At 40.7% G+C, this 54189-nt stretch overlaps 1 long non-coding RNA gene across 1 annotated transcript; it reads left to right on the top strand.

Annotated features, from left to right (window-relative positions):
- The first annotated feature begins 4320 nt into the window (after window positions 1-4320).
- Window positions 4321-37327, top strand: LOC146755748 (uncharacterized). Its single transcript, XR_014937925.1, has 4 exons — window positions 4321-4728; window positions 9356-9440; window positions 10740-10957; window positions 30446-37327. It is a non-coding gene; the product is annotated as an uncharacterized LOC146755748 (long non-coding RNA).
- Window positions 37328-54189: the final 16862 nt, after the last annotated feature.

Raw genomic sequence — 54189 nt, 5'->3', positions numbered from 1 at the left:
GCTCGCATTGCTGTAAAGTGGTAACCTGCTGTAGCTATTGTCTTCTTGGCTGTACACAACTTTCAAAAATATGGTCTAGGATGTCATTATTCTTTTCTTTGTGGTTCAGAAAAGGAATCCATTTTCTTTGATAAAAGACCCATTGATCTTTGTGATCTATAAATCATTCTTTCAAAAGAAGCCCTTTGAAATATCAATTCAAGGTATTCTCACAGAATATAACTTTATAGCTTTTTCTAGTGATGGAAGATAATCCTTGCGCCTATCAAAAAGGAAAATCCATACTATTTTTCATTGAATTTTGTGACTTTAGTTGAAGCTTTCTGAAGGCCCAACATTACCATCTCTAGCCTTGTATACCATATGAAGTCAAAGCCTTTGTGTCAAAACAGCATTTCCTTACCTCCAGCAGAGCTTGAGATAATTGAATTAAAAACAGGACTGTACGAAACAGCACTCCTCGCAGCACTGCAAAGGCTTAGCACCTTTCATGAGGAACACTTGTGCTGTGTGTGATTTCTTCCTATTTCTATTTTTATTTTATTTTATTTTATTTTATTTTATTTTATTTTATTTTATTTTATTTTATTTTATTTTATTTTATTTTATTTTATTTTATTTTATTTTATTTTATTTTATTTTATTTTATTTTATTGTCTTTTAAGGAACTGGTTTTCCATTACTGTAAACTGCTTTTAGGAGCCCTGATAAACTCTCTCCATAGGATGCGTTTCTTAGATGCCAGCTTGAAAGTGTCTTACATGCAGTGGAAATACCTGATCTTGCATAAACCTGTCCTGGACAAATCTGCCTCTACCAAGGCTACAGGCCAGGGTCTGCTAAGACTGTCGTATTTGGTGAAACAACTGGAGGGGAGGTGGTGAGTGAGTGGTGTCATCATGCTCTCACACCAGCTGTCAGTCCTGTAGCTATCAAGTTTTTTGGCATAAGGGTGCATTCATGTTTCTCCTTATGCAATAAAGGACTGAGACTTTTCTTTGTATAATCTGAAAACCATGGCCACATCTTCAAGGAAAGCACAATGTACGATAACAATGCTGGCTCTATTGCTAGTGGAGGCTAGAGAGCGGGCCTGGGGTGGCTGCCTTTCAGTGCTATAAGTAATGAGCAGTCCTTAAGTGAACAGTTTAGAATTCCTCAGAGACGTTCAGAAACCTGCTGCACAAACCAAGGAATAAACGCAATGCAGCTCTTTTACATAAATAATCCTTTCTGCTTCTAATCTTCTGATTTATTCCCGTGGTGGCATATTGTTTGCGGTGTTTATCTCAAGGGATTGCTATTGATCTCTATTGAAGTGCTGAGGAAATGCATTTATCTGCATGAACCTGTGTCACTGTAGAGGCGCTCTGTGTCTGAGTGTACAGTTCTCCTCTTCGTGGTGATCACGCCTTATCTTTATTTCTCTTTTCCCTCCTCAGTTTATCTTTTGGGTGGCTGGCGCAGAGCAGTGGAATGCTTGGTGTGGTTTGTGAAACTGATTTAGGAAGTCAGCAGTTCTTCTAGTCCAGATCTTACCTCTTCAGTCTGTGACCTGACTGTGGATATAATGTGATTTGGTTTGGTTTTTTTTTAATAACTTTCTCACAGAGACATCTATACTTCAAGCATGTTCAGTGAAATTGGGGCACTCAGTAGAGGAGGGGAGAAGATGGTAGTGAGGAAATACTACCCAAACTGCATCCTTATTGAAGCTAAATAGGGTATTCCCAAAGGTAGAGAAAAGGACCAAGATCTGAAAGTAGCTGGAGTGCCATGCAGAAGGGGGAGGATTTTGTAGCAAATGTGTCCCTCTGTCTGTATTCTCCTCTGAGAATGTGAGGTCTGAAGGATTCTTCAAAGAGCAGAGCCTTCATCACAGGGTTGTCTCGTCTAAAACTGCAGAATAGAGTGAGAAACCTCTTAGGTCTGGTCCTCAAATGAGAAGATTAAAGAGAAAACCACACTTCTATTTTTGTTCATTTGTCCTTCAACATTAGAAACAAGGCAAATGTTAGATTTCTGTTAATTTTTTTTTTTCCTGTTATTTTTTTTTTTAACCTGGCTTGTATTATAGGAAATGTCAAGGTAACTGACCAAAGCTTTGGTATCATTCCTATGGGTTTTCCTGCCCCTTGAAAAAGGCAACTGAGCAGTTTTTGTGAGACCTAACATCCTGAAGATCCAGATCCAGAGCAATCAGATATGTCTTTGCCCCATTGCACAGGCTGTCACAGCAGCTGGCTTCAGGGCCTTAGGCAAAAAAATCTCCTTGGTCTTCAGCAGGATGCTGTGGAAGGAGTCTGAACTCAGATGAGTTCCTTAAAATCACCCGTAGAGTTCTCCTTCACATTTCTGTAAGGAGTTCAGATGCCATTTCACTGTCTTCCTTGGGATAAGTCAGCTTTGCTGTGGAAATCAGTGAGGCAGGCCATATCCTTGCTAGTTGTTCTGCAGAACCAACCTGCTTGTTACTGTTGGCTGGGTGAATGGGATTTTGGAAAGATGCTTTATGTCTTTGAAGTATTTTTCTGGTTAAATATTGTTAATCGTCAGAACTATTCAGTTCTTAAGGTAATTTGTGGGTTTCTTTTTTTCTTTCTTTTTTATTTTTTATTTTCTTTAAATCCATTAAAGGCATGAAGTGGAAAAAATTCTTTGGTTCAAGATTATTCAATGTAATTAGAACAGTGTCACTCATCTTAGTAAAATCCTCTATAAAAGTGTTTTGTTTTTTTTCCCACTCTCGTTAAAACTTAAATCCATGATACATAGGAAAAGATACAAGTTATTGTTCATTTACTCTGTACCTCGCCATATAATATATTCCTAGAAATAGGAGGCTCTTGGTTTTAGTTTTATAAGTTGAATGCAGCTACTGCTACTATAGGTTGCTGCATGTATGGGAGGCCTGGAAGTGCTTTCTGCTGGTATCGGATTAACTACCTCTGTAATGTATGAAATCCTCATGTAAAGGATGGCTGTGCAAGAAGTGTGGCTGGGATGTGAAATATGGATTCACTGGACACCATTAGGCAAGGCAAGCTGCAACGTTATTATCTGCTTGTAGATTGTCTTTAATACCGGAATACATGTTGAGCATCCTTCTGGCCATCAACCAGATGCTGATTGTGACTTGTTGATTTCTCGATTCCAGCTTCAGCCATGGCATTCCAGGCTATGAGGAATAAGTTACTCTTACTACCAGTGCTCGGGATGATAAAGAAACTGTTATTGTTTTTCTTCTTCTCTGCTTTTGTCTTTAATTTGATTGCATAAAACCTTATTTTTCATTTTCTATTTTGTTCCTGTAGATCTCATGGTTCAGTGGAAAAGAAATCATGGGATGCTGCTTCCTTCTGCAAGCTCATCACTTTAAATTTTGATCATTCGAGTTAGTATTATTTCAAGGACTGTTCATTAATTAGGATTTGGATTGCCAAATGTGACATTGTGCCTTGTGTAATCATGTATCAACATATCAATGACTGTGCTGTTCAGCAAACTCTAATAGCCATTTTGGGCAGATAAAAATTACAATAGAAATTAAAAGCAGATTTAAGTAGTTTTATGCTTATGCTTTATGCTTATGGCTGCATATATCTAAATTTTCCAAGTGTTTCATTTGATTATTCTGGACTCATCTATTATTATTGAAAGATTTTTTCCCCCCTTTTCTATGCTTCTCATGACTTTTTTTTTTTTTTTTTTTAAGTATCACAATTTGTTCCTCTCTCTGTGTGATGAAGAGACCTCCTCCTAGTTTTCTTCACAAAAGTTTGGCTTGCTCTCCACTTGAATCCTAGGAATGAATTTCATTTGTAGCCTGAAGATCCATAATCATTCTTTGTCTACATAGCTCACACCCTGTCAGAGGCTGCTGTTTCTTACAAATTGCTGAATACCTGCAGTGTTTTGCCTTCTTTCTGTTTGTAATGATTGTGTAACAGCTTCCACCATTCCCTAAGTGCTATTACTGTAGTCTGTTCTCAGTTTGCTGTGCTCAGTCTTGCACTTCAACAAGCCTTTGATATTTCCAGTTGTCCCATGTGAAGTCTCCAACAGGCCTGATTTTACCTACCAAATACCCATTTTCCTTGGCTTTGTGAGTTACCACTCATCTGACAGTCTTTTAGATGGAACTCTATCCCTGTTCCTTAGTGAGGTTGGTGCACCTGGCTGGATTGCCAAAGAAGTTTAAAATGAAACTAGTATTTGGAGACATTTCTCCCGCTGTGCCATAAACTGAGGTTTCCTGTGAGCCCATGAGAGGTTATTAACAACAGGCAGTCATGGAAAAGTCTGTTTTGCAGGACACAAATAAGTTCTATGAAATATAGTCCAGTACATTATTATTACTGTGGAGCAAAGGAATCAGGTTTTATTTGTATGATCTGGAAGCTTTGGTTTTTGGCTGGATAGAATGACTGGAAGATACTGGGAGAAGCTAAATACCAGTAATAAACACTCTTCTTTAGTGCTTTGAGCTTGTATTATATTTTTCTGTATGTTTGTCTGTTTGATATGATTGTCATAACTCAAATCCATTTGTTCTTAGGTGTTTAGGAACTGCTGTGAGCAGCTACAAGTATCATCCATTTATTTGCTCTCCTACAGGAAGATGTGTAAGAATACGAAGTTGCCCGAAAGAGACCTTTCCTGAAGAACTGATTTTGGTTCTCACTCTACAATGTGACAAAGCCACCTTCCTAAGACCTTCATCTACAGGTAATATAACATCAGCTGAGTCCATGGTGCTGCTGTTAGATGCAGCCAAATTGAAAATGTATCATAACTAACAATGCACATTGTACATCAGCATACTGAATACATGCATATGACACAGTCTGTAGCTTGGGATCTCTGGATTCCACAGGTTGGAGTATTGGGCACCATCACAGGTTGTTTACTCACCTGTATGTAATGTATGCTCACTATTTAGCAAATATGATAAATCTGGTATCAAGTTCAATGATATGGTTGGTTGAGGGAATCAGGCTCAAAGAAGAAGAAATGGTATCAAAACCAGCTGTAATTCTGAAGTGCTTTTGGGGTCCTACAGTTGATAGTTTCTGAAGTGCCCAAGCAGCAGGTTGTTTTTGTTTACTTTAAAGCTTGTTGCCTTCTGATTATTTTCTTTCTCTGGTCACTTTTTCTTAAAGGGAAATAATCTGAGTACCAGGTTTACCCACTGTATTTGTTTGTGCTTAGCTTCTTTGCCTTGTTCATGTCTTTGCTTGAGGGGAATGTTGTCTTTGGACTGACTAGGTACTTAGATATTTCTCCTATGTTAGACAAAATATTGTATCCTTTACAGGGTGGGGAGTGCTACCATTTAAGACGATGGAATCAGTCTGTTCCAAAACTGTTTTATATGCATTAGGATCAAGTTAAAGAAGTTTTTTTTTCTGTTGCTATGACCAAACTGTTTCGGTAGCTTTGGACCATTTGCATCCTCATCTTTGTATATTGTCATTCTGAAGTCAGTGTTTCTACTGCAACACTGGAACTTTTACAGATTTTGTATTGAGAAACTCTTCCTCAGTCTGGGAACGTATTTCTTGTACAGTCCAAATTATATTCACAAATAACTTGCCTTTGTGCGAGCCCCTACCACCTCCGTGCCTCAGCATGCACCGTACTTTTACAGGATGAATACATTAAAATGCTTAGGCATTCACGGCTGACATTTGTTCTGTTTAATTGAAATAATTTCATCACCTTCTAAACTAAGCTTTTATGACACATCAAAACTTTGGAACATTCTATTTTCAATTATTTATAAGCCTTACAATATATTTCTAAATTTCTAGTTTAGTTGTCTCAAATCATGTTTTTATGTTTTCTCATAACAGCCTGCTCTTCATCTTAAGAATGCTGTCTAACCTCTAGCTTTCTAGAAAATGTGTCTCCTATGAGCTGTAGGATGAATACACAACACAATCCACTCCATTAAAATGCACACACCATAACAATGCTAAGCTTTTGATGCAGGAGTGCTTTCAAGAAACCCGTGTTTCTTTGTGCTATAACATGTCCATTGCTGAAAGTGGTCTAGTACCTAGAGCTGCCTAAATGAAGATTGTGTTGTAGCTCGACTATATTACAATGACAGTAAATGAAGGACATACTTTGTATTCACTTACCGTGGTTTTTTTTCCAATTTACTGAAATCATGGAAGTATTTATGGTTAGGTTACCTTAACTGAATGGTATATAAGCCCACTATATGGTGGTACATCTATTCTAAGAGTCTAATTGAATAAAGTAGGAAAACAGGGTAAGAGTTTATTGACAGAAGAGTGGTTCTGTGTTCACAGACTTCTGCACCATCTTGTCTTATTAACTGAAATGTTGTTTCCCTAGCATATAGCTGTTCTATAGTTGTCTTAATCATTTTGCTCTGTAGCCTCTAACAGCGCCCTCAATGTGCTATTAGCAGCAGGGTCGTTCTGTAAATGAATAAGACAAAATATCTGTTTTTTTTCCTTTTTCCGGTGAAATTTCTCTGCCTACACAAGTTCTGTGTCCCTGGGAGCTGCAAGGAGTCAATCTTTGGTTCAGGTTGGGAGGAGTTTTATTTCTTTTTTTTTCTTCCTCCTTTTTAAATGTAGTTCAGCCAGCCACTTGGAAGGTGAAGATAAGAGAGCACTGAGGTTGTCTGCAGACTCAAGTCACGAGGACTTGTAGGCTTCTCTCTCTGCTCACAATATAGTGTTGCAGCGGGCACTTCTTGGGATCCATGATGAAGGTGTATATTTGATTCTAGTTTCAGTGCTTTTCTCTTGGTTTCTGAAGCTGTGTTCTTGCTAAGCAGGAAGGTGTTTTTGTAGTGTTAGAATTAGCAATCAGTGTTGGAACTAATACCTTTGCTGTGAGCTGGGCAAGAGTGCTTCAGAAATAGCGCGTGGTTGTCATTAAATGCAGTGAAATGCGGCAGTGTCTTCTAAAAAAATTAACTTCCAGGATTTCCTGTGGAGCTGACTATTTTCTTGATCTTCATGTAAGTGCTCAGAATTAGTGCTCATAAAAAGATTTTAGTACTAATCCTCCTGTAGGTTCCTTTGAAATACAGTGTTAACTTTTTTTTTCTTTACTCCCGTAAAAGTTCTTAATGTGCCTCCTACGCTTCTTTCAGTGAACACACAGCCTCTGATTTATTAATGCACAACGTGTCCCAGAAATCAGTTTAACTGATTCCCATCCATCATTCAGCACCATTTCTTCTATTATGTTGCAGAGCGGGTGTCTTTGAAGCCCTATTTTGTATACACTGGGTGATAGTTCCGTCTAACTTTTCTGAAAAAGAGATAGAACTCACCAGTTTTATTATTTATGATTGAAGGGTGCATTAGTAAGAGCAGAGCCAGAAACCTACTTTCCATAAAAATGTTGAATACTGTTTTTCAGAAGCTGCCTTTCATTTACGCTTCTTAAGTTTTAGGAAATAAATTTAATGATCAAGAAAGGACTGACAACACCAGTTCAAACAATGTTTAAGGCCAGGTCTGTGTACAAAAGCAAGGTCTGCAATCATACATTGTGCATTACGAATTAATCTAAACCGGAAATGTTATTTCTTGAAGGCCTGGAGCAAAGACGATATTTATTCCAGGCAAGTACCTTCTGTTCTGCCATGTTGTGTCTGTCCATTGCTCTTAGCTGCCTGTCATCTCTGCTGAATGCAAAATACATTGATTGTCACTTCTGCCCTCTGACATTATTGAAGCCTAAATAGAAGGATGTAGAGCTAGTATTTGTTATGCTACATCAGCCATAACATACTTCCTGTACCAAAACAGTCTCGTAGTATCTGATGTTCAAAAGTAAGCAATGTCAGGGAAACAAAGACAAGCCCATCACTTGGGGACTTGTTTTATTAGCCTCCTCTAGCTAAATACTCCCTGACCTACATCTGGAGCTTGTCTGCAATTAGGAAATAACTATGTCTGCTGTGTTGAGCAAATCAGGAGAGAAGCTCTCAAAACAAGTGAGCAGTGGGTTATGCCTAAGCTGGGGATATTTAAGGCAGAATCCTGAAGTTCACATTCAAGCACGGAAAGTGAGTGACGTGGTAACTTTCTGGTGTGCAATCCTACACCCTGGTCAGAAAGGTGACTGAAAGCAGCCCTCTGTGGGTTTGCTGATGGAAAAGCTGAGTTACCAGACTTTGATCCATAATCAGCACCATTATTCACTGAGACGGTTGGGATGGCCCATGTTAGAGTCAGGCAGTCTCTAATCTTTAAGTAGGAAGTTTGCAAAGCCTTGGATCAGTTACATTCTGAGTAGGAATAAGCTCTGTTTTTTTGTGGGGATTGAATATCAGTAAGACTCCACCAGCAGGGCTCCCCTTTGCTCCCACAGTGAGGTGGTGTCCACAGCTCTGTTACCTTTTCCCACATTTCATGGTGTCAATGTGGAGTTTTTAACAATCAGCAGCACTTAAGTTAGCTAAGAGGCAGGCAGTGTGTTGGCACTGCCAAGAATGTCAGCAAGCAGTTTGTGGCCACCCCACATAATTGACACATCAGTGCGTTATTCAGAGTTTGCTCCGTACAAACTGTTAAACAATGAGTTAGGATTGCCAGCAAGGATAGTCAGTTTGGGAGTATGAAAATGTGTGCATCAGCATCTCTAAAATAAGAGAAGAAGAAGCAGCTTTGAGTCTGGGAAAGATTTACAGGTAGGCAGCACCCACTTGCTTTAATTAAGACTGAAAGAGAAGAGCTGAAGGTGACCCGTAGGGGTATAAATGAAGCTGGTGTGTGTAGTAGCAGAATAGGGATTAAAAGACCTGAGGAAGGGAACTGACTATCAGTGTTTGCTAGTGAGGAAGAGGAACCTGCAGCTTTTGGATGAGTACAGAGCTCTTCACTATTCAGTAAGAACCCAAACAGATTGAATGCAGTTTCCTCCTTTCTGGCTAAACAAAGACTGATGGAATATTACAATAAACTTCAGCCTTTTACTGCTTTAGTCAGTATAAAATTATAGAGAACAGGTCAGCCCTGTGAGTGCAGAGGAAATAGGTCAGGGGTAAAGCATATGAACAATAGCATCTCCATTTTCATAAGATATATTATTCCTGTTTTGAGGCAGATTCTGGTCTTTGTGAAGTGCCAGAGGGCATCTGTTGTGAACTCTGGAACAGGTAGATGAATGGTGGCTGAATTTAACTAATATAAGGAAGCCTTCATTAACTAATGAACTGAATAAGAACAAACAAAGAGAAACTGAGCTTGAATAACTCAGCTTCTCCTCTGAAAAGAAGAACAATGGCATGGAAATCAAATAACATACTCCTTACGTGGGAATAAATTTCTGGCCAGTCAGTCCTTGATTTGTTTTCCAGGTTGTACCCGTGCTGGCAAGCTTCATTTCTCATGAGTTGCTGGTAGTTGCTGGCTCTGGGATTCGTGGGTGGTTTATGCCAGAAGGTGAGTCCCAGTCTTGGCATTTGAGCTCTGTGTTCCACATGCAATGTAGTTGTCAGCATTTGGGCTCATGACCTTATTCTGACTGACATATCTTGTCCTATGCCCTGGAAAACCCATATGTGCACAATCCACTGTCAAACAGAGTTCATAGAGAGGACACGTTATTCATATAAACCTTGTTTTGAAATCTTTGGTCTTTGCCCTTTACCTGTTTATCTGTAAGTTTATTTACAAGACTGCTCTGTGTCCATTTGTGTCTAGATGATAAGTGACAAAATCAGATCTCACTTAAGGCTTACACTTGTTTACTTCTAGAAGATGGTGTGATATAGGTGCTAGGAGAGGTGAATCTATTGTAAAACAAAACAAAAATATTTCATTCAAAATTGAGCTTAGATACTTTCTTCTTGTAGTTCAGACTCTTTTACAAGGAATACAAATATGCAATCAGGTAATAGTGCAATCAGTGTCCTAATCAAAGTCAGGGGTCACTTGCTAGATGATCTCTTCGTTTGACACAAGTAGTAGGTGGCCAGATAGATAGTAGAGGACAGACAATTGCTATAGATAAAGAAACAATACAACCAAAATCAATTCAAACTTTTTTACTCTTATGACAGCAATATGAGTCATGCTGAAAAAACCTTCACAGCACACCTTTGTTTTGTTTTTTTTTTTTCCCTGGTAAATGTTTCAAAGGCTGAATATGAAATTTGGGTACAATTATTATTCCATTAAAAATAAAGATGTACTGCATCTGATTTCACTGTGTATCCAAACAGTTTTTAACATTTTTTTTTTTTTTTTCCAGAACAAAATTGCACCAAGTAAATTTGTGCTAGAAACTTGCACTTTACACAGAAAGAAACATTATTTTCTGGGCTGAGTGTACAGATGCTGCTGCTTTGGTACACGTGAAGTTCTTTTGTGTTTTATAGTCAAGTGTGTGATTTTTTTTTTTTCCACGTAGATGTACTTTTCTTTTGAAATGCCATAAAAATGTATTTTCTCCACTTCCAAAGAAAGATCAACAAGTATGTGATGCACTGACATGTCAGCAGTTACACAGGATAATTTTCCATGAAATGGATGCTAATTAAACTTGAATCAAAATGAATTTGAACTAGAACTTGCCTTCTGGTGGGTGAAGCATGTAACAAAAGTAATAGCCTATGAAAAAATGGGACACGTGTATGAAGGTTTTTCTTTTGTGGTGTGGCACTCAGGAAAATACTCTTCATGTTGTGGAATTTCACGGTGCAGTGGTTGGTAAGTTTCTCTCTATTTCATTCCCCATAGATACTCTTGAAGCAGAACTGCTGAGTCACAGCCTGCACCAGTGACGGAGCTCCTGGTGGGAAGGCAGGGCCTACCCAGGGGAGCTTAAGTGCATGTAATGTGTCTGAGTGATTGGAAGGGCTGGAGCCAAGATCTACCCTTTCCAACACCTCATTTGAGGGTTGGTGAAGGTGAGGATATCTTGTTGGAGATTCCTGTATACCTGAGGCCTTCTCAAAGTAAGTAGCTACTTTTCTTTATTTCTGTGTCTGCTGTGTTTGAGCAAATCCTCACTTGTTGCAGCCTGTGATCTTGCTCCTCTGCTGTTGTAGTTGTGCTTTCTGTTGTGTTACAGCCCTAAATTGTGCTCTTAGTCTGTGGTAGCTCTATGGGCTTTTTCCAGACCTTATTTAAAAACAAATGGAAAATGGGCAAAGTGGGTGTGAGAGTCAGACGAAAAAGTTTGGGTTTCACAGTGTCAACAACATGTATTGCCTCCTTTGGATTCCTTGACAGGTGACAAAAGATCAGAATTTCTATATTCTTCGCTGCACTATTTGTTACAAGGCTATACTACAAAAGGAGAACTGTGGTTTCTTTTTCCTATTTCCATTTCTTTTCTTCCTGTTCATTAAACTTCTCTTTGTAGAACATAGTTTATCAACTGGATGTATATGAAAGGATGCAGCCTTTTCAGCCAGAAATTTGACTCAAGCACTGCTGTTGAGAGGAGAATGCCAGTTGTGCTTGACAACTTAGTACCCTGTTGAGTGTGGAGTAGCTTTTGATTAGTTTTAGTTTTAATGTAGGCATTCTGCAGGTGAGAGGAGGTTCATGTAGAATCAAGGTAAATGTTTTTGAAAGGCTGTTTCATTTCATCAAGCAGCAATAATAAACTTGCAATTGTTGCATATATATTTCTAGGCAAGTCAGTAATTTGCTTCCAAAGTGATTTGGTTATGTTTGGCCACTCATAATGAAAAGCCTTATTCTGATTAATCTACAGCACATGTCAATTAATCTCTTGTGTAAGACTGAACTATAGTGCCTAATGTGGTTCTTCAAAGTGATAACCCTCTTATGCTTTGCTAAAAAAGTACTTGTCTTTGCAGTTCTGAAATAGATTAAATTAAATTTCACATTGTTGCTGTGAAGAGAGGAGGTAGGAAGAGCCCAGTCTCATAGAATCATAACTGGAAAGCAGTTTTGCTCTTCATGAACACTCTTGTAACCTCACTGTACTAACCTATGGGCAGAACCTAAAGGAAATGACATAAAATCCAATTTAACTTCAGACTCTTTCATTTTATAAGCAAGAAGAATTTGTGAATCTGCATAGATGCAATTGAACAAAATATGTAATGCAAGCCCTTTTTCATTGACTTAATTTAACCAATTTCAGCCACGTGTCAAATCACATGAGGGGGATGCTCTAGAAACTAGTAAAGTCACAAACCTCTTAACTAATCTTGTTGATGCTAATTTAAATTCTTGTAATAAATTTCTATTATAAAAATATCAGAGGGAAATAGGAAATGCTGGTACATAATGCTCAGGAGATATGAAAACTAGTCTGATTGGCTGGGAAACTTGTGCCTTTCAAAATTCCACACTTACGAGCAGTCCTATGAATGTTTTGGTCAGTTGCTGGCATTTAATGAAACCTGCAGAATTCATGGCATCTGTAAGAGTCCCACATTGCATTAGTTGATGATGGGGCTTGGGCCAACAGGCTCAGTGTCTCTGGATGATGGATCTCAGGTTGAAAATCACTGTGCTCGCTCACCCTTCTGATCATCCTGGACGTCAGATTCATGGGAAATCAAAGTTGCTTTGTTATGCTCATTTCTGAATGGAAACGCTTTGCATGCCTCTCATGTCTACATCTGGGCTTTGGGTCAGATGCTTTGCACACTCAAGATTTCATTCAGTAGCTGTGGCAGAGTGCATCATGTTAGGTTTTCATTCGTCAGTCCTGGGTGCTTGAAACTGTAAGGAAGAGCCATTCTCACAATATGAGTGAGAAACCTGAAGTTGTGGGGTCCTCAGCACATCAGCTGCAGCTGACTAGCTAGTTAAAGATAATCTGGTCTTTCTAATTTAAAAATGTAGTGTAAGATGATAAGTTAAAGGGAACACTGTTACGGTTGTACATGACGCTAGAATAGATTTGTCCTCAGTGCTGTTACAAAACAAGTCTCCACAAACAAATTTTAGTGTCTCATTAAAGACTGCTTTATTGAGAGCATAGTGAACAATGGATATTTAAGGTTATTTTTTGAGAGCAGAAATAATTTACGTTTAAAGAAAACTTTGACTTTATTTCTTGACCATCTTAAGCTATAAATCTTAAGCTGTGTTTTACTTGCTCTGTTATTACCAGAAATGCAGTGTAGTAAAACATGAAGTACTCAAACAAAACCCCGCAAACATTATTGAAGTCTTATATGGGCACTTAATGTTGAAACATCTTTACTACCAGTTTATAGACACTTAAAATATCATTGTCCTATAAGGTCAATTGCTCTTGCAACTTCACTAATGGCAGTTACACTGCCTACCCTGTATTGCATTAAATCTTCATGTACTTATTTAGAGTCATGTGCTTCTTCCACTTTCAATGCTCTTACATATGTTATAGGAATCAGAACTTTTAAAGCAGGCTTTTAAAAATCGGATGTAACTTTTAAATCATATGTGCCTTCCTTTTGTTTATTTCTAGAGCTGTTAGAGACACAAATGAAAATGCTTTTGTAATATAATTGATGTCTGACTATAACATGAATCTTGTCATATTCAACTTTTACCTCTGTTCTTGTACTTGTATCATTCTGCTCTTTTAGCAGAATTGAAGAGGATAGTGTCTGGTCTTGATAGCTTGGGTACAAAAAGGGATCTATGGCGAGTCCTAAATGAAATCATTTATCTGCTTTAAAACTATACTTCAAGGACTGTTATGCCTTCAGCAGAGATTTGCAGGGGAGGGGAAGAGATCAGAAGGAAAAACTGAAGCGATGGGTCATCATGACATACTTGCGTACAAGCATCAATAAATACACTTCTTAGGGGCAGTTGCTGGTACGTCTTCCTCCCAAATATGAGTACAGAGGTATGGTGTCTGCCAGCACCCACTGGGCAGCTCAACACACAGCTACATGCCACACACACTCAGGAGAATGCACAAAAGGTAATTTATGTAGGCATAAATATATGTACCGAGAATATAATTCCTTAGGAGCAGGCAAGCTGATTGTTTGATTCAAATTGTTTCTTAATTGAAACACAAAACAGCTCCTCTTTAATCTTCAGAGTACTTGAAATCATGTCTAGCTGGGAATATATGAACAACAGTATATGAACTGCATCTTTGAGGAATGATGTCTCTACTTTTTTCCAGTAACAGATGCCATTTGGATTAACAAATAGGGATTCTCCTCACAGCAGCAGTATCTGATGGGGTTATCAAATTCTCTGAAACTAAAGAGAATGTGACAGTGACATCAATCAGATGTTATTGCTGCACATACAAATTCATTTGCTAGCCCAAGTGGTAGTTCATTTTTGTGCAGCTGGGAAATTCCTTTCAAGATTTGGTAATAGCTCAGCAGTGTGTATGAGTGGATTTGTATACATAAATGACATATATGGGTGCTATGGCAGCAGTACAAAGCCATACAAATCTGGAGCTGTTTGTTCCTGATTTGAGGCTTTCCATCATCAGAGCTTTGTCTTTTTGGCCTGTGTTAAACATGGGGCGCATAACATCAAGTTGAAACTTGCCGTGGTAGATTCACAGATGTTTCACCTATGTATTTGTTAAATTAAATGTAGGTCTGTAGTGACAAATTTCAGTCTTGATTAAACCTACGTCGGATTATAGTCTGGTGCTGCAGTTTTCACGTTCATTTTGTAGTGGAGTAGGTATCAGGCTTAAAACCTTAACTTATATCCATAATATTTAGAGGATGTTCAACACTAGACTTCTGTTATAACATTGCCTTTATGGTTTTAAATGGTAATTGCCCTAGTGGCTATTTTATGCACTCAAGTATAAGTGCTCTATATGTGTATAATACCTGGATTTAAGAGTTGTCTTTGTTCAGAGCCATATCAGGCATAGCAACAGCTCCTGTGGGTCAAAAGCTTTTGCCTTTTGAATACCCTCCGTGCCTCTCTGAGTTGACCTTCTCTTAGGAAATAGGTTCACAATAGGGCTGAAACGTCCTGCATGCATTTCTCATTTCGTAGTGGAGCATTGCAACTGCTATGTCCTCTTGGGCTTTGAGCTTTGAAGAGCTCCTCTTCCTTATGGCTGCTTTTAGACAAGAAAAAATATGCCAGCAGACTCTATATCTGTGCGTTAGCACTCCATGTACTGCATTCCCTTTCTGGGCTGTTGCATTAATTTCACAGTGTTTTCCAATATCTAGTAGCTCTGAATCAAAAGAATCTTGGTCTTTTCTGTTTCTAGCAGTTCTGGATTTAGAACAGTCTAGAAATTAAACGATGTCCTAATCTTTCCTTAGTGGCAAATGAGGGAAGAGTACTTGTCTGTGTGGGCATGGCCAAATTGTGGCACTGGGACTTACAGTCCTGATGTTAATCCATGGAGAGAACATCCTCCTATCCACACTGTTATTGGGCCATGAGAAATTAGTTTATTATGAACAGGATTTAGGAAAAAAAATTAATGAGGTGTCATTAAAATATATATATATATATATACACATATATATTTTTTCTTAAAGCACCCTGTAAAGTAAAAGCATGAATTCAGTTTGTTTGTGGAGCAGAGGCATCTCGATATGTATTCGCACTTGTTAATGAAGGGGGACAGCTGCCTGGAGATGCAGAAATTGTAGTTGAAAGGAACTCTGAGAAACACTTATAAGTGTATGTCTATGTATTTTTAGATAGTCTTTTGTACAGATTTGTATCTATTCACTGTAAGAGAAACGCTATCCTTTTACAGTCTCCATTGAGTGGTATTGGCTTTGAAAGGTATATTCCACCCCTGCTTTGTTCACATATGCACATTATTTCTATTTTAAGGTTTGCTGTGAGTAAAAGCAATCACTGGGTAGGATTCATCTCCTTACAACTATGTCTCTTTAGAGTCAGTGGAGATCACATCAGGACAGTCAGTAGATTCTCGAGTGCAATTCCTGCTATCTTAAAGCAACACTTAAATAGGTCAGATTAATTGTGCCTGAGAGGTTTATTTCTTTCCACTGATTATGGAGGGAGAGTAGATGTTTGTATCACAGTCATCAGCTCTGAAGCTCAGTGATGTGCAGCCCACCTGTGGTGTCAGCACAGAGTGGTTCCTGCAGTGAGGTGCTTCCCATCTACTGGCCTCCCGCTCTGCATTTCTGTGGTTCTGCTTTCCTGCACACCAGTATGATTTTTGCCTTGACATTAGAGTTCATAGATGTGAAAATGTAGTCTCCAGATGTTTTAATTCTGCCTGTCAGCACAAGAACCACATTCTAAAACACTTCATTTGACATAATGCATAGGAGAGAAGTGGAGGTGCTGTAGGAGACTTTGTCAAATGGGTCCTTTGCTGTTACAACTAGGGCAAGTTAGCCCTGTTTTGAGCATGGTTGGATTATGCAACCTCCAAAAGCCTCTTCCAGTCTGGTTAATTCTATGACTCTTCATCCAGAGTTTTTCAAATTCATGGTTATTAGTGGCAGGTTTTAAGTTGGGCAATCTGTCTTTTAACAGGTCATAACATAGCAGCCAGTCTTGGGCCTGTACCTTGCTATCTGACCTATTCCTGGGGCTGGATGAGGAGAGCTGCCTGGATTTTCTCCATGAAGTTAGGCAGGATCTTCTGTAGGTACTCAGCAGAGCATTGCTTGGCAAACTTTTTTTCCCCTTTCCTTCCTCTACAAAGAATAAGTATATAGAATAAAGTGAAAGAAGATATTTTTCTGTTCTGCTAAGGCAATTTTGTAAGACTTGGCGTGAGTATCCTGGGAGTCTAAGCTAAAGATGGTGAACATATGGGAAAGCCCAGGAGGAAGCACAGAGTTTTAGTTTTCAAACCTTACTCTTGGATTGCTACAGTAATGTAATGAAAGGACATTAAATGAGCTGAAGTTATTAAACCCTAAAGGTTACAGAGTCCTATTGGGGGCCACATTCAAAATGTAATTAAACCAAGTCCAGATATTTTAATTTCTAGCTGGAGATTTACACAACATAAGTAAATTCTTCTTCCAATTCAAAACTTTATTGAAAATAAGCTTGTTAATTTGTTTATTTCTCTCTAGCAGTAACTGAATAGACATTGTTTAGAGCCACTTGGCTCTAGTAAAACAGTAGGTACCAGTATCAAAGAGTCATGGTTCAAATCAGATCATGTATCTGGGAAAACAGATGCTTGCACTCTGCTATTAAAGTCTCACTCCCCCAAAACCATGTAGTCTGCAAATGGTTATCCATTCTGATCCTCCAAGGCTCTCCCTGCCTGTTGTTCCAGATGGTCCATTGCTGGTATAATGCTCTCCATTACAGTGTGTGAGAGAACAGTGGTCCTAGAACTGTTAATTCTGCTTATTAGGAATATAGGATTACACTTATAAGAGGTTGTTTCCATCTAAAACATTCCGATTTCATTGTAAAATGAACTTGAGTGAGTTTAACTCTTCAAGAACACTATATTTAAAAAACAAAACACAAGAACAACAGCAACAAAAAGTTCACCAAACATGAACACCACTGAGAAAAATCCTTAAAACAAGCCAAAATCCAAAACCAAGGACATATCTTTATGGATTTGACTTGGCTTCCTATTGCTGGATTGGCTCAGCTTTTAGTAGTCCCTTCTCTCCTTCTGTCTGACTAGCTGCTCTTCTCTGAAGGAGTCGGATTGGCTCTGCTATCTATTTTCCTCAGGGAGAAAGCTGGCATGTGGTTCAGGTGCCTTGTGCTGCAGTTTGCAGGTCTGTGCTGGAAAGCTGACTCTTGAGATTACCTGGGTGAAAAAGAAGACGTCACTCCCTCTGCCCCACATCAGTTTATTTCTTGGACTAATTCTGTGACCTGTTTGGGCATTGTGACTCCAAACAAGTTTATTCATGAAACACATCTTGAGTGTGTCCTGTGACTGCCTTGGAGCTGGGAAGATGATTTGAGGGGGCAAGAAGCCAGCAGTCTGCCTTGGTGAGTTGTGCGCACACTAGCTAGGGTTTGAGTGACCTGGAATAATCAGGCACTGGCAAGGTATACCTGGGTGCTGTGAAAAGGTGTGGATTAGAATTCTTAAGGTGAGGGGAGACTCAGTCCTAAAACTCGCTCCTTGGTTGTTTGTCTTGACTGTTGGAGGCAACGGGCTGGCACTGAAAAAATGCTTAAGTTTTAAATTCAGAACAAAAACCTGCAGCAAGCCAAATCACCTTATTTAGAACTTACTAATTGCTTATAACTTTGCTACATCAGTGAAGACATTAGTTAGAAGCAATTGTGGGGCAAGGAGGAAGATAAGAACATGCTTTTAAGACTGTCTTAATATTCAGTCATACTAAACAAGGTTGCTATGCTTGAGACAACAAGAGTAGAGGAGAACTGCTGAGAGTTGCTCTCCTGCTGGAAGGTGTTTGTGTTTGGAAGTACAAGCACTCTGCCCAAGAGACAGCGGGCTGCAGGCTGGCGTAAAAGCTGCTTCAAGGACAGAATCCAGTGAGAATGGTTTGTATGCAGGTGGAGGAGAACATGAACCTTGGGCACCACTCTCCCTTTTTTGTTTTGTTTCTCTACTCTGATAGGGTTGTGTAGGGCTGGGCTTCTTAGAGGAGTAACTGTATTAAAGACAGCAATTCCTGAAAAGGTCAATTTAGGATACCTTCGTCTTGATCGGTAAACAGACAAAAAAATAGATGTGTGAGTTTTGCACTTGAATCTCGATGAGCAGGAGGCATGTGGTAATGTGTGAGAAGAGCCTCAATGTGCAGAGCAGCCCAGAGAGACCAGTTCAGCAGCAGATCTGGATGTGGGAGTCAGACAACGCTCCCACATTAATTAATGAGGTGAGGAGAGAAATAGAATCACGTGTTTTCCAAGTTTGTTCTCCAGAGAAGATTTATCTGGAAAAGCTTCTGTGTTGATTTAATGGAGATGTGCACACTATGAGGTGTTTGTATGAACAGTTCTGAGCTATTTGGATGCATGTCCCAAAAGCAGAGTAGGGCAAGCAGTGAGAAACTTCTCCCCTGCTTTTTTATTTGCTTACCTTATTTCTCACTGAACGAAGGTGCATTGGGTCTGAGGGCAGTGTCTGAGCCAGTTATTCCTCTGTCCTTCCGGGGTACAGTGCCAGTCCCTGCCTGTTCCCTGCCGGGTGTTTCCTGAGGGAAAACTGAATGAGGAGTGGGGAGTGAAGAACCTGTTTCCCCCAGGAGAGCAGCTCAGGGATTTGTATTGAAACAGGCCAGTGATTGAGCTTAGTCCTTAACCAAAGTGTTAATGCTGGCAGCTTGCCTGCACAGTATAAAAAAAGAAGTAAAAAAAAAGGTAGGGGGAAGGATGAGGGTGAAGATGTGGATGGAAAAGAAAACACAGCAGCCTGTACAACCCATGCAAAAGAGACAAAATGAATGTGCTACAAGGAAGGCAAGCTTCCTGGGTGAGGTCAGAATGGAGAGGGGAGCAGGTCACAGGCACAAGCTTGAGAAGGTTAGCTTTGAAAAGCACTCCAATGGCTTTTTTCTGTGCTAGGGAGCAGCAGCTGTTGGTTGTGCCTCTGCTGAGATTGAATTTTGATCTACTTCAAGCTGCAGTAAAAAAGATGCAATATCCTCTGCAAAATGCCTGCTGAGCACAGAGCTGGGTTTGTAGGGATTGCATGGGTAGATCAATCTATTGGCTTATTAGCTAAAATGATCAGGAATTGCATCACAATGGACTATCGATGTCCCATAGCAGCTGATGGCTCTGAATTCTCATCTCTTCTCTTTGAATATCTATTTTATGTATGTATGTATATGTATATACATACATACATGTATATAAATATAAATTTAAGTTTCTTCATAAATTTTTAGGATACAGTGCACTCGTACCTTGTAACAATTGTATCTTCTGAGATAATTGTGCCCTTAATTTTTTCTGCTGGTTGTTTCTTCTAGGCTTGCCATCTGTGGGACTGGCAGTCCTCAGTGGCTTCAAACATCCCAGTGAAATTTGATCTGATCTTTCCTTTTTCTTTGTCTAAACAAGCATGGTCTAAACTAGTTGGTTCAGGGTGCATGGCGCACAGAGCATGCTTGACTGAGAGTTTCCAGGCAGGGTGAGGATCCTTATGAGGAAAATCCATTCTCTTCAGTGAAAGCTGCCTTCAGAGCCTGGGAGCCCTGGGACAACTGCAGCCGTGCCTTGCAGTAATCTGGTAAGCAAGAGAAAGATGAGGCTGATTGGAAAATAAACCGAAATGATACAATATTTGCAATGGATAGCTTTCCTCCTGTCTCTGCATATATTGAAAGTTTGTGCTATTTCATGATGCCTCTCCTTTCCCTACCAGATGTTTTACTGTTTTGCTGCTTGCTCTGAAGCTCTAGCAGAGACCTGCTGTGGTACCTAACTTCTAATCTGAGGGTCAGCAGGTTGGGCTCATTCAACAGCAAACTCTGTGGTCACTAAAGTGTCACTGATGCCATGTCCCGAGATACATCCCAGTAAGGTTTTCCAGAAGTGAAAAGATGACAGTTCTGACAAAGGCCGATGAAGTGGGAATTATCAAAGCAATGTAAAAGGGGAGTGTGTTCAATGAAGAAAAGAGAAGTTTCCTTTTGGGATTGGGGGAAAGGACTGAAATGAAACGAAGCTTTCTTGTAAATATTATAGAGAAACTCTTTGCTGGCTTGGCTGAAAGACAAAGTTAGCATGAAGTAAACCGGACAATGAATTGTACAGACAGTTGGATAGGCAGGCCTTGGATTTCTTCATAAAGACCATTTCCTGTGTGTTGTTAATCCTGTTGATTTAAAAACAAAACAACAACAAAAGGTTTCCTTAATTGTCCAGAAGTTTGCTGGACCCAAACCTTGATGGCTATTACGTATTTTCCACAGATTGCACAAATCTAAGTTTAGTTTGGATGTCATTCTAGCTGACTCTTTTTCAGCCATGCAGTGGAATTTGAATGTGGGTTATTATAGTGGGTCCCTTTTTCCTTTACTGACAATTTTCCCAGCGGTGTAATCAGTCTGTGATAAGTTTTGATTCTGCGTTAACTCTTGTGAGATTGTTTTTATGGATTCATAAGGAATCAGACCTTTGGAACCTGCGTTAGCAGAACAGAAAAACTTTTCCTCTTGTCCTCTGGATGCAGAAACGTCGTGTCACCTAGAAAAAGTGACACAGTAATCACAAGCTGAATGTGAATTTGCAGAAGAGGGCTGTTGTATGGTCCTTAGCTTAGAACTGCATGATGCTTCTTTAGAAGGGAGACCCTGAGGAGGCGTTCAAAATGGAGTACTTGATATGCTTCATGTAAAAACCAATGCCTTAGTGGAAATCATGTGTTGCATTTTAATATTTCTGGTTTTGCTAAGGGAGAGGAGAAAAAAATAATCCAGGTTGCTATTTCTAAATGAGTTCTAGCAGTGACCCATACAGTCCACCTTCTTCTTTTACACAGGCACACAAGGGATCTCTCACAGTAAAGAGTGCTAAGTTTGCATGCTTAAATTTAAAATCCTGCTTAAATAGAGTTTAACTAAGACCTTAACTCTCTTGACATTAGACCTAATAATTATTAGGCAAAGCAAGTACTGTCTTTTATTAAACTAATGGGTAGAGTTGGAAGGAAAAAAAAGACAAGCTCCTGGGTGTAAAAGAATTTGTCTTTTTTTTTTTCCCCCCCAACATCTCTTAGCGAGAGGTGGGGAGAATGAAGTATTTTCTCTTTCCATTCAGTGCTTTTCTTGCCCATGTCCTTGATTGACCATAACTCTGTTATATACTACATTATGAACTATTGCTGTTCTGTGGTTGTGTGATTAAAAATGAGAGAGGTCCTATTGGGGGAAGCTGCAGTCTGACTGGGACTAGACTCCATGGTGAGGTGCAGTAAGCAAAGGAGCAGCATCAGGAAGAGACAGTGAAAAAAGCATGTTTACAAAGGTCAGTTCTCCATGTGGTTTTGGTTTTGAAGACCAAGTACGTAATGCAGTAAGCTTCAGAAGCTATCAGCAGCTTCTCCTAGCTGACAATTCAGGTACTGGGGATAAAAGAAGTGATTTTGAAGGAACTGATGAAACTTGTGAGGTTACATGTTAACATCCAGTAGATGTGAGCTCCCAATTGCCAAGCTGGCCTCTGTGTTCTTTCATTTTTTGAGGCCTGTGGCAGATGTAGGAAAACATGAGGAATTCTGACCTGTGAATTAGGTTGGGATCTTTAATTAGGCAGGGAACACTTAGGAAAAAAATTGGCCTGAATGGGGATTTTTGAGCAATGAGCTGATTCGAGAGGTTCAGGTTTGATATCCTGCCAACTAAAGTTTTGCATTAATACTCAGGCCTCTCTTGCTGCGTGAAGTAGGATGAAATCTGTTTGGGTTTGCCCAGTTTAGCAACATTTTAACTGGTACAAAGCACATATAAACTGTCTGCAGGCTGCTCAGTGTCCCTGACTCATGCTGGATACAAGCAGCAGTTAAAGTTACAGCATCCCATTCTCCAGCTATGCCTGGTCTAACAGGGCAATATCTGCTTGAGACTAAGAATGGTGTGGGTCTTCCTGGCCAGTTGGAAGAAAGCTTTAGCACGCAAGCCTGGATGTGGAAACAGTCTCGTCTGCAAGAGTAACTCATTTCCATTGTTCTGAGACCTCATTTTCTATAATGATGTGGAAACACTGCTAATGAATTTCAATTCATGTTCATCAGATCTCTTGGATTTGATCAAATATAGGCAGGTCTAGTATAAGACTCAGTAAAAGGGGATTTAGTTTCTCAATAGCAGGAGTTATGTTCTCTCTATTGCCCTGTATTATCCAGCATCAGAACTAAGCTTGGTAGAGCCTGTTGCAAAGGTGGAATGTGCTTAGCTTAAAAACTAGGTCATGGTCTGAGTAGGCAGCGATTAATATCAGGGTTCAGACCATGTGTAACCCATTTCTGTGAAATATTTATATTCTCAAGAAGGATTTTATCATGGGAGGATTTCCCAGCAGGTTAGGCATATACCTATGTAGCCTTCATTTTTCATGCTGTGATTTAACTGGGTCTATTCAAGAAATGAGTAATTGCTACATCATTGTGATTTTTTGCTTTATCTTAGAACTGCAAGTTTACCTGTTGCCTACAGGGTTCTAATATGAACCTGGTGAACCACGAACGAAATGCTGTTTTGGAATGTAGCTGAAATTAAATCTTGATGTGGATCCTTTGCATGATTTCTAGAATAATGTTCTGCAGGGTATCCCATAACACTGCTGTGATTCTAACACTTGCCTGTAAGAATGTTTCCAATGGCATCCCTAACAGCGACTGGGAATCACTGTATGTTTTCATCTGAGGTGTGTACTGACAAAACTTTTAGAAGAGTGTTTTGAGAATGTGATCATTTTCTATCACTTCTATTTTCTTGGAGTGTTTGCTGCTAACTGTGATCATAAACATAATAATAAGAAAGCAAGAGGATGAAAACTGAGACACAGGCAAGATCCACGTACTCTACCTGGTGCTAGTATTGCCTCGCTATGAGAATCATTGTTCTCATCAGCCACAGAAAATGTAGTTTAGTTTTGTCTTCTCAAGCTTATCTACTTTACGCAAGCAGCTCTAAGACACCAGGCTGAGTCATGCCTGGTATGCCTGGTAGATGAGTCTACTTCATGCAGTCATTTAAATTACAGTGCTTATCCCTTTCATAGCATAACGAGTCGTTTTTTCATCTTTGAAGTGCTTTCAGACTGTTTGCTCTTAGTTCACCTAACACCTGAGAGACAGTGACTGAGAAACGGAGGTTAAGGGGCTTGCTTCAGGCACAGAAACAGTTGGTGTCTGGGCTAAATTCAGGTTTCTGTACACTTGATTCCCATTCCAGAATTAGGAGCCTCCATTTAAAAGCCAACTAAAGCTTATATCTCCTTTTTGTTTCTTTACTTTTTTAAAGGGTAAAAACTATTTTGTTGCTCCACTGCAGCAACGCTAATGCAAGTTTTAATGTGGTAGCTGTAAGAAGGTATTTGTTACAGGCGACAGCTTAGAGTTTCTCATAATGACAGCTCCACACAAATAATAATCCAGTAGTTCTGTGTTAGGGTTGTCTGATGGCAACAAAATTCTGAGAATCAAAGGTATGGATGTAATTAGGAATCTTGCTAATGATTCTGTGCGTTTTTGTTTTTTCCTTCGCAATGAAATGAGATTCACACAGATTAATTACTACCTGCTATAAATAAACCCTGAGAATGGCAGTCTGCATCGCAGTGGCAGAGGGTAGCTGTCATTTAATATATCACAGCTTTCCATGCACCTGTTCACCCGGTACTGTTCCTATGGCAACTACACTTTATAAGGGAAGCTCTGCATAATTAGCATGGATCGAGGTCTATATCAATCAGAATAATTTGGAAGAGTATGGAGAGCCCAAAGGAGAAGGCAATGCTACTTGTCTCAGTAGGGAAGGTATCAGACCTCTGCTGCGTGCTACATAGTGAGGCAGTTACTAGGAGAATTCAGCAGAATTAGCAAATCTGAGGAAGCCAAATTATACAAAACAAGAAACTTTATCTTTTTTATTTTTTTGGTTATGAAACCATGTTAGAATGAGCTTTGAAAAGTGAACAAAGACAGAAAACCAAACTAAAACAAAAACCATGCTTGCATAGGAGGCTTTGTTGCAACTTAGGACATTTCACAGAGTGCACAAGTGTTGTCAGCCTGGGGACCAGGCGGTGATGGCCAGCACTGCTTGTAATGTCCAGCTATGCCTTTTACCTTATTGATCTTTGTTTTTTGTCAAGACCTGCCAGACGCATTTCAAAGTGACAGATGCAGATGTGTGACCCGTGTTGCCTCACAATGCAGCACATTAAATGTAGAACAACAGCTTTAACTTCAGTTTTATTTTTTTTTCTTGGCTGCTGGTGTCAGAAATGTCACTTAAAAAAAAACAAAGCTCAATGATTTTATAAAATGCCTATAAAAAGAATAGTGCTGAAACTGGGAGAGCTTTGTGTCTGGTTGTGTGTGTGTGCACAGAACACTGTCTTGGCTTCAAGTCTCATCTGGAAGTGACTCAGTTTTCAGTAGAGGAGCTGTATCAGGCTCTGCAGCTGTATGTGAAGTATATGACTTTTAATTCACTGGGGATCCAGTTTGAATGCAAGTGTTGATAGAGCAGAATCATACTTGTGTTGTAATAAAACTTCGTAATATGAGTCATCAAAGTATCTCAAAAGAAAAAGGGAATGAGAACTTGAAAATATGTGCTCTTCAGCATTAGTAATGCTGGAAAATAATTTGAAATACAATGGGTGTTAGAGGTCATGCAACAATGTGACAGTGTAGTATGTGTACCATCTTGGCTTTTGAAGATGCAGTTACTGAAATCGGTCTAAATTTGCAGAATTTGTAGATCTTGTATGATAAACAAGGTAGAATCCTTGGGTGATACTGATTTGTGTTACTTCATCATTGCTGAGTTCTGCATTAGGTGACAGGCTGTAGGAAACTCCTTTGCTACATCTGAGTAAAAAGTCTAGGAGAGAAGGTGCTTTTTTTGCTTCTACTGGTTCTGGATTGGGTACTTGGTGGAGAGGCCTCCACTAATGCTATATGTGATTTTTTTATATTTTATTTTATTTTATTTTATTTTATTTTATTTTATTTTATTTTATTTTATTTTATTTTATTTTTCCCAATGGGGATGATGGTGGGAGGATTCTTGACTAAAAAAACTGGCATTGCATGCCTCTGTAACAGAATACAGAAAAGATACCCCTCTTAGGTTCTGTGGAGGACAGGGCAGGGACTTGAGTCCTTGATGTCTTGAGGGTTCCTTCCTGCATGGTATCACAGCTTCAAGAGGCAGAGCTTTGGGTGCCTTCCATTTAAGCAGGTGTCTGCAACGCTCATTTTGGAGAATTAGTTTTGAATCTCCCTAAAGAGAGACAATGGAAAGAAGAGCTGGGGTGCAGCCTTAGCTGCGCTCATTCCAGCCTGGCTTTGCACCATTACCATTGTGGCCTTCCTGGGCAGGCTCTGAAGAATAATTTCAGATATGACAATTTCCAGTCAAATAAGAAAATGAATAAGGAGCTTAATTTCTTCCAGGAAAAGGCTGCAATTGAGTGAAGTTTTCTGAGTTGCAACTTTCCAGGGAGATAACTAATAACTACATTCCCCAGAAAAATCTTGCTTTTAGGAGCAAATCTAGCTTCAAGTCTCTATTCTAAGTTAAGGATTTTAGCTCTGAGAGTAATGATGCAATGTAAGTACTTTCATAAATTCAGTTCATTTAAAAAATATATATATTCTGTGGCCCCAAAGTGCTGGATCTCATAAGCTACCCATTTGAAATTGTTAGATAAGTGAGTTTTTTTATTGTTTTTCAGTAGGAAAACATAACCTCAAGATAAGGATTGTTTGGTGCAATCTATTCAGTTTTGGAGATGTGTTCTCTTTGGAGTTCTGCCTCATTTTACTTTTGTGTAAAGGAGAACTCAGTCCTTAGCTCCAGTGGTTCAAATCTTTTCATATTTCTAATCACGTTGAAGAAAAGGGGAAAAAACTTGGCCAGAAAAGCTTAAGTAATATGCGGTCCTAAGTTTTGGAAGGTAATCTTTGTACTCCATTAAGGTTTAAGGGAGGCACAGACAGTGGTTAAAAGAAATTTCCTAACCTATGTCAAATTATTGTGTGATCTACAAAAACAGCAGACTGGACTTTTCTCAGCATGTCTGCTTCTGTTTTTTTCCAGTGTTCATTTTTTGGTTATAAAATGCTATCCTTTTTGACATCTACTAAAAAATGCATTTAAAATCTTCCTTAAATATATGACCATCCATTTATCTGTGCATCGTAGATCTATCTGAAGTAAGAAGATGAGTAAAATGTCTCCTGATGCAATGCTTTAAACAACTAGACTGAAGCAAAGATTATTTCTAAACAGATAATTTACTGTTTATTAAAGGGACTAGATTGGGATAGCAAGAAAAGGTCCTCTAGATCTGAATGTATTAATAAGGAAAAAGCCCACTGTCTTGTCAACTTCTGTGTCTACACCACCAGGGATGCTTCAGTGACAATTACTGAGAGATAGTTACTCATGGAGATTAAATATAAGTTTACTTCCCTCTTCCCCTGCCCCATCCCTCCTGAGCTTAGTGGTATTAGAATGGACCACTGTCATCCAAAAACTTGAGCGAAACCACTGAATCATTCTATATGTGCGTTCAGAAACCCCTTTAACTACAACAGGCTTTAATCACTATCTATAAAAGAAATTGAGATGAAATGGAAGTCTGGTACGTGTGTTATCAGTTCCCAAAGCTAGCCAATACACTTGGCATAAAAATACGTTCATATTCCAGGCTTACTTTCAATGTATCTTGCTGAAAATGAAGAGACTGTACAAAACCACTCCACCTTTGAGCTTACAGCTGATTTATGTAAGGTAGCAAAATGGGATCAAAGGTGTCCTGATGTGTCTTCTAGATTGTGGTTCTTGTAGATTCATAAAACACTAGTAAATTCAGCAAATTTCACCCTCATGACGAATAGTTTCTTCAGTGAACAATGTTTAATAGACTCCAGGTGATGAGACAGGCAGAACTGCAGGAAAGATCTTTGAAGGTCTGAGGATTAGCAAAATGCATTTGGAGTTTGGGTTTTCCTTGTAAAATGTATGGTCTAGTTTGTCCCTCAAAGACCCAGACTAACTAGTTTCTTCTGTAAGCATGGACCTTCGCTTTGTTTTGCTTTGGTTTCCACACTTTGGATCTGTGTAAATCTGTGTGCCACGCTGAAGAACAGCTGTTGTGAGTTTGCCTTTATTTCTCCCCCCCCCCCTTATTTTTCTGCCTAATTTTTACTGAATCTGTCTTCTCTTGCAGCTTACTTTAGCTCATTCAGGGCTAGAGATCTGGAATGGGAATAGGAAAAGCAGTCAGTCAGATCTGTAAGCCTTACTTCTTTGGCAAAAGCATTGGCACTAACTCTAGTTCTTCATCACTTTTATTACATCATTATGCTGGCTTACTACACTGACTTTTCAGTGTAAAATTGGCACAATGTGGGCTTTTGGAAGGTGGGGCTTAATGCAGGTACAAAGCCATGTAAAGCACTTGCTGGGGTTGCACACTGGAGGAAAGAGTAAGTAGGAAAAGAGGCAGATCCCTGTAGCGCCCACATGCTTTTATCTCAAACAGTGGATCTGTTTGTTTCCACTGGCATATGGAGGTGCTTTGGAGAGCAAAAGGATCCAGAATTTTGCCATCTGAGTGAGACTAGGAGTGAAATGTCATGTACCCTTATAGGACTCAATTAAAACATTTTGAAATGCTTGCATTGGGCATGCATACAAACACATTCAGAAGAAAGGCAAGGCTCGATTAATGATGGTGCATCAAAAGTTCAGCATCCTAAACCTTCCCTTTTAAACTCAGGGAGTCTTTAGAGATCTTGTCAACGCTGTTTATGTTGCTTAACAGTGTCTTCTGCCATTGACAAAGCAGCACTTCGCTTCTGTAGTTAATGTGGCAGATTCTCTCTGTCCCTATTCGGATGCTGATGGAAGTTATTTACAGCCTCAGCAGAAAGATCACACAGCGCTGTGATAACTGGCCCCTATCGACACTGCCAGGTTTCCAGGTCTGTAAGACAAATGTTGCTGCTGGCTCTCAGCACCCTGTGTGCCTTGCATTCTGATGCAGATTTTTATTACCTGGCAGGTGGCTTGGGAGAAAAAAGAGCTGAGATCAATAACTGCAAACGATCAAGTCATGTCAGAGAGGGGTCAGCAGCCAGCACTAGTGGAAGCTGCCCCTTGACACGGCTCTTGTGGAGGAGGAAAGGGCCTTGATTTCTGAAAAGCACTGTGCTGTGTTAAGAGTGCCTAATTATCACTGTTGCTACGGCCGGCTAAAATAACAGAGGGCTTTGAACAGGACTGGTGAATAACTGCACTTAGCTCTGATTGTTGGCTGTGTTGCTGCTGTCTCTCAGGTCTATGCTGGGTGTTCCTGGTCTGGAGACCCAAATGCACAGTGCTGTGGGCCTGGGAGAAGACCCAAAGGCCTTGGGCAGCCCCACACCAACTGTGGCCATTTTGTGCCTGGGGTGGGCTTATCTCACCTGCTCTTAAACACCACCAGTGTCACCTTCCTTTAGCACACTCCTGTGTGGCAAAACCAAAACCAGCAATTTTTGCTCTGGTTGCCAAAGCAGAACTATGAGAGGCAAGGGCCTTGTCAGAGTTTCAGACAGAACTCCAGCAGATATAGCAACCTCTTCATTTCATCTTGGTTCGTATCTCCTTGGAATTAGATGAGCAGCAGATTCTGCAGTTTTCTTCCAGCGCAATCCAGGAAGATGTCTGTAAGCAATTTCTGCATTAAAGTCCCTATTTATATCCGTAATTAAAGAAGTAAGTATCGTAGTTATCTTTCTAATTTCATAATTACCTCTTTGAAATAATAGCCCTGTTCCAGGTGTTTTCAAAAATAAAACAGCCAGGGAAATTAATTTCAATTAGAATGGAAAAATACAAACTGAAGTGGAGTGTTTTTTTGTTTTTAAAGATAACAGAAAAAACAACAATAAAACACAACTGCAAAGAACAAAAAAAGCCCAACGTGCACTTCTTGGAGTGTACTTCATTTAGATAATTAAATCCGTACAGTGTGAATGAACCATTGGCGGCAGTGCCCTTTGTCAAATGACATTTAGAATGCATTAATCTGCTCAATTCTGAGGCTTCCCAGCAGCTTAAAACACATCTGGAGGCAGAAAAAATCAGTGATTTCTTAATGGGAGTGAATAGTCTTTTGGTATGTAATACAGATGCTCTAGGCTTTCTCACTTGGAAGATTTAGTAATGTTGAGAAACTCAAGCTGTATTCGTGTGAATTCAGAAGCAATCACAAGCTCATAAGCTTGTTTATGCTTATGTTTAAGTGTTTATGTTGGGGTTCAAAATAAAGACTTTTTTTTCCATCCCAAAGAAAATGAGAGAACCCATGAAGGAGAACACTCTTATCTCAACCATTTCTTTTCCTCCTTTCTCCCTAATCTTTCTTCCAGCACCTTTTGTATTGTCTGTTACCACTACAAATCCTATTTTCTTCTTGTGACAGGGTTGTAGGGGAAACTGTTTGATGTGGGATATGTGGAAAGGAGCTCTTAAGAGAGCTGCCAAAGCTGACAGATTTTGGGAGAAAGTCATGCTTGTTAAAGCTCAAAGTCTAAAGTTGAATTCTGTTAGCAGCACCTGTTCTCTTCCCTTCTCTGGCTCTTGGCAACCCTTCAAAGTGGTCACTAGAACAGAGCTCGTCAAAACAGATAAGGCCTGAAAGCAAATTATTAAGGTCACAACTCTCTTCTGGAGTCTTTCAAAGTGTGTTTGTTGCCCTTGTGATGTTGTTGCTCCTATCGGGAATGACATCAGTGAAGTACAGTAGAACCTACCTTCCTGCAGGTCCCCTTGTGAGCCATTAAAATTTGAGACTTTGAAAACTTATTCTGAGTTTTTAATTCATCTGTGCAGGCCTTTGGGGACGAAGCTTCAGGTTTCAGTAAGTGTTTGATACAAGAGAAGGCCTCAAAGTCTGGACCTTTGGATTTGTGTGACATCTGAAAGTGGCCTGGACATCTCTGAAGAGTGTGTTCTCGGGTTGGCTCCCTGAACTTCTCGGAAAAGATCTAACATTGTTCTTAACAAGTACGAAGAAGTGCTGTGGCAGATGGTGAAAATGAACAGGAGGGTTCATTTTACCTCTTTAGAGGTAAATTACAGTACTGGGAATACTTGGTGTCTAAAAGTATGTGCTTTGAGGCTTAGAGGGAACTTAATGATATCTGTGTTATGCTAGCCGTGTACTGTTTCCATTTCGAAGTAAGATCTGGCACGTGCCAACCTTTCCCATCACACACATCACCCGAACTAAATGATTGTTTTCAATTGCATTAATTTTTCTGAATAAAATGTTAGTCCTTTAAGTAATAATGTGGTACAACACATTGGGTGGGAAGGTTCTATGTGGGCACTGAATAGGAATGGAATGAAAGATGACCAGGATTCATTCATAGAAAAGGTGCATTTCAAATTGAGGGTGGGACCGCAGATCAAAAGAAGAGAAACGGAGTGCTTATGATCTCTGAAATTAGTGCTTTAAAAAATAAATAGGGGGAAAAATAATTTTTGAACATTGCAAGATGTAAGGGAATTTACATTGGACGTTTTTCGTAAATGTTCTTTTTGTTAGTAACTAAGGCTTTTGCAGCTTGAAGACTTGATCCCTTGCAGCCTATCATTTTATCTCTCCTTGATCCTGCAGTGAAATCATAATACTTCATTTTTTTGAGCGATATTATGATCATTTCCATGGCAACAGACTGATGTCCAAAGTACGGGATCATGACTTCAGTGTAGGATCAAGGAAGGGGAGATAAAGTCCTTATTAAAATACGCACTTTGTCAGTAAGAAACGAAACTCATGAAAAATCAATTAATTTTATTATGTGTTTCCTTCTCCAACTGAACATAAGTACAATAAAAAGTACCTTTTTATTTTTTTTAAAGAGGCTGTTTATTTTTGCTTGTTAATGCTGATCAATAAAACTTTGGCTTTAAAGAAAACATGAACAAAGGAATTCAAGCTATCATATATCGTATACATATATAAAACCTTACATAAAATCCTGATAATATACATATATATTTAAAAAACAGAGTGTTTTCTCACAATCTTTAGTAGGTCTACTGTTATGAAAGTAGACCTTCTCCCAAAAAGATTACTTTTGTGCACTTATATGCCAATTAGGAAGCTCCTGATCATCCCAGCTGTAGTTGTATTCCATTAGGCTCTCTTGGTCATGATATTTCTCTCTTAAGACATTTGTTCTGCCTCCAGTTACCCACATTAGGGAAAAAGAAATACTGGCCTCAGTGACCTATGCTGCAAACCCTGATATGTGTTTGGCAGAGGTGACTGCCTTCTGACCTACCAGATATTTTGGAGGGCATCATGAAAGCCAATGTTAAAAGATGCTATTGGCAGTCCAGAGGCATCAGAATTTTGCCAGATAAAAATGGTCAGTGTTACATTTGTTTTGTGCACTCTCTTTCCCTAGAACTGGCTTGGAGAGGTCACTGCATGAAGACTTTCTTGATGTTTCTAAGTAGGAGCAAGAAGGAAGCAAGGGATGTCCTGTTTTAGTAGTCCCATACTGAAAAATACACAGTGAGCTCTGTGGAATCGTGCCTCATGCAGTGGTTATTAGCAGAGGTTTCATACTCAGTCTGAAGTGGTTGTCAGTCCTGTCTACTCCCTCTCAGACCTTTTTTCTAACCAGTTGTCCTCCAGTGAGGCAGTACCAGGCTATCTGTATGTCTGTGATGTGTGGAAGGGCTGAACGTGTGGTTGCCAGCCTGTAGTGGAGAAGAGGGATGGTAAGGCAAGGATGGATGAGGCTGGACCATGAATCCCAGCCTATCCCATGCTGTTGGCTTCTAAGAAGCCACTATGAGTCAGTCTGTGGTACTCTAATATACTTGCCTTTTGTCACTGGATGAAGATGTTGAATTATCTGCTATCACCCCATGGGCCTAGTTCTCCTCTGTCTTATACCAGGTGTGTCAGAAGTATTCCTCCTGAGACCAATATTTTGGTGTAAATTAGAGGAGAATAAAACCCTCACTGCAGTGGATAAAAAAACAGACATAGATTTCACGATCTCTCCTCCCATCAGTGTGTGCCTGATTTATGCACAAAACTCCTATTAGCATTGGTGGGAGAAGAGATAACTTACATTGCTAAACAGGTTGTTGTTTTTTTTTTCCTCAGCTACCTGAAGCTACTCAGCATAAGCCTGTTGTGAAAGTGATTGGAGATTTAGGAGAAGGAATGCCAGAGAGAAATAAGAAAAACAAAACTAATTCTAAACCAAGCAACTGTAAGAACTGTGGGCTTTTTCTTGTGATTTTCCTTGAAACCTAGAGTTTTTAAGCAACTAAATAACTATTCTTAATGGTTTTGAAGTCTTGGAGCGGCTCTGTGGGTGGGGATTTGCAGAGCCCCTGATGAAGGTGGATGTGAAAGGACAAGGAAAGCTCTTAGGTGAGAAAGCAGGAGTAATTTCTCTGCTCATTTCCCTTATCCCAATGTTCCTTGTGACAGCAGAACTCCGTAGAAATGCAGCTCTAGCCCTTACTATTTTGCAAATCAGGTTTTGCTCCCTTTTCCTTTTAATAAAACTTCTGATCTCATTGCCAGCCTCAGAGCTGTAACATTTAAGATTAGTTTTCCCTCTCTCCCTCCTTCTCTGCAGTGTCTTCTGAATTTCTGTGACTCTTCTTGAATTTCTGGTCTCTAACAGAAAACTTGTTGTCTTGCCCTTATATACAGCCACCAACTTACTCACTGAAATTTTGGGTAGAACCTACCCATTTTGCTGTTTTCCAAGTGCTGGCATTGCAGTAAACTCTTGAAGGCAAGAGTTAACCTTTTTAAAGCAGAAGCATACAGGACCCACATAGACTCTATAGTCTCACTATATTCTCACACTTACCATTTCCTTTATTGATTTGCCTGTCTAAATGAGTACTTCTAAACTCTGTGGGAGTTTTCCAATTAGATAAAAGGCAATTCATGTCACCCTGCTGCAGCTCTAACAGCCATAACCAAGAGCGTGCGTTGAGGACTCTCAGCAGAACAACCTGGTTTAATCAAGGCAGCCCCCTTTGGTGCTGCCTCATCTGTAGGACATCTCTCAACATGCTTTCTTTACTGGAACTTTAGAGGAATGGGCTGCAGCTACACTAACAGCTAGATGGCTAGCAGAGAAGATGTGTGAGCTTCCCTCTCTTCACCTGTTTGGGGAAAGTGCTGCTTCTTTCAGAACACAGGTGTGATGCACGCAGAGCTTGGCAACTGTCATCAGCTGGAGCTGCCTGTAGCATCACCCTTTTCAAATGAGAACAAAATGTCTGAGAATGGCACTGCTGCTCATGTGAATGGTGTGGCTTCTGTGAGAGCTGAAACTGATAAACTTGCTAACAGAGCCAAGGTAGCGTTTTCTGAGTCTTATGCGTTTGCTGGAGAGTAATGGACTCTGTGTTTTGTGAGAGAAACTCATTTTCTTGTGTGCCTGGAGAGTGCTTATGTACCCTGTCCTGAGAAGCAACTGATGGACAACCTCTGGGCATGGCTGAAGAAACCACAATGGGAAGTGGGGGTTTCAAATTGAAACTCCATTGAACATTTAATGCTCTGCATCCTATCCTGGCTTTGGCCCTCTAAGTTTCTCCCTGCTGCTGCCTTCCACCCTCCTCTGCTGTATGCCCTTCCTAGCTGACCTGTCTACCTTCAGAAGGATCTCCATGCTTTTTGGTTTACTCTCCTGCATCAGGTTTCCGGTGCCTCTCCTTGGTTACTCCAGTGAAACAGCCCACACAACTACCCATCTTATTGAGGCTGCGAGCAGTCTCCGGGCTCTGCATGGCTTTTAAAGGCAAGGAAGTCCCTCACATCACAAGGATAATGGTCCAGCAGCCTCCTGTTAGCACAACAGATCCCCAGCAGGTCCTTCTTGACCTTGGGCCAATAGTAGGATTTAGCTGCTGCTGAGAGGAGGCTGGGGAAGGCTCAGGAGGGAAATGTCCCTCTCATCCAAGAGGAACAATTCTTGGGCCTGAGGGGGCTGAAGCAGAATTTAGAGTAGCACAGCCTGGTCCCACTAGGTGGGAACCCATCATGAGGATAAAGGGATGGGGAAGAGATGGGCATTTGTGGCCTCAAATATTTGTTATTAGGAGAGAAATGTGTCCGAGTATACAGAACTTCATTTGCTTTGCTTCCTACCTGCAGTCCTCTTGGAAGACACCTTTGCTCAGAATTGTTGAGTGGCACTGGGCTGAAGCAAGGGAGATGGGTTTCTCTCTGTGTACTCCTTGGTCTCATTTACTCTTTGGTGTATAGTGAGGGCTGCTCATAGCTCTTTCCGCCCACAGAAAGAGCTTGTAGCTTTGACTGTAGAAGACAGATGTAGATGTGACCTATCTAGATTCTGAGCACGACTGAAATTTCTTTACATGTGTAAGATCTCCACAAAATACTTCTCAGTATCAGATGCTCTTTCTCAAGGAACTGGGCCATCTAAGAGCTCCTTGAGACTCTGGAGCAGTGCTGCTATGTGCCCCAAACTGCGATCAGAGTCCTGTGGAATATTGGGTGGCTGAGGAGTATTTTTCAGTTGCAACTTCCCACACTGTCACTAAAGTTACAATGAGGACTATGTTAATTATTACCAATGCATTTTGTCATTGTCAGAGTTAATGCTGAATATTATTCTTTCTTTTTTTTTTTTTTCCTTTTTTTTCCTTTTTTTTTCTTTTTTTCCCAGCAGAGAGAAGTGAAAATCCTGTTATTTTATTTTTTATCTAATATGATTGTGATATTAGTAATGCACTTTTTTTTTGAGTAATACAACTCTTTGTTCAGCCTTAGCAGTGTATTTGGAGTAGTGGTCTTCTCTTGCTGCCTTGTGTGTCTGCTGGGATGAATGCTGCAGTAACTCTGTAATCTGTAGCCCCTTCTCGAAGTGTATCAATTGCCCTAACATTCTCATTCTGCTGCCCTTTGTTGTGTGGCTACATAAATCTTTCCATCAAGCACGGTGCCCCTTAGCTGAGAACACCTCAATCCGCTGAGGCATTAGACTTTTCTGAGGAAACAGTATGGCTGAAAAATCTTGCTTATTGGCAGCGTTGGAGAATGTTGCCAATAGGAAAACCCGTGATTTGTCCCTCCTGCCCGCACTACTGCAGTAACCCCATGGCTGACCTGCAGCCTTGCATTGTCAGTATGTTAATGCCACCTGGCTGCTGTAAAGCAGAATGGGAGACGGCTCTGCTCTGCTTGTCTCTCTTCTGGAGTGTTGCTGGCTGTGCTGATTTCTGTCTTCTCTACTCTGCCTACGCATCCACTAAACTTGTAAGAACTCAGTTATGTTAGAGGCTATACCCTCCCCTTTCAAATTCGGGTGAAGTTAGCTACTGAACTCAAATGATAGGGGAGGACTTGCAGTTTGCACATTTGCTGGACAGACAGCATGAATATATCAGCACACTACTATTAGAAAACTAGGCTAGAAATAAATAGTAAAATTCCTGTGAATTTATGATGTGGTTCTCTGTATCTTAAACATCCTCATGATACTTGACTCACTTAAACAAATCATTATAAAAACATTCAGTGGGGGAAGTTAGGAAAAATCCCCTAACGATCATGGCAAATGCTGCTTTTCAGCTCTCACTGGAGCACATACCAAGACGCAGAAACCCAGCGTCCAGTGCTGTGATGACTAAGATGCTGCTTCTTTCTCACACTGAGAGACCGAGGGCAATGTGAAAAGGAATAAGAAAAGTAAAAGTGTAGTGGAGATGAAAATTATTTGATGGCAATTAACATGTTTTTCCTACACAAGACTAAGAAAGTTCTTCTTCCTTTTTAATGTTTAGAATGCCCCTAGCTGTAAATCTTACAAGTGTATGGGAGGACTTTATTAATTTTGAGAATTCTTTAACCTTGCTTTACCATCATCTGGGAGGCACAGCTTTACTCAGGAGTATGTAATTGCTGAACAAATGCTGCATCCGAGGGTAAGATGAATAGAATTAAGGTTGCCATGGGTACTTCACTTTTGAATTTCTTTACTTTGGAATTTAAAGTCTAAACATAAAAAATCCCAACAATTTTTAGCGCTGAATACACGTGTAAATTAATGTCTTAGCTCATGGCTGCAGTGTAGCCATTACTGTCTAATGTATAATTCTCTGTATACAGACAGCTTTGTTTTCACTTGTTCTCTAAGTTTTTAATTGCCTGATGTTTTGCAGTACAACATAAAGCACAGGTGTTCAGAAATTATGTAGAAATGAAGGGAAAAAATTAAAAAAAGAGAAGCAGGTTATCTTTTGACTAAGAAATTACCTCTGGTGTTTGGCAGAGCGAAAGGGAAGATAAATGATGATCAGCGTTCGGCTGGGGGTTTTATGGGTACTGGTGCGGGCTATAAAAAAACAATCAGAAGGAGTCTGTGAATAAAGGCATGTAAATGTCATTGATTGGGGGAATATCAAATTGCAGAGCATCTCTTCTCTTATATGCAGACCTGGGAGCCTGTCTCTGAGAGGGGGGTTATCTGATTCCAGCCTGAAGGTTTCATTGTGAAGGGAGGTTGTGATGAGGAGGGGCTTGGCCTCTTCTCCCAGGCAACAAACAGGACCCAAGGAAATGGCCATAAGTTGTACCAGAGGAGGTTTACACTGGACATAAGACGGAACTTTTTATCTGAAAGAGTGGTCAGGCACTGGAATGGCTGCTCAGGGAGGTGATGGAGTCGCCGTCCCTGGCAGTGTTCAAGAGGCGTCTGGATGAGGAGCTATGAGATATGGTTTAATAGCTTGTGGTAGCAATGGTAATGGGAGGACAGTTGGACTAGATGATCTTGTAGGTCCTTCCCAACATTGTGATTCTATGATCAGAAAGTTGTATTACATTGTTTCTGATGTTCATGCTGGCACCTCATGGATAATGCAGTAGGTGCTGCCTTGAGGTGAGGGGCACTGAAACGATCCCAGGAGGGCCAGACTCACCTCACTGCTGCTGATCTGCCTGGGACCTCACATGTTTGAATGGGGCTGTTAAGTTCATTTTCTGCAGTGTGTTTCTGAAACCTGACAGAAAGACCACAAGACCCTTTCAGGCCTGAGTTACAGGGACAGTGCTCTCATCTGCCACTGAATTAGGCACAAGGGAGGATCCCAATATGTTCTGACCCAAGCTACACCTGGTTGAAGTACTCTTAATGAAGTTCGTGTAGGGTGGGAATTTCAAGAGAGTACTGAGCAAGCAAGCAGAGAAGTGATGGTTATGTAGGGGCGTCTGCTGGCAGGGCTAAATTCCTGCCCATTTCCAGAGATGCATTGATAGGCAACTCTACCTCTTTGAGTCTTGTGAGATATTCTGGGAAATGTCTTTTTAATGGTAATAGCCACAAGTTATAAGGTGTGCCTTGAGACAGGATGGCTTTTATATATTCTTACCCACATTACAAATTGTGGTACGTACTTGTGGTATGAGCTGGTGTGTGTGTTAGTCTTGATAGAGTTTAGTCATTATTTCAGCGTCAGTGCTTTTTAATCATGCTTCCCCTGTCAAACATAGCAAATATTTCCATTCTTCACTCGGGTAGTTTTTTCTTTTTCCCTGTAGCCCTTCCAAACGAGACAAAGCAATAGCATTATTTTAGTTCATCTGTATGTTTGTGCATCTCTGCTCTTAGCAAAGAGCATGCTAAAATCGATGTCCATTGAGGAACTGTTGCTATTGCCCTTGCTGCCTGATACTCCACAGTAACTGTAAACTGAAGTCCACTGGAGAGTTTGGGGTTAGAAGAACGCTTAATATCAGAAGGGAACCCATATGGTAAATTGTCTTAAGACTAGTTGCTGGAGGATTTGTAGTTTCTAGCCAAAGCAAAGCAATAGTGGATATTTTGAAGAGAAAGAGCCCAAATTTCACTAAGATCAACAATGCTCAGGCTGGGATCTAGAGAGAGTAACTGTGGAGTTCTTCTGATTTGTTCCCTGACGTGTGTTCTAATCTGGGACAACTCATTTACTGAACCTCTAGCTTTGGGTTTTCCTGGCTGTAAAATGAAGATGTGAAGGTTCACAATGATTAAGATGAGAAATGTTATGCAAGTGCTGGAGGAGAAGGGAATGAGATGCTCCTTCTCAACACCAGTCCTTAGAGGAATGTCATTGTGGCATTGTCTGAAATATCTTCGTCTTCACTGTTTTACTCTTCTTGCACTTTCTCCTTTGGGTTAACCTTTTTATTAAGTCTCCAAACTGGCTCAAATTCTCTGTAGACTTAAAGTGAAATGCTAGTAGAGGGGTTTGGTTCTTTAATTCCATGGGGACTGAAACAGAGAGGAAGAGGCCTTAGGAGAGGGCCTAATCTGCAGTGTCAGAAAGGGCTAGAGAAGAAAGAGGAGTTCCAGAGAAAGCTGATGAATTGTGTATATGTGAGAACAGAATGTAAGATATATTTCATGGAACAGTTCTTGACAGAGGCGAGGTGGAAAAGCAGTCCATTGTGCACCTGATTACCTTGATGTATTCTGTGGCAGGCTGTTGTTGGATGGCTTTCTGGCTGGATGGCTTTCTGGATACTTGTCCTGGGGTGCTGCAATATAGCCATTCCTCTTCAGCCCCCAATCTCTTACTGTTATTTTAATATTTCTTTTAGATGTCTCTCATCTCCCATGAGTAACTAACCACAGGCTATCCTGAGCTCTTCTCTATCTGAGGCAGAGATTTAATATCTTTGATATTGGAGATTCTTTCCATTACAACTCTGTAGTGTTTTTTCTTTCTGTTTATTGACATACGTGCACTAAATAAAACAATGTTAAGCCCTGTTTTGTAAAAGTTCTTTGGAGCATTATTCCATATATTGGAATTTATAGTTCCCTATATAGATTGCCTTGAAACCTCAACAATAGATTTGAAGAACTTTCTGCACACAGTTTTACTATTAGTCTGGAAGCTATTTTATGTATATATTCTTTGTGCATGGGCTCCCTCTGGAGCTTTCTCTTATTAAAAAAAGAAAGAAAACCCTTTAAAACATATTTAGAGGGAGATTTTAATAAAAAGCATCAGAAGTGCTGCTATGTCATTGCAGGGTTCAGTAGAGCACTGTTTGATATCAGTGTTAGGTACATGAACAGAGTCTTACTGTATTATGCCATCTGAGGAGAGGGGCCCTTATAATTAACATCTAGTTGGTCTTGGAGAGAGCCTTGTGTGAAAACAATGCCGCACAGTGTAAGAGTAATTAATTACAGTACTCTGAAGATGCAAAGTGCCATGTAAATCCCAGACATTCATCATAGCGTTTAGACTCTAATGGCTAATAACAGATTTGATTTCGCTTTCAATGAATCATCATAATCAAAGAAAATTTTGCTTCTCTGAATATTTTCACTATTTTCCAGATGTGTTTTATTAGAGTGTGAGCACAGAGGGAGGAGAAACATTTTAATTTACTGAAATCAAACTCTGCCAGTATTGGTGCAGACACTTCCAGTGCTTTCCCCTTGGAAATTCTGGGAAATTTTTGGAAAGAATTTTATGTGTGAAACCTATTCGGTGATGCTGAAGCGTTTACCAGCATCTAGTGGCTGGCAACCCTGCCTGCAGTGGGGCGTTGGAAGTTGGTGATCCTTGATGTCCCTTCTAACACAAGGCATTTAATGATTCTGTGCTTTCATAGTTTTCCTTATCGAGGACAAAGTAAGCAGTAACATCTACATTGGTTTTCTCTGAAGGGAAGATAGTAAAAGTCGTATTTCCTTGAATTATGTTACTACTTTTTGAAGAGCTTATAGATAGTGTTATTCTGAGGAGCATTTTCTCTTTATTTTAATAAAATTGGATATAATTGTTCTGTGACCAGCTACATGTACTTTTTAAAAGATGCAGTCTGATTGACAACAGTAACAAAAAGACGTTATGTACTTGGATTTTTATCCTGTGATCTGCTTCCCAAGAGTCTTAAACTGAGCAGGGTTGTAGTTTGCTCATGTCTCAGTGCACTGTGACAGGTGTATCAGAAATTCTGTCACCCTTCTGGCCATTACTGTTTTTATCAGAGATTTTAGTACCTTATCAGATTTGAAGGAATTTCTACCGCATAGCGGCGCGACTGGGTTTCTGTTTCTTTTTTGAAGCTATTTCAGTGTTTTCTTGGTTTGTCTTCCTTGTGTTTAACATGAATGGAGTCTTGTACAATTAGCTTACAGACAGTGATGTGATAGAGATATTTCTTGCATGGTTGTAATGAATTTATGACTCTTCTTATAAAGGCATTCTGATAACAAACAATCTTTTTCCTGTGGAACACAGGGAAGGAGGCCAGGATGTTCAGCTTCAACAAAGATTCCCCAGTCATTGTTATATATATATTTTTTTACTCTATGGTGAACCAACTTTTATTTGCTAGTATTAGAAGCTCTTTTGCACTCCAACTTTTGGCAAGAATGACCCAGTGAGCACAAACACTGTTGCCGGGTACGTAGAATCTCTCAGTTTTGGCTGGTGCTCCAGACCCCTTCACATCTGGTCAATTTTTCTCTTGAAGTACATTGGTCTGATTAATTGTCTGGGGTGAGAATATCACAGGTGTCCATACTGTTCAGAGTTTCTTCTAAACGTGGAGGTCTACACAAAGTGCATGCTCCCTTACGCTGGTATTAATCATCCTTGCCTATGCATCTTATTTTTGCAGCATTCCTTCCTGTAATGGGAGGTTGTTAGTGGTTTTGCTGGTCTTGCTGCTTATTTTTATTTATTAGCCAATGCAGGACTAATAGTATATCGGTTTTAAAAAATAATAGAGCCATTATCTTTGAGACCACTATAAGTTGAGTTACTTCTTCCGTTAATAATTCACATTTTTAGTCCATTTGCAAATTAAACATCACATTTTCATTTTTAACATCTACTGCTCTTTGGAAAAATTTAATTTCCTATCATTGTCTCATAATTAAGCTCACTGTGCATACTGTGTAACTTAAAGGACTCTAATAAGTAGGACATAGAACCAACTGTTTCAAATCTCTGCCCTTTAGAGTAGACACATTGAACATAAAAGTGGTTAAAAAAATGAAAAAGCAAGGGAAGCAGCAAAATCCAATGGGATTTTGTTGTTTCACTGAGCCATGTGCCTGGTACTGTGACTGTGGTCCTACTGAAAAAATGTTTCTTGACACTGTGGTAAAATGGGAGTTACCTTTCAGGCTGAAAACTTTTAATGAAGTTCTGTTGCAGTTTGGTTTGGCACACAGCACACGCAGGTGTTTTTGCTCCATTTTCTGTCTTCTGGATCCAGCCACTCTTTTCATGTAGCGAGAAACAACAGCAAGGGCTTCAGCCTGGCAGGGACTGCATGGGACTGATGCTTTGCAGATGGAAAGCAAAGTGCCTTACCCAGGCAAACACAGAGGCACGGCAAAAGTAGGACTGCAGGGAGGTGAAAGAACCAGCTATGGGTCCAACAACATTAGTAAGTTAATTTTCTGGACATCTGTTCAGATCCCATGAATTGTAAAAGGATACATTTTCCTCTGGTGATAGGACCCCACAGTTTGCTCCCTGAGATTTCCGCCTCTCTTTGCAGAGTGAATCTCAGGTGTTTTATGAGCAAATGAAAACCAAGATTTGCCTTGGTCCTGTGCTGTTAACAAGGCTGATTTTCCTCTGTCTGCTTGAGCTGCTGCTGATGCTGCACAAAGCCCAGCTGGTTTTGCAGGAATGGAAATGATATTCCATGAATGATATGAAAGGCATAGAAAGGCAAGAAAGAGGGAAAGTAATCGTGTGGGCTCAGCTGTTTACTATTTTCAGCGTACAGGAGACTTTTTCTGGTCTTCCTAAGTGAACCTGGTGAACTGAATGTATAATGTTAGCTCAGACCATGGTTCCTCAGTTTTCTGTGGTTTGCTAAGTAAGGACAGTGATTACAATTCTTCTTTTTCCTGTAGAAGATCACTGAAAACTAAATGAAAACCGTGCGCTTGTGCTGCACTTGCTGCTATGTCTTTTTCTTCCTCTCTCCCTCCTAACTACCTCCTGACCCAATTAACTGATGGAGAGGTAGAATAATAAAAAAGAATGAGTTCACATTAGTTTCTTGAGCAGAGGTGTCTCATTGAAGAAGATGGGTCTTGTGCGTGCTCCCACAAAGCGAAAATCCTTGGAAAATGCACACAGAGTGCAGAGCTGTGCTTTGGATCAAAACTTTGTAGAAACTAAGCTTCTTAGTTTTGGCTGCTGATGGCTCTGTTAGCTTGTCATTTTAAATGCATCAAGTTCCTCTTTGTGATGGCTGAATGAGTGTTATTCCATTCATTTGCTTTATGTGAGGACATTTTCCATACAGTTGATGCATGAATGGGTTTATGGTCCAATTTAAGATGAGTCTGGGGTTCTTCTGGAATGCTCTGCTCTACCTGTAAGGCTGGTGATTCATAAGGCAGGAGGGGTTTAACATCACAGACAAACACTGATTTATAAGAATATAAAGTGTTAAAACATTCTTTTTCCTCTTATAATTGTCAGTCCTAAGTCTCTTGTGGGGAAGACATATTTCACATTAAAAAAAAAGTAAATGCCACAGTTATACTGAAGACAAGAAGGATTCTTCCCCTCCCCACCCCAGTTTGATTAACCACAGCATTGTTTTTACTCTTGAACATTACTTGTTTCCTCTTCTATCTTGTACCAATAATATCCAGAGAGTGCTTGTACAAGCTTAGAGATTTTATTCCTTAATTTATACTCCAGGGGGTACATCTCCCAGAATCTTTCTAAGGAAAGGCCAGGGAAATGAAAATTGTTGGAGTTCTTATAGCCGCACCACTGAAGTATTTTAACCTTTTTATTGCTGTGTGGGTACATGCCTACAAATATTACCACTGACCTAAGTTTGTTCCGGGTTATAAAACTGCCTCCTGTTGATAAATGGGACTTGTCTTTCCAGAGACCAGGAGGCCAAGTATTTTAGGCCTCACATGATTATGATTTCCTCTTTTATTTCTGCTTATATGAGCTTAATCCAATACCCAGTTGAGGAGATAAGTCTTCCTGTTGACGCATGCAGCAATTGAAGGAAAAGATACAACAAAGCTGTTTGAAAGTTTCTGGTAGTTTATTTTTGTCAAAACAGAAGTGATTTGGTGGTTTCTTTACAGCTCTTCTCTCTGGCTGTAAATATGCCTGGAGAGGGAGCCTCAGTTCTAAACCAGGAAGAGCAGCCCCGAACCACTTACCCCATGCTGCTGATGAGTGTCTGAAGTGTACAGGACCCTTTTGTATTCTCTTTTTGCTACCACGTATAAGAAAGACCTTTTATTTTCATTCTTATACAAAGTGACATTAAGTTAGGTCTGCTTTCCCAACAATCCCACTGATGCATATCTTGGACTTTCTCCTTTGGGCTGCTTCTACAGCATGGTGTGATTGCAGTGGTACAGGGGTCATCCTAGGTGGCTGAACTTCCCTTCGTGCAGAGGGCCATCACTGAGCCCAGAGGAAACGTAACTTCCACAGGAGTCCTAGTCTGAAAGTGAGCAAGGACTTTAAAGTGGCCTTTAGGGGCGAATTTATGTCAGCCTCTGCACTCTAACTTGTGTTAAGCATGCCTTCTGTCATGGAAAAATCCAGGCTTGATTATTTTCATGGATGTATTTCTCAAGCGTATTTAACTCTATTCCTTTCCTCCTTCAGGACTCCAAATAATGTCTTGTGTAATTGCCATTGCGAGCAAATTTTTGGAAAGAATATTGCATTTGAGCTGTCAGCAATGCAATAATATAATAAGCAAATACAAGGTATGGAATAGGGTTGCATTCACAATATCTAAGTGCGTGTATACATAAATGTGAAAACTTGTATGCGTCATATATGTGGAGTGTACATAGGTATAAGTATCTATGTATGTACATGTAAGGAGATTCTTTTACTGCAAGTGGTATTGGTCAGCTGAAATCTGTGAAATAATAAAGTAATCCACATATTGCATGTTGAGAATGAAAGGGAGAAATGTGCATGAGAATACATTGAAAGATCATGTAGCTGTACAGTTAAAGTAAATGTCTCAAAGTTTCAAGAGAAAGTAGGAAAAATACTCTTTACAGCTGTGCACTTTGCAGTTGCTGATCTATGCAAACTGATAAGACTGATAAGCATTTTGGAAAACAGACCGATAGGAAGGGGAAGCTTGTAAAGTCACCTCCCCACACAAAGCAAACAAACAAAAGAAGATAATTCTAGGATGCAGAAATGGGAAGTAATTGCTTTGCTGAGTACCTGAGATACTGCCAAACTCTTCACCTGGTGTGGTTTACTCAGTTTTGGATATCACGCTAAAGAAAGATGTGAACAAACTATAGAGAGCTCACAGAAGAGAATAATCAAAGTGGGAAAGACACACCTGAATGAAGCAATTTCTCAGCATAGAGGGAAGGTGACAGGGTGGGATGTGGTAATGTTTTTCAAATATCCAAGGTGGCTATGTGAGGAAGGAAATAATCTATTTTCGGTATCCAGAGAGTTGTTTGCTAATATGAGTACCGTCATCAGATGCAGAATTGAACTAGGATTTCTTATTTATTTTGTGAATCAACATATGCATGGTCATGTATGCAGCCATTGCTGAATTTGATGGATTTTGTTGGCTCTGCACTACATGCATATGTTGCAGATATCAAAAAGAAAAGTGTATTTTACCAGAATCTATTTCCTTACATTTTCTTGGTGGCTTTTTCTTGTCTTGCTCCCACTCTTGATGCAAGTTCATAATAAAATTAGGCCAACTTGATTCGTTTTTACGCTTGTGGCCTTTTCTTTCTGTAAAGCTGAACTAGATCCACAAAGAGACATCACAGAATTTGGCATCTTTATCCCATCATGTGCTAGGCTGCCTAACTCTAGGTGCAGCATTTGGGAGCTGAGCAGAGGGGCAGGATCACCACCTTTCACTTGCTGGCAGCACTTGCCCTCATGTAGCCCAGGACACCATTCACCTTAGTGGCCAGGGCTCCCTGCTGGTTCTGCCTAGTGTCCAGCAGAACTCTGACTTACTGTCCAGATGGTTGGCACCATCTATGAAAGAGCCTGGTGATTTTTCTCCTCAGTTGCAGAAATTTGCTCTTCCCTTCACAGAGACCCACGGGGATCCTGCCTGAAATGTAACAGTGGCACAGCAGCAGGAAAAAGGGGAGAAAGCATTTGGGGTAGGGAGGCAATGACCACTATGCTGTTGGCAGCACCAACACGATTCTGCATCTCTGTTTCTGCTTGATTTCCATGGTGGAAGTGGACAGCAATGACAGGAGTCCATGGGAGCTGATTTGTGTCCCAGCTGCCACACAGCCCCAGTCTTGCCAGCTCCACCACTGTTGTATTGCTGCTGCTGGTGGGGTGGAGTCTTCCTTGGTGATGGCAGATCCTAGTAGTTACTGGCCTTCCTGTGGGAGGCTCACTGGGTCCCCCCCAGATGGGCTGATGCCACAGGGCCCTGCCGTAGGCTCTGCCAGTTCCTCACCAGATGATGCATGATCCACAATGAAGGTGGAATAGATGCAGCTCTTCTGCCATGGTTGGCACCTCATCCCTGTTGAAGCTGGTTGGGCTGCTGAACTGGGCAGAAAGTATATTACAGGTGTGCTTGCTACGGTGTTTCACTTCATTGAATAATACGAGATTAATTCTCATTTTTCCTGTGTTCCCTTGAACAGCCACAGGAGCCTCGTGCTATTTGGAGTTTTTTTAAAAGCAAATTGAGGTATCACATATGAAGCTGTTCTCCATTTTAAAAAAATCGGGGGATTCAAGTAAAAAAAGATCATGATGTAACTTAAATGTTTCAAAAATCAAGGGTATCACTCAAGGCTATGTGCTGCTATTGGATTGGAGTTTGATTCTTTAGTGTTCCATGTGTTTTCCTTCCTCTGATGAGTTCCTGCATTACTCACAGTGGGATGGTTTGGGACGGGGTCTGATTTTGTGATGTCATCACGCAGTGTCATCACATGCAATCATAATCGGTCCATCTTCTGCTTATTAGGGTCTTTGTCTCTTTTATTAGTAATATCAGGAGTGCTGATTTACGGTCATAAATTTCAAAGATGAAATTTAACACCCTCTATCTATAAGGACAGAAATATGGAGAAAGCAGCATGGGCAGCATGGGTAGGAACAGCAACGCCAGCAGTCTTGTCAAAAACACAGAGACTTTTTGTTCTAAGTTTTAAGGGATGTTTATTAGGTATTATAAGCAGCAGGCCGAGAGGCAGATGTTGGGCTCCCGGCCCGCCGGAGCCGTGCTGTGACGGCATTGCGGTGCCGGCCTAGTGCCGCCGCCGGGGCCGCCTCTTGCAGGGCGGCGCAGAGTCCTGGGGGCTGCTGCGGGCCTTCCTCTTCGGGGGGCGCCGGGGCCCCCCAGACGAGCGGTCGCTGCCCTGGGAAGAGGGACCCGCTGTGGCCGCCTGCCCTGGCTCCGTGCTGGGCCCTGCGGTGCTGGTGGAGCGGCCTGGGCCCGAGGCAGGAGGCTCCTGATGGGAGGTGCTGGTGATGGTGCTGGCTGCAGGACTGTCCTCCCTCCCTCCAGCAGCACGGGTGTCCTGGTGGTCCAGCTGGTGGCGGATGGTGGGGCCGTACAGGGCTGCAGCGATGCCGATGAGCCTTCTGACGAAGGGCACCACGTCACCACTGGTGGTCATCTGCAGCGCCTGCACCAAGGCCTCCTGGTCCAGCCCGTGCTGGCACAGGAAGTTCACGGTGGTGCACTGTGCCACGTAGACTTCCCACCAGTCGTCGCTGGACACCTCATGGATCTCTCCCTGCAGCCATCGGAGCAGGGGTCCGAGGTCTTCCGGATGTTGCTGGAAGAAGGCAGCCCAGACCTCGGCTGGGAAGTTGTGCTCAGCTGGGATGAGCACCGGCTCTGCAGGCCCCTGCTCGTCCTGCAGGCCGTCACCTGAGTGCGCTGCGGGCTGCGGGACAGCACACTCCAGGTAATCCTCGTCCGACCTCACCGAGTATCGGATGGTGGCGACTTTGTGCCCGCATACGGCACAACTCGGTTTCTTCTGTGCCCACCAGACGGCACAGCCGTAGCACAGCTGGTGCTGGCAGGGGGTCACGTAAGCCACATCCTCCCGTACTTGCCCACAGATGGGGCAGGTCCAGTCGGATGTTGCATCCATGGCCCGGGCTGTTCGGTGGGCTGGGGAGAGCTGAGGTCGGGAAGCTGCTCCCCTCACAGGTGCTGCAGCAGGCAGAAAGACGGTGTCACCAACTGCAAAAGACAGAGAGAGGCCACGGTCACTCACTGTCCCAGTCTCTCATCAGCAAACCCTCCCGGTCCCTGTTCCCCTCCTGCCACTGCGGAGGCCATGTCCCCACGGGCATAGGCCGGCCTGGGGAGGGGCCCTCAAGAAGCACCCCCAGCTTCTGGCGTCAGGCATTGCCACGCTGCCCACCTGCGCTGCTGCACGCTCCTCTCCTAGATGTCCCAGACGCCTGCAACCAGCAGGGTCGGGGTACAGCTCAAGAGGCTCTGGGACGGCGGCTGAGTGCTGCGCAAGCAACACCCAGATCACGTTCCAGCTCCAAAACTCGCCCTGTCCACACTCCAGTCCTCGCACACTCGCTCGGTTGGAGGCCAGGCACGAACTGCTGGGCTGGGCTGCTGCGCCCGCATTGGAGCAGTGTGGGCCAAGCAGTCACAATCCATCGCACGGAGATGTCACAGACCAGGGCTTGGCCGTGTTGCTGGGCCTCGCCTTCACTGGGGGACATCACCACCCGTCCCACAGCGACGCCGTCATCCACTGCTTGCTCATCACTATGCGCCAGCCTCACGTGCTGCACGTTTTATTATTCAATAAAATTTCCTGCTTCCCTCTGTCTCTTGAAGTTGGTGATCTTGGAGATCTTTTTCGGCCTTCATGAATCTATGATTTTGTGTTACCCAAGATCACTCTGATTTAGATGCTGAGGGAAACCTTTGTTAATGAATTTTCACTGCCAGTGTATGGAATCTGTTTTAAGATTTTTATATCAAGTAGTTTGAAGAAGGTAAAATAAGAAACAATTTTCTATCCAAGTATTTAGTTGGACATATGCTGCTGGTGTAAAGGAAAGTTACATGGTTTTTTATTATGGAAGATTAAAAATATTTTTTTTTTCTGTTTTTTAGTAAAGTGATGTTTTTATTAGTAAGTATATAAATTTTATTCCTGTACATAACACTGTGCTTTAGCCATTTTCATAAGCCATCTTGGAGTAGATTTATCTTAGAGTAAAAAAGTTACTTCTTACATCCAGTGTCTTGTTTTTCTGTTTTGGAAGAGATACAAAACAGAAGTCAAATGCACATACATCAAGTTATTAGCACTCAGTGGAGAAAATGTAGTGCATTACCAACAACAGTTCAGCTCTAGCTGATCTCCAGACAAAGGTACTTTATGATTCTTACACCTTCACTTGTATGGAGAGCATATCTACTGTCACAGAATATCGCCCAATTGAATGCTGTACTGGCACTATGTAGAAAATGGCACCCACATAAGTGAATGGATGTTTTGTTACTGCTTTCAAAGTGCTACTGAGTATCAGACTTGCCTTGTGACTTGCATAAGGACTGTCCTATTTGAGTTGTGGCTGAATTGATGCTGTCTCCCAGCAAGTGGTTTTGAGGCTTCTCTCTTTCAGCTAGCTTTGAAGGCTCAGGGGCAGCAATTCCTGGCTGAAGGTGAAAATTCTACTGCAAAAAGATGAACTGTCCCCTCGCTAGTGCTTGCTTGTATTTCTGTTCTATTTGGAGTATAATTTCATTTTGGGCCTTCTTCCTCCCGTGTCATATGAAAGTTCTATGCTTCTTTTTGGGTATTTTTTATTTAATTCCTGTCCAGAGGGGTATAAAATGCAAGATGAATTAAGCTCCTTGAAGATAGGAACATCTACCTCTTTTCATGTACCATTTTGGGTGAATGTATATAAAATGTCTAAGAAGATGTTTCATTGAGAAGTAATCTGAAACCTATGGACTGAGTGACAACAAGTTTGTTTTCTTTTGACATGAAGGACCACGTCAATTAATGTTTGAAATTTAAATGACCTTGTGAAGGAGAAAAATAAGTACTAGCTCTGTCGAAGGACCTCATGGGACTGGTATCTAAACCTTTTTCTACTAAGCACGGTCCTTTTCAGTGGGGAAAAAAATATTAAGAATATTAAGGAGAATTAGAACTGGATTTTCTTTAAGGTCCTTTCCAACCTGAGCCATTCTATGACGCACTGCTTGCTCTCTTCTGAACTAGAAGAACTTTGCCCTTAAACTGATGCAAATGCAGTAGCTGACATAGAAGAACAAGAATGCTCTCTGAGAGTTTTTGTTATGAAATACGTCAAATTTGGGTACCTTACTAAAAATACATTGTGTTTTGATCTTATTGGCTGTTGGAGCGCTTGAATAGTTAAAGAAACATTGAAAACCAGGATATTTCTGTTGTGAGGTGACTGTCGTTTGAGTTTTCTTTCGTGATGAGCCTTCTTATTTTAAAGGAGCATGATCTTTGTACTTCTTGTTTATCACCTTAATTTTTTATGAATTCAGAATGCTTTAAGAGAACTTGCTATGTCTCTTTGTTTATCTTTTTGCTTTTGTCACTATTAGTTTTGAACACATGAATGTGTGATCAGCTTTAAGAAACTGTCCGGACACAGACCAGAAGAGGAAAAGCTGCCGCAAAGACATGCCATGGTTTTTAACCTCCCAGCAGTTAGCTTGCTCATTCTGACTATGCAATTTTTTAAAAGCCTGCATGAATCCTGGTGTAATCTGAGTCTGCCACACTGTGATTTATGACACCTTAATGCAGGAATTTAGATTTTTGCTTGTCTGCCATGAGGCACCAATTGTAGTAAAGAGTTAACGAGGGGACATGAGTAACTTGAGCACAGAATAATTTTGCTGCCATAGGTAGGATTTAAGCCTTACAAACCTGAACATTGTGTTATAAATATGGTAAACACTGCCTCTTGTGTATGCCATTTGACAAGGAAAAAGTAGGCAGTGTGTTTGGAACTTGCTCCCTATAAATGATAGGACACAGAGCATTCATGCATAATGGGGCTGTTAAGTTCATTTTCTGCAGTGTGTTTCTGAAACCTGACAGAAAGACCACAAGACCCTTTCAGGCCTGAGTTACAGGGACAGTGCTCTCATCTGCCACTGAATTAGGCACAAGGGAGGATCCCAATATGTTCTGACCCAAGCTACACCTGGTTGAAGTACTCTTAATGAAGTTCGTGTAGGGTGGGAATTTCAAGAGAGTACTGAGCAAGCAAGCAGAGAAGTGATGGTTATGTAGGGGCGTCTGCTGGCAGGGCTAAATTCCTGCCCATTTCCAGAGATGCATTGATAGGCAACTCTACCTCTTTGAGTCTTGTGAGATATTCTGGGAAATGTCTTTTTAATGGTAATAGCCACAAGTTATAAGGTGTGCCTTGAGACAGGATGGCTTTTATATATTCTTACCCACATTACAAATTGTGGTACGTACTTGTGGTATGAGCTGGTGTGTGTGTTAGTCTTGATAGAGTTTAGTCATTATTTCAGCGTCAGTGCTTTTTAATCATGCTTCCCCTGTCAAACATAGCAAATATTTCCATTCTTCACTCGGGTAGTTTTTTCTTTTTCCCTGTAGCCCTTCCAAACGAGACAAAGCAATAGCATTATTTTAGTTCATCTGTATGTTTGTGCATCTCTGCTCTTAGCAAAGAGCATGCTAAAATCGATGTCCATTGAGGAACTGTTGCTATTGCCCTTGCTGCCTGATACTCCACAGTAACTGTAAACTGAAGTCCACTGGAGAGTTTGGGGTTAGAAGAACGCTTAATATCAGAAGGGAACCCATATGGTAAATTGTCTTAAGACTAGTTGCTGGAGGATTTGTAGTTTCTAGCCAAAGCAAAGCAATAGTGGATATTTTGAAGAGAAAGAGCCCAAATTTCACTAAGATCAACAATGCTCAGGCTGGGATCTAGAGAGAGTAACTGTGGAGTTCTTCTGATTTGTTCCCTGACGTGTGTTCTAATCTGGGACAACTCATTTACTGAACCTCTAGCTTTGGGTTTTCCTGGCTGTAAAATGAAGATGTGAAGGTTCACAATGATTAAGATGAGAAATGTTATGCAAGTGCTGGAGGAGAAGGGAATGAGATGCTCCTTCTCAACACCAGTCCTTAGAGGAATGTCATTGTGGCATTGTCTGAAATATCTTCGTCTTCACTGTTTTACTCTTCTTGCACTTTCTCCTTTGGGTTAACCTTTTTATTAAGTCTCCAAACTGGCTCAAATTCTCTGTAGACTTAAAGTGAAATGCTAGTAGAGGGGTTTGGTTCTTTAATTCCATGGGGACTGAAACAGAGAGGAAGAGGCCTTAGGAGAGGGCCTAATCTGCAGTGTCAGAAAGGGCTAGAGAAGAAAGAGGAGTTCCAGAGAAAGCTGATGAATTGTGTATATGTGAGAACAGAATGTAAGATATATTTCATGGAACAGTTCTTGACAGAGGCGAGGTGGAAAAGCAGTCCATTGTGCACCTGATTACCTTGATGTATTCTGTGGCAGGCTGTTGTTGGATGGCTTTCTGGCTGGATGGCTTTCTGGATACTTGTCCTGGGGTGCTGCAATATAGCCATTCCTCTTCAGCCCCCAATCTCTTACTGTTATTTTAATATTTCTTTTAGATGTCTCTCATCTCCCATGAGTAACTAACCACAGGCTATCCTGAGCTCTTCTCTATCTGAGGCAGAGATTTAATATCTTTGATATTGGAGATTCTTTCCATTACAACTCTGTAGTGTTTTTTCTTTCTGTTTATTGACATACGTGCACTAAATAAAACAATGTTAAGCCCTGTTTTGTAAAAGTTCTTTGGAGCATTATTCCATATATTGGAATTTATAGTTCCCTATATAGATTGCCTTGAAACCTCAACAATAGATTTGAAGAACTTTCTGCACACAGTTTTACTATTAGTCTGGAAGCCATTTTATGTATATATTCTTTGTGCATGGGCTCCCTCTGGAGCTTTCTCTTATTAAAAAAAGAAAGAAAACCCTTTAAAACATATTTAGAGGGAGATTTTAATAAAAAGCATCAGAAGTGCTGCTATGTCATTGCAGGGTTCAGTAGAGCACTGTTTGATATCAGTGTTAGGTACATGAACAGAGTCTTACTGTATTATGCCATCTGAGGAGAGGGGCCCTTATAATTAACATCTAGTTGGTCTTGGAGAGAGCCTTGTGTGAAAACAATGCCTCACAGTGTAAGAGTAATTAATTACAGTACTCTGAAGATGCAAAGTGCCATGTAAATCCCAGACATTCATCATAGCGTTTAGACTCTAATGGCTAATAACAGATTTGATTTCGCTTTCAATGAATCATCATAATCAAAGAAAATTTTGCTTCTCTGAATATTTTCACTATTTTCCAGATGTGTTTTATTAGAGTGTGAGCACAGAGGGAGGAGAAACATTTTAATTTACTGAAATCAAACTCTGCCAGTATTGGTGCAGACACTTCCAGTGCTTTCCCCTTGGAAATTCTGGGAAATTTTTGGAAAGAATTTTATGTGTGAAACCTATTCGGTGATGCTGAAGCGTTTACCAGCATCTAGTGGCTGGCAACCCTGCCTGCAGTGGGGCGTTGGAAGTTGGTGATCCTTGATGTCCCTTCTAACACAAGGCATTTAATGATTCTGTGCTTTCATAGTTTTCCTTATCGAGGACAAAGTAAGCAGTAACATCTACATTGGTTTTCTCTGAAGGGAAGATAGTAAAAGTCGTATTTCCTTGAATTATGTTACTACTTTTTGAAGAGCTTATAGATAGTGTTATTCTGAGGAGCATTTTCTCTTTATTTTAATAAAATTGGATATAATTGTTCTGTGACCAGCTACATGTACTTTTTAAAAGATGCAGTCTGATTGACAACAGTAACAAAAAGACGTTATGTACTTGGATTTTTATCCTGTGATCTGCTTCCCAAGAGTCTTAAACTGAGCAGGGTTGTAGTTTGCTCATGTCTCAGTGCACTGTGACAGGTGTATCAGAAATTCTGTCACCCTTCTGGCCATTACTGTTTTTATCAGAGATTTTAGTACCTTATCAGATTTGAAGGAATTTCTACCGCATAGCGGCGCGACTGGGTTTCTGTTTCTTTTTTGAAGCTATTTCAGTGTTTTCTTGGTTTGTCTTCCTTGTGTTTAACATGAATGGAGTCTTGTACAATTAGCTTACAGACAGTGATGTGATAGAGATATTTCTTGCATGGTTGTAATGAATTTATGACTCTTCTTATAAAGGCATTCTGATAACAAACAATCTTTTTCCTGTGGAACACAGGGAAGGAGGCCAGGATGTTCAGCTTCAACAAAGATTCCCCAGTCATTGTTATATATATATTTTTTTACTCTATGGTGAACCAACTTTTATTTGCTAGTATTAGAAGCTCTTTTGCACTCCAACTTTTGGCAAGAATGACCCAGTGAGCACAAACACTGTTGCTGGGTACGTAGAATCTCTCAGTTTTGGCTGGTGCTCCAGACCCCTTCACATCTGGTCAATTTTTCTCTTGAAGTACATT

The sequence above is a fragment of the Coturnix japonica genome, chromosome 30 (genome assembly GCF_054131305.1).
Source record: "Coturnix japonica strain WE chromosome 30, WE-NBRP24, whole genome shotgun sequence".
Classification (NCBI taxonomy): Eukaryota; Metazoa; Chordata; class Aves; order Galliformes; family Phasianidae; genus Coturnix; species Coturnix japonica.
The sequence above is the reverse complement of the archived record's forward strand: the minus strand, read 5'-3'. Positions and strand labels throughout refer to the sequence as shown.